Genomic DNA, 60,948 nt, shown 5'->3' with positions numbered 1-60,948 from the left:
TATTCTAGGTAGTTATATATATTCTAACTATATGAATTGTAAATGTTTACTTCTATGATTGTATTTTCACTTTCTTCGATGGTAGCCTTTAAAAGTTTTAAATTTGATGAAGTTCATTACTTTATTATTTTTTCTTTTGGTACTTGGGCCTTTGGTGTCTTAAATACAAAGTCATTGTCTACCCCAAGATTTACCTATGCTTTCTTACATTTAGTTTTGGTTCTTACATATATATGTGTTGTCCATTTTGAATTCTTACATTTATGTCTGTGGTCCATTTTGAGGTAATTTTTATGTGGGGTAGGGCTTAACTTAATTCTTTTGCATTAAAGACTATATCATTTTGAAATAATATTTTCGTTTGGAATGCAATTCTAGGATATCAGTTTTTTTTTCTTTCAGAACTTGAAAATGTTGATGTACTGTTTTCTGGTTTGCATGGTTCTTGAATGAATTTTGACATTTTACTTTCACTCCTTTGTACATAATGGTATCTGTTTTCTGTAGATGTTTTTCAATTTTTTTCTTAGCACTGGTTTTAAGCATTTAGTGTAAATTTGTGTCATCTTTATCATTTTTCTTATTCATTGAGCTTTTTGAATCTGAGTGTTCATCAGATATAGAACATTTTTATTTATTATTTTTTCAAATGTGTTTTTCCCACCTTTTTAGGAACTACCATAACATATATATTGGACTGGTTGAAGCTGTGCATACTGATGCTTTGTTCAGTTCAGTCTCTTTCTCCGTGTTTGATTTTGGAGTCTTTATCACTGCATATTCAGTTTGCTGATATTGACTTCTTCAATGTTAAATCTGCTGTTAATCTCATTCAGTGTAATTTTCACCTTAGCCATTGTTTTATCTGATTTTATCTAATTTTATCTGCTTTATCTAATTCAGACATTTTTATATCTTCTTTTTCTCCTTTACATGCTTATGCTTTTCCATAGCATCTTGAACATATGGTATACAACTGTATTAATGTCCTTGTATAATAACTCTATCACAGTGTAATTAATGATCATTTTTATTAATTTTCTTTTCAACATGGGTTATATTTTCCTCGCTCTTTGCATGCCTCATACATTTTTATTGGATTCCAAACATTGTGAATTTACCTTGTTCTGTACTGGATATTTTGTATTCTTTTAAATATTCTTGAGCTGTGTACAGCTTTTTTTCTGAACTATCTTGGAAACATTTTTATCTTTTTAAGATTCTTCTAGACAGGAGTTACCTTCAATCTTGGGCTATTTTGTCCCTTTTACTGACTATGTTACTTGATGCCCTTTTATTATAGATTTTCCATTCTAGCTGGTGATTACAAAAATTGATCTGCATGCCAACAATCACCACCACCTTCCATTCTGTTCCTTTCTGAAGGTTCTTTCTCTGGCCTTACATGTGAGCCCATTGTTACATAGCCGCAGACTTCAGGGGAACCCTCCATAGATGTCTAGAGAGCTAGTGCATGTACACACTCTCCCTCCATCTGCAGTTCTCTACTCTCTCCTTTATTCTGCTCTGGGACTTCTAGCTGCGTCAGTCTCTTCAGACTTTAAAATCCATCTCTTCAACTCAGGAGATTTTCTATTTGAGTTTTCCTTCTCTGGATGTGGCCTGAAAAATTCTTTCCAGGGAGTAAATTGGGATAATCCTAGCACTCATCTCTCATGCCTAACTTTATCTTAGAGGTCACTCTTATGCTGCTTATTATCTAATATCTGAGAACTGTTGTTTGTATTTTGTCCACTTTTTTTCCAATGTTTCATATGCGAGGGTAAATCTGTTGCCCCTCTTGGAGAGATTTAGTCTTCCATAAATGTTTAACACTATTCTCTGGCACATCATTTACAATAGATGAGGTTCTTCCTGGTAACAGCAGCGGTAGGCCTACTGAATGCTCCTAGGCAAGTGCCTTCACAAATTTCCAATGGTATATGTTATTATGCTGCCAATTATTTGTTTCAGATATGTTTTTGTCTCATTTAGATTGTACTCTGACTTTAGGAACCCTTTATATCTTAGAATTTTATGTCCCCTCCACCCAAACTGGTCACATTTACCTTTAACAATTACTCAACCCTTACCCCGTAAGAATTCCCTTTGAGGTATTAAAGAATAATTCACTTGAGATTATTTATCTCCATGCCAACAATCACCACCACATTCTATCCTGTTCCTTTTCTGAAGGTTTTTAATATAACCTTATATTAAACATGTTAAACATCAATGCCACATATTTAAATGCTATGAGTAAAAGTGAATGCTGATTCATCCACTAATTGTATGTATCCTGGTAGAAAGAACCACCACTACTTTATTGTGGCCAGTTGAGAAATTTTCTTCTCATTATCCACCAGACTAGTTAATATGTCTTTAAGGCAATAAGTTTAAAAAATAATACTGATAAATCAAAATATTGAAAACTCTACAAACTAAGCAGCTAGTTCTTCAGTAACTGGAAGCACTGACTATGCATATAAAAGTATATCTGATTATGAGTCAAAGTAAATATCAAGAAGGTAATATGCAATTAGATCATTTTGCTCTTCTGATTTTTCCACCAATGAATTATCATTAATTTCTATTCTACAATAAGAAAAAATCTACAACATACCATATTCTATAATAAGAAAAATAAGAAAAAATTAAAACTAGTTTTAAAAGATCTACTTAAATATTCCAGTATCATGTAACCAAACAACTACTCTCCACACAAGTATGTTTTTATTCAACAAACACATTCAGGGGTACATTCCTGGAGTTGAGGATGCATGCTGCTGAGAGGTGGACCTTAAATGCCTTGTTCTCATAGCTTATTTCCTCTCAGTACTATTTATATATGGGGGCTTAATAGTTAATATATGTGTTTAGGTTAATAGTGTAGTATATTTATAATATTATTGGAACCATGAGTTTATCCATCAAATCATTTGTTAACTCTCTCATACATTCTAGGCATTTCCCTAGTCACTGATGTAACAGTAGTGAACAAAATAACTAATTTCCTGCTCCTGTTGGAAATTGTGTTTGAGGTTAGGTCAGAGCAGTCAAGTAGATAAACAAATGTAAGGCAAGTGGTAAGAGAAGTCTAAAGTGGTAAGGCAAGTCTGAAGAGAAAGAAAGGCAGGGTAATGGGCTTGATAGTCATGACAAGAGGCTATATTTTGTGTAGGATGGCCAGGAAAAGTCTTTATCACATGAAATGCCACTGTTACAGAGACATGATAAAGTGAGGGGGTAGTTAGCTAGTTAGATGATTTGGGCAGTTAAGGTTGAGGCAAAGTTGCAAGTGTAAATGCTCTGAAGCAGGGGTGGGATTGGTGTATTTAAATGGAACTAACAGACAAGAGAAGAATGTTAGTAAATGGGGAGAAGAGGATGAGGGGAGTCACATTGAATAAGAACAGTCCATAATAAGGCAGGGCAATCCATAATAAAATCATGGCTTTTTTTTTCCTGATACCAGAGATTGAACCCCCAGGGGCACTTAAACACTGAGCAACACCCACAGTCCTTTTTAAAATATTTTATTTAGAGATAGGGTCTCACTGAGTTTCTTAGGGACTCACTACATTTCTGAGGCTGGCTTTGATCTCAGGATCCTCCTGACAGCCTCCTGAGCTGCTGGGATTACAGATGAGTACGACCAGGCCTGGCTAAAGTCATTGTCTTTTATTTGGAAATGGGAAGCTATAGGAAGATTTTGAGCAGAGAGACACAATCAAATTTATATTTAAGAATATCACTCTAGTTGCCATCAGGACAATAGATATTGGGGAAAATGAGGGCAGAAGCAAGGACAGAAGAAGGCTATGGGAATCATTCAGTTGACTTATGATGTGGGTTTGGCCTGTATATTGGCTTAGCAGATGCAGAGGAGTGGTCAGATTCTGGGCATGTTTCAAATGCTTATTTGGAAAGAAGGAAGTCAGAAAAATAAATAAATAAAATGCTTTATAATTTATATCAAATTCTAGAAAATGCAAAACAATCTATGATGACAGGAGATGTTTGGAGACAGCCCAGAAAAGGAGAGGGGAGGGATTACAAAGAAGGATGAAATACTTTTTTGATTTTGGTGATAGTCTCATGGGTATATTCATGTCAAAACTTATCAAATCCTAAACCTTAAATGTGCAATTTATTGTAGGTCAACTATATCTCAATAAAATTATAAAAATAAAGACATAATATTGTCTAATGGACTGGAGTTGGAATGTGAGAGAAAAGAGATCAAAGGTGGTTTGTAAGTTTTGGGCTTTGAGCACCTGGATAATGGGAATTAAATTGTCATTCTTATTTCTGAGATAGGGAAGACTGAAAGCAGATTTTGAGAGAAAAATGAGTTCAGTTTTCAACATGTTGTTAGAGATGCCTACTAGATACATTTTATAACATAATAAATACATGGTAGAAAAGAAATGAAGAATGACTCAGATAGACAGTTTCTCTGTATGATCCACTGGTTCTCCAGAAAGCGCAGAAGTACACTGGACCAACGGGGACCTCTCATGGCCCCTGTAGACAAATGTTTGTGCACACCTTTTTTTCCCATCGTTTTCTTTATTTAACATTGTGAACATGGTGGACTACATTCTTTTTTCTAAGTTTTAAAGATTCAGTTAATTTGGAGAAACAACTGATGGGTTCATTGTTGGAGGTTGATGAATAACCTTAGCAGAGACTATAGTAACAAGCCCTTGGTCACAGACAAACGAGAATGGCTCCACCCAGGATGGGAGCATTGCAGACACTCTTCCTTGGGCTGGCTAGCTTGTGCCTTTCCCCCCTTAACTGTACATATCAGTAATTCAGCTATATTATGATTTAAATCAGATTTTGCTCCTCTTGTCAGAAAGTACAATTGCTTGTTAGTTGATAGGTTGTGATGAAAAGGAGTCTACTCCTTGGGCTTGATACTTAGCTCCATTGCTCACTGGATGTGTGACTGCCTCAATTTACTCTAAAATAAGGATTGGAATAGGACCTACTACTACTGTAAGGTACTATTGTTATGAAGATTAAATGAATTGATATGTATAAAACCTTCAGAATAACAACTGGACATAAAGAAAGCATTCAAGAAATGTTAGCTACTAGCTTTCTTCTCTGACAATCGGTTTTGTCAGTTGGTTCCCACTAAGTTGTGGACTTTTTTGGACCAGGACCAGATATCTTGTCTTTTGATTTTCATTCACTCCCACACCATGCTAGGGCTTTGTCCAGCGTCTGGCATGAATGGTAGCACAAAATGAGAGTTAAAAATATGCTTTTGAATTAAATAATTTCTTCCCTTACGGATAAAGATAAGAATCTCAAGATCTTAGCCTGAAGATTAATGTCCATCTCTCTGCCCCCACCTGTCCCCTCCTTAAGAAAAAGCAGGCCACTGTCTCCAGTTTACACCCTCACTCACAGTTCCATTCACCTTCCCCTTTCCTAATCAGAGGGATCTTGGGGTGGGGCTTCAAGGAACCTCTAGGAGTTTGAAGGGGAGGGAGCCTGGAACCATAGACTAGCTGTGACAAGTCAGGGGTGGGATTTGGTAGTTCAGAAAAGGAGGTACCAGACCAGGAATGGGGGATGGGAGTGATGGTGGAGTGGGCTAGTTCAGGATGAACCAGAAATGAGATGTTGAGGAAAGCCAGAAAGGACCAGTTGGCAGGGGGGGGATGGGTGGGTGACTACTAGAATCATGTGGAGGGTCGCTTGTGAGGGCACAGAAGCAAAGGCAGGTGATTGGACGAGAAGGAGAGTCCTAGTTACCAAGGCAGCGACTAGAGGAGAAGGTCTTCAGTTGAGGAGAAGGTCTGGACTAGAGAAGGACGGAGCTCCAGCTCCGTGTGTTCTCCAGTAGAGTCTGTGGACTGACCCCCAGATATCCCTGCTGAAGTGTCACCCGGGAAAGGCGTAAGCCTTTCCTGGCGCCACCCCTCTGCGCTTGGCTACCCACACGCCCCCTGAGCCCCACCTCCTACGCGCCCACAGACACCCGCCGCAGCCTACTTCACCGGCTCACCCAGGTGACCACAACATGGCTGTGGCGCAGGTGCTGGTCTTCTGGCTGTTCATGGTGCTCTTCTGGCTGTTCGTGCTGTGGCCGAACTGGCGAGTGCCGGGCCAACCGGACCCGAGCACCGGCCAGCGCTGGTCGAAACACAAACTCTGTGCAGACGACAAATGCAGCAGTGAGTGCACAGGCGGGTGGGCAGCCCAGGGTCTCCACTGTGGCTCTTTGGGGCCGCATGGGGCTCCGATCTCCCTCGTCCCCAGCCCCAAGGGCTGGGTGAGGGGGGTCGCAGGATGACGGGTGGGGAGAAGGAGTGACAGAGCCTCGGGACCCTGCGTGTGTCCCCTCTGGCTCTGCTGGCGCCCCAGCCAGCCCGCTCGGGTTGTGGGGGGCTTCGACTCCCACTTGTTGCCAGCGTTTTATTTTTCTCTACTGACTGAGGCGGGGGTTGGGAAACAAGATTCCCCAAGGACAGCTCTCAGTTTATTCCCTTCCAGGATTCGCCTAGGATCTCAGTGGGTGATGGGGTTGTGCCCACGCTGTAGCAGAGCGCTTTTCTGCCCCCTCTACAGGGACCTGGGCCGGTGCAGTATCAGGGCAGATGCTCTCCAGGGCTCGGTGGCCCTAATTCCCGCGGCAGGTTGATGGTGGGGCTCCTTGGGAAAGGCTCACTGGCCCCTTTGTCCTTTTGCTGCACTGGGGATTGGGCTGGTTTTGCCTTTTAACAGGGACTAGAGTTTAGGCTTGGGAAGAGCACCGAGTCCAGGCACGCAATGTGTTCCGAGGTCTCGGCCCCGACTCTGCTTCAATCCTGTCATTTCTGTGCATAGAAGCCTCCCTTCATATTTGAGGTAGGGTAGCAGGTGGGCCAATAATCTTTTGCTTTTGAAAGAGGCCAAGGATCTGCACCAGCCACCTGGGAACTGCAGCCTCTTCTGTGCGCAGGAAGCGGACAGAATTCCTGGATTGGAGGTGGGCAGTGGGGAGGATGTAGCCATTCAGATTCAGATGAAGAGGTTTGTTGCAATAACAATAAAAAATACTCCAAGATTTTTATAAGCCAATTCAGTTTTAGACTCAGTCACTAGTGTTGTTGGAACCTCTTTCCTCTATATATTTACTGGCCCAGAATACTTCTTATGGACTCCCGCTTGGTTTCTAGTAACCTTGCAACTTGATGACTGTGTTGTCCATAAATTGTAAGCAGTACATATTTTAAAATATTCATGCTAAAAAGGCCAAGAAGTTTACCATTGAGCTCTTTATGTCTAAATTGGTGTTACCAAAACCAAATTTTGTAATTTGAATTGTTTGTTCCACTCCAATAAAGAAAAAAGATGTCTCCAATATATGTTAAGAAGTTCCTAGAGGTAACCCTAAGGCTGGAATAAATAAACACTCAGAGAAGCAAAGCAGCTGCCATGATATTTTCTTTCATTTTTGCTATTCTTTGCTATTGAGCGCTATCCTACGTGGGATACCTGGACAATCTCATCACTGATGCTTCGTCAGTACTAAGACATGGTGTTGGTTAGGTTCAGTGGGGTAACATAACTTGAGAAATGGCCTGTGTCCAAACAGATGTGACCAAAAACAACAGGTGGGTCTGTGTTGCGTTGTAGGAAGTAGTGAGGTGTGTATGTAAGGTGTCCTTGTGTGCCTTCCAAATAAGTGCTCCAAAAAAAAAAAAAAGAACTAAATAGGTGCTCCATAGTATGCATTATGTTGTCACCTAATATATTACTGATTTATAAATCCTCTATGACCTAAGGGGGAACAAGAGAAACATTGCCATTTCCACTTGTGATGAGAATTCCCCACCTTAAAGTGTCTCTCACCTTCAACTTGGCCTCTTAATTACATATGAATTAGGATGCTGACAGTTCTGAAAATAGTCCTATTTTAGCTTCAAAAAAACAAGTTACCCTCTCCAAATCTGTGTTTGTTCCTCAGACATATATTTTTATAAAACAAACATTCTCGTGTATTTTACTGCTAATTGGCTTTTAGAAAAAGTGTTATTTCCATTTCTTTGTGCTTTTTACATACATCTATTGTCCATTTCATCTTAAATCAGAAACTGTCTATTTGGTCAACCAAAAGAAAAATGTTGCTTCTACCAGTTTCTAGATCAATTGTGATCCTAGTCCTGCATTTTAAGCATGAAGGTATTGCCTGACCTTTTCTCGTGGTTAAACTTGTTCCTTGTCAGATAGGATACCCACTTTTGATTTTGTTTATTAAAAAAAATACGAATGAGGATGTTTTGAAACAATCTTAATGTTGGATATAGTCAACAATATTTGCTCAGAGAAAATATATTTCCTGGTTATTTACCCAGATCCTGAACCCAGAGACAGCAACTCTGCTGCAAATGAAATTGACAGTGTTTACGGCTGCATGGTAGCACTTGCAGCCACTTAAAGGTAATGTCTTTTAGCAGTTAGTTCAAGTTAATTAACCCCTTGGGGGTTCCTGGATATTCTAACCTCTTCCCTATTACCTCTGCATGAAGCCATACTTAAGCCTGTCCATGTCTACACTTGGATTTACATATTTGCAAAATGAAGCTTTCTATGATTATGAAACAGAAAAAAATTGAGGAGGCCTGCAAGAACCAAGAGTTTCACTGAAACCAGCTATGGTTGGTGGTAGCCACTTTGCTTTTTATTTCTCAGCACAGAGAAAAATAGAGAAGCTTCCTTTTCCCTCGTCTAATTGCAGGGAATATTGTATTTTATAGCAATAAAATCTCTAAGGATTTTAGATACTTTGAGCAGGTGAATTAAAAGTGATTCCAGAGAGTACTGGAAAAACTTGATTTTTGTTCATAGTGGGATTCATATTTCCTGATGAGTCAATATGGACTGTGAAAAATCAAATCCTAATGTTTGTTTTTTTCTTTTTTCAATGTTTATATACAGTGTTAATGTATCGAGGTGAAGCTGTTGAAGATTTCACAGGACCAGATTGTCGTTTTGTAAATTTTAAAAAAGGTGACCCTGTATTTGTCTACTATAAACTTGCAGAGGTATCACCAGAACTTTGGGCCGGAAGTGTAAGTAAAAGTTTGACAGGTGTTATATTCTTAATTTTGATGGGTAGCAGTGTAGATTTAAATGACTGATTTCTTGGGGTCTTTGTAGAGTTAACCTGACCTCTTTGCCAGGCCCTGTGCTCCTAACACACCTAAGGCCTGGCACAGCATAGAAAGTCAGGAGACTTTCTGAAACAGAACTGAACTGGTTGTGGTTGCTACCCCTCACATCAAGTTCCAGAAGGCTCTACACATCATAAAGGTCGTCATGGTGAAAACATGACAATTCTTAGCTTTACTGTTTCAAAAGGGAAGGATTCATGGACATTAGAGTTAATCCTGTAAATTAAGTCAGAGATAGTAACTCAGGCATGCATATTTAAAGTTGATTTTTTGTGTATTTTACCTAATCAATTGTGCTGTTTTTACTCTAAAAAAGCAGAATATTATGTCCATTGTGTGCTTTTCCCCCCCCCTTTTTTACTTTTTTGCAACTTCTGGGTCATCCATTTCCTGCTTTTCCTATATTCTATGCCTGAAGGTTCCCCCAGGGGTTCTACTTCCAGCCAGTTGTATGGATCTTCTGATGAAAGACATGACATTGTTTATATCATGCTTTGGTATTTTAAATGGGGAGATTCACTAGGAGTGTCCTCCTAGTGGCTTATGAGTATTGTCCTTTTCATTTAAAAAAATGTGATATGTGGATTGTTTACGTAAAATAGTAGCAAGGGTCTTTGATGACTGTAGGAATGTTCTAGTTTAGAGACATTCCGGGTTGCATCCTTGAAAGTTCTCACCCTAAATAAAACACCACACAGCAGAAAATAAGACAGAAAATAAGAGTAATCCCTATGGAAAACTAGTTTCATTTTGTTGCCATTTCTGACTCTTAGGGAATGATCTTGAAACATGGTGCCTCTAGGTACAAACTTTATATTTAGACAGAGTCCCAGTTGCAGTACTCCATATAAAGAACCATCTATTGTTTCTTTCAAGTATACCAAATAGGATTGGTAACCTTTAAACTTGGAACTGTTTTTCCATGTACCTAAGTGGCATTTTTCATGTAGTAGTCGTCTTTCTTTCCTTCTTTGAGCTTTTGGATAAATGGGCTTGATTTGCATTTTCTCCTCTCACATTGTAGCCTGTTAACTCTGTTCATCCCTAGGACTCTTGCCATTCTGGGTGGCAGCACTCATCCTGTCTTCCTGAGGAGCCCTGCTTTCAGCACCTGACCAGAAAGGATCTTTGCCGACTGATGAGTGTTTGGGTGGCACCTTGTTTGCATTGGTCCTCTGGCATTCATTTGTCCTCTTTGCCTTCAGTCAGGTTGTGTTTTATCTTAGCTCCCTATAAAATGAAAAACTCAGTTAGGAAAGGACCCCTGTCTAATCCATCTTCCTTTTGAATATTTCCTTTCAGGGAAGTGGCACTTAAGTACATTTGTTCTGATAGTAGCTTATGCAGAATTTGTTCTCTTGTGGCAGTTCTTGGCTCCCCACCCACAAATCAAATCAGCAGCACCTTAGCAGGGATGATGTATGGAAGCAAAATTAGATATAAAAATTATTTCCAGTAATGAGCCTCCATGATTCTGCATCATTTTTTTCATATCACAAGAAATGGGATACCACCAAGTGTGTAATTATGGAGCTTTATATAATCTATGGTCTCATTTGACACAGATTAAGAAGAGATAAATGTGTTCCCTTTCTCCATACATCTCTGGTTTCTTTCCCTTTTCCAAATTTAACCTTAATAGAATTTTCATCAGAAGGGAAAAGTATATTTCCCCTCAGACTCGCCTCTCATGTCATAAGTGTTATACTTAAGAAATTAAAAACTCTTTAGTTTTCAAAATGATTCTCCTTTTGAGTTTTCAGTTTTCATTCTGCAATGTTGTTGGTTTTCTAGAGTCTCAGACTTTATCTGCAGTGATGAAACTTTTAATTGCTCCGTCTTATCTAATCTTCATGGCAGTATTCTACCACTAATACTGGCTCTCAGATGGTTTCTAGATATAACAAGAACATTCATGAATGGGGATATTTTAGAGGTAGTGATAAGATGCCTTTTTTAATTTTCTTTGTTGTGCATTTGATTTGCCTATCAGTTTCCTTTAATTATTGGCAAGAATCTTCTGTTCCTTTTAGTCAGTAGTTAGTAATAGGAGTGTCTTTCTCAAGGGGAACTTTATATATAACCTTTTGTACACTTTATGTAACTTCATATAATTTAACTGTTGGTGCTGAAAATAAATGGGGTTCTTTTCTGCAGAGGATTTATTTTGGGTGAAACTGAAGCTTGATATGTGGTTTCATATGCATTATATTGTAATTTTATTTTCTCCCCTGCTGAGGGCCATTAGGAATGAAGCTTCAAAATTTCCTTGCCAGCTACCCCATGTTAAATGGATTTCACTGTTGACATTGCATGTAAGGTGACCTTGCTCAAGGACCAAGGCGGATCCGGGTTTAGAGCTGATCAGGTTTGAGGAAGTATCCCACTCCTTAGGGTGTTCCCGGTTTAAGACAAAAGGAGTTTTAGGGAAGTTGGAGGTTGAAGATTATTGCTGCTGGGAGTAGGGCGTGCCTGCAGCCTGAGTTCCCGCTGAGTTCTCCTGGAGAAAAAGTTTTTAGGAGGTGAATTGTTTGGGAGATTGGATTGCCCCCGAACCCGTGTGGAGGCGGTGTGAGTCGGGAATAAAGAATTTCTGTTTGAATCTACAAGGCTGTGAGTGCCTCCTGATTCTGTGCCCAGCCAAGACTGCAGCATTAATTTTTTCCCCCCTTCTGATTAATTAAACAACAAGCAATGTGGCTAAAGGACCGTGCCTGGTAGGTTGTCCAATTCAACATATGGTTCTTACCCGTCATGGGAGAACTGACCTTTAGACGTCAGTTTCCTGTCTTGGGTTGAATCCACTGCAACCAGATCAACCCGTCACTGACTACCGGTCCAGCATTCAGCCATGCTTGTGGATAGGCCTAAGCACCATTGTGGGTGGGTGAGGTTCTTGCCTCACCTCTGTTGGCCCCCAAATTTAACCTTGGTGCCAGTGGGGAGGTGAGGTTCTTGCCTCACCTCTGTTGGCCCCCAAATTTTAGACCATCACTAGTAGAAGGGAGGAGGATACAGAAATGCCACGACACCAAGCCAATTGACGGCTCCTTTGGAAAAATTGTGTCACTGGTGACACCATCAGCAAAGATGCCAGCATTACCACAATTAACATGGGGTGCGCTGGCAAGGAAATTGCATCACTAGTGACACCATCAGCAAGGATATGCCAGCAGTACCACAATTCGCTGCACCAGACGATAGTTCACAATGCATGCAACTCATATATAGTCCAAGCAAGTTCTGCAAGCAGTTCAAATCGGAGGAGTCTATCAATATGTTCATTTCCTCCCAAAGTAAATCAAGTCCTTGATTGAGCATTACTTGTTGAGTTATATTCATTGATGCATCAGTTTATACAGTTTACTGTGATAGCTATCATAGAAGCTGTAGTTTGGTTTTCTTAGTCTTCACTGGCACTGGGATGGAGATGGGAATTCTGGCAATGATGTTAAAGAGACATTATCCTGAAGAGAATTATTAAATATAATGAAAAGGAAAAGTGAAAGTAAACAAACAGATCTGTTAATCACCTTTAAAAACAATAGTAAGCAAACAGATCTGTTAACCACCTTTGAAAACAATCATTAACAGCTGTTTACCTAATTTAGATTAAACCACTTAAATCACGTGAATAAAAAAAAAAGAAAATTCGGATCCATTTTTTCATGAGTGCTCCTCATATAAAAATATGGACATACACACATACTGACATGCAACACAAAACAGTGCACTCATAACATACAACACGTAAGACAATAATAACAGCCTTGTAGCTTTACCTAGGTAAAATCTCCATTGCAATTTTTAGAAACTCCACAGTCAAAAAATAAAACACAGTCAAAAAACAAAGCTGATCAGAAAAACATTAACCTAGGTTTGTATGAGCTCAAAAAATAAAATAGAACTTTATGATGTGGGAAAAATGCAATAATAAAATAGATATTGAAAAAAGGCACCGTGGTTAATCACTGTTGCAGATGTAAGAATAGCCAAGCTGGAGCTCTGGATATCAGCTGTTATGGATTTGAGTCAAATTATCTTCTTTTTGGTCTGTAGAAATTGTTTTAGTTAGTGTCTCTCGAATCTAAATCGGCTGCTGTTCTCCCTGTGGAAACACAAAAACAGAACCCCGACTCCAGACAAACACTGGGTCAGGAGCTTTCCAATGTCCTGTTAGAATATCTTTCCAAAGTACCTTAGGCTTATGTACATTTTTTGGATACATATGTCTTTCTGCAGCATTAAGTCCTGATGAATCCAAATTTAAAAAGTTTAGAGTAAAAAAAGGGTTATTTTAAGTTTATCTTTGGGGGATATATACCCCTTTAAGATCCTTTTAAATTTAAGTCTTTCAAAAGCATTTTGCCTTAGTTTTTAGAATTACTTTAGTCCTTTTAATTTTTAGATGTGGTTTGAAACCATAGTTGTCTTAGCCCTTTGTATTTTCTATCTGAAATACCTTTACTTGACATTTTTAACCATTTTCCATCTTATTTCTATCTTCTAGTTTTCTTCTAAGGTTTTTATATTTACCCTTAGTTGCTTTCTTCTCTCCTAGTTTTCTTTCATTTCCTATATTGTGGGTATAAAATTCTTGTCTTTCTACATCTTTTTATCTTCCTATATCTTTATCTTTCTACATCTTCTCCCTTTTTTTTACCTTTTTGTACTTCTGTTTTTGAAGTTTTCCACTTCAAATTTTTAATCTTCTTTATCTAAATCTTTTATCTTATTATCTTCCCATTTTCATGGGTTATATTTTTTTTCCTCCATCGTGAAGGCATCTTAACCACCTTCAATTTAACCTTTTAAAGCTTTTTGCAATGTACTTAGACATTTTACAACTTTTTACTTTACCAAACAAAGATTATCTCATCTCCTTCTTTTTAGTTTAATAAGTACATTTTAATAGTTTGATGAGTAAAGCAATCTTCCTTCAATTTAACCATTTAAAGCATTTCATTTATCATCTATACTGTACTATTAAATGTACTTTTTCACCACCTACAGCTTCACTCTTTTAAACGAGGCTTAGATTTTGTTTAAATCGCTTAATATTAGTTTACATGGCTGCCCTTCAACCAAAGGCTCTTTTTTACTCCATTAAGAAGCTTTGTCTCAATCTGCCATGTACAAATACCTTTTTTTCTTTCTACCTTTCTCAAGCTTTTAAATTAAATCTAGTTTCCTCAAAATCTTTTTAAATGGCATTTTACAAATTTTCACTTTACCACACAGAGATTATCTCAACTAGAAACATTTCTTTTTCCTTTAACCTTTTATATTAAAATATATTTCCACATCTTGAATCTTTTTATACCTCTTTTTTAACCATTAACCCTTTTTATAAATTCACATTCTAAAACAACCCTTATAAAATTACTCCATTTTAATAAGATGAAATACTTTCATGTTTTTTAAGGTACTGTTATACTGTAATTGAAACCCAGCTGAAACTTCTTATACTCTCTGTATATAAATTACACATGATAGAATCTTAACACTTAGTAACCTTGTTTCAGCAAAGACACAGACCAAAGCAATATTAAACATTTTTCCATTTGCCAATTTATGAAAACACACATAATGTTTAAATATATTACCTTATGGAACTTAATAAGTAAAGAGTACTTGATTTCATATTTAGTGGTTGATATTTTAACATTTTAGCTTTGTAAATGAATCAGCTGTCTGTAAAAACCAAGACAAGTATAGTGAACAGAACTAGTCATCTCTTTCTTGTTGAAGAAAAATCCTTCTACAGGATACCATAATGGTCCCATTGATATACTTAATAACTCATCTTTATAAAGCCATGGGCTACATTTTTGTATTGTATCAACATATGCCATAGTTTTTCTTGGTCTTACTGGGGTACCTCCTTCCTCTAACAATTTTTCTTCCTCAGAGGCGAACAACTTCAAACCTTGAGTCAACCATTTTCCTTAGTTTGCCTGAGAAAGTTCTAGGAACAGGCCACTTGAAATGAAAACAAAATAAATCAAAACAAGAACACATTGTTTTTTGAAATGGTCACCCATTTTTTTGCTCTCTTTCAGGAGCGAGCAAATTCACTTACCCCCAAGCTTCAGACATCCCACGTACGGGCCACCATAATGCCGCAGTCTTGGCTGGGCACAGAATCAGAAGGCACTCACAGCCTTGTAGATTCAAATAGAAATTCTTTATTCCCAACTCACACCGCCTCCACACAGATTCGGGGGCAATCCAATCTCCCGAACAATTCACCTCCTAAAAACTTTTTCTCCAGGAGAACTCAGCGGGAACTCATCCTGCAGGCACGCCCTACTCCCAGCAGCAATAATCTTCAACTTCCAACTTCCCTAAAACTCCTTTTGTCTTAAACCGGGAAAACCCTAAGGAGTGGGATACTTCCTCAAACCTGATCAGCTCTAAACCCGGATCTGCCTTGGTCCTTGAGCAAGGTCACCTTACATGCAATGTCAACAGTGAAATCCATTTAACATGGGGTACGCTGGCAAGGAAATTTTGAAGCTTCATTCCTACTTGACAATGGCCCTCAGCACTCCCCAAGTACTTGTAAAAGTAGATTTGGACAAAGCTAGGAAAGCATATACTATCAATACATCTGCTATAGTGGTAATACATTTTAGAGATTTTTGTATTGTTTTTACTTATTAATTTTTATGACTGTTGTGTATTGGTTAAGAAAGACATAAATATTGGTTTATGAGCAATGCTACAAAATGTACAGGTAAATTCTTGCTAGAGGTTATTTGGAATTGCATTTATAACCAGCTTTGATTTACATAGTTTTAACCATATAGTATCCAATAATCTTCTATGCAGATCTTTTATTTACTTCAGAAGTCTTAACTTTATATGCTCTGTGTTGAGAATTAAGCTAAATGTTAAAAAGAAAACTTCAGTGGTTGGAAATGTTGCTTTTTAATAGTTCTGTACTTAATTTTTATTTGGAATAATAATCTCAGTGTAATTGTTATAGCAACTTTCTTTCTTGGTTATACCATATACCTATCTATTATGTGTATATTTCCTGCCACTTCTGAGAAATCTCTTATTTATATTCCTTGTACAGAATTTATTTGATATTTGTCTCTTTTGCACTATAGGTTGGCCGTATGTTTGGATACTTTCCAAAAGATTTCATCAAGGTAGTTCGTGAATATACTAAAGAAGAGCTACAAATTCCAACAGATGTAAGTTATGGATTTCTTTTTTGTTCTCAATTGTAAACTGGCTTATAAATCCATCAGTTATATTCAGTTAACTGCTTCTGAATGTTTTATAATGTGTTTGGGGGGCAATCTAACATTTGTGTGTCAGATTTTCATTTGAAATCAGACTACCTGTAAAAAAAAAAGTTTGAAAGGCATTCAAGGGTGATTATATTATAATCTGAGAGTTGTCTAATATATTGAAACAGATATTCTAAGAGGCAAATAATTTCATTTTACAGGCAAAACTCATTGGATAGTTATTAGACATTTTAAGTATATTTAGGTTAAATTAATAAACTCTAACTTTTATACTAGGCTAGAAATATGTACTTACAAAGGTTTCTTATTCTTAGTCATATACGGGATCATAGTCATGTTATAGATTTGGAAAAGGGGACCTGAGCGTTTCAGGTGATGTTCAGTCTCAGATCTTTTAAGGCCGGAACTGCTTCCTTTATACAACATTCCTGTATGGTGCTCTGACTTAAATTGATTTTGTGACTGAAAGGATTTCGTGTTCTAGAATTCTCACTTCAGCTGATTATTTTCTAGAGTTTTAAATTGTATAGTAATTGATGCCCACCAACACTGAAACATCTTTGGGCAGCTCTTTGTAGTGGCTGTAGAATATGCAAACTGCTAGGCTAGGACAGTTCTTAGATTAGATGGACTGAATGGATAAAGTCATCCTGTTTGTTGTTGCTGTTCCTAAAATTTCTTTATAATCTCAGGGGCCATAAAATCACTTCTGTTGCTTGTTGGACTTCATTGTTGGTAAAGAGAGTTCTTGGGATTTAAGCTGTGACAGTTCACTGATTACAGAGAACTCATTTGTTTTGAACTCTGCCTTCTCATTGTATTTCCCATTACATGCATCCCTCATGGCTTAGAAATGCATGTGATGAGGAGAGGAAATCACTCATCCCTACTACATTGAACTGCCTCCCCCACCCCCGGAACCCCCGCAGAATATTATGAAGATTTAATTAGGAATGGAAATTTTTTAAAAACATGTCCATTCATACTATGGCTCCTTTTATATCAATTTGCTTACTAGTAGCAAGAAGGAAGACTAGATAATATACACATAATCCTGAGAGAGATCTTAGTGACTGTGAAACCCTGATGAAGAGAAAGGTGTATACCTTGTTGAATCTTGTTTTCAGTTTGTTCTTGTGGTAATAATAATGTGAGGAGCCTCCTTAATATCATTCTTTATTCCATCCAATGTACTTGTATCTCAGTAAGATACTTTAAAACTGATTCATTTTTCTCAATGCTGCAGGATCTTCCAGCTTCTCCCGAGCAAATGATTAAGAGTTAAATTTCTGAAACATAGGTGTAGATATTAAGAGCTGGAGGATCCTATAAGTGATACCTTGCCTTTCCCTACTTATGTTCAGAGCAAATTGAGAGAGACCCAAGAGTCAGGCAGTTGGAGACCAAATTGTCACCATTTTTACTCATTATGCTTTTTAAAGAATATGACCGATGTTAAAAAAAGAAAGAAAGAAAGAATAGACTTTCTAACACTGTAGTCTAGAAAAAGACAGATTTACTCAGCCATAGATGGAGTTAGGCAGTGGGGGTTGGAGGAGGGTAATGTGGTTGACCTCAAAGATTCTTTAGAACCAATCCTGAATTTGGGAGCATGGATGAGTTTGCTTTTGTGATACTTTGTTATTGACACATTAATGGTTTTCTTTTCCTTACAGGAGAAAGATTTTGTTTGTTTTGATGTTGGAGGAGATGATTTTGATAATTATAATGTAGAAGAACTTCTAGGATTTTTGGAATTGTATGATTCTGCAAATGAAGATTCTGAGAAAGCTATAGAAAAAGTGGGACAATTTCCTGAAGTCTCCCAGGATGTTGAACCTGAACCTAAACCAGTAGTAGCAAACTCACAAGAAATTGAAAGTGCATTCTCAGAAAACACTGTGGATCTTGAGGAACAATTTTTGGCTCAGAAGAACCATCCTCATGCAGATAGTCAAACAGATAATGCTCAGGGTGAACAAACTTCACTTGAACTTTTTGAAGAAATACTACCAGATAAATTGAAAGTGCCAGAAAGTGAAAAAAACAAAACCAGCAACATTTCTCAGGTCTCAAACGAACAGGAGAAGACTGATGCTTATAAACTTTTGAAAAAAGAAATCAATCCGTATCTAGAAACCAAAGAAAACAAACAAGAAATGAGTATAATTTGGAAGATTTTAAAGAAAACTGAAACCACAGCCAAAAGGGTAGACATTTCTCAGGTCTCAAACGAACAGGAGAAGACTGATGCTTATAAACTTTTGAAAAAAGAAATCAATCCTTATCTAGAAACCAAAGAAAACAAACAAGAAATGAGTATAATTTGGAAGATTTTAAAGAAAACTGAAACCACAGCCAAAAGGGTAGACATGATGGACAAGGAACGAGGTGATATGGAAATGGGAAAGGAGGAAAGTTTTTTGGGGAAGAAAACAGTTGTACATTTAATCAAAGCAGATATATTTTGGATAAGAATGCAAAGTGCAAGTGAATGTTCAGGGTAGAATATGAACCTGTAAAGAGATAATCTTTGCTCTGGATCCTATTCGTCTATGTCCTGAGCTCAGGAAGGAGATAGGTTCACCATTTGGCTCCTAGGTTACTTTGAACATATTTGAAAGGCACATTAAGCAAGCTAGACTTATGGAATTCCCTTCTCTATACTGGCTCATTGAGACCAGCACACTTGTAGATGAAAGAGTTCCTGTTATTTCTGAGCAGAATAGACATTTTGCACTTTTGTTCTGGACCAGAATTCTCTTCTGCACATTTATTCATGTGAGTGTATGTTGGTTTGCCAAGGGAAGGTAAGTTATTGAAGCCTCTATCATAAATGTATTTGTTTATGAAATACTTTGGATTAAATACTTTGGATTAAAGGCTTCTTTATAAATTTGACTGTATAGTTCAGTCATCCTTTAAATGGGATGAAAACAATTAACCCTCCCGTATCCTTGCCCAGTTGTTCTCATGGGCTCATGCCAGGACATGGAGGGCAGTGTTGAGGTATCTGGAACTGTGTGCTGAGGGGGAGTGCTCATCATTGAGCTTAAGTGGGGGTAGATAGTGTCATCCATCTGGCTCAATGCATTCTTCTCCCTTGTAGAGATGCAGCCACCCCATGAAGATGATTTTCCTAAAGAGAACACAAATCGTCCTAATAGAAATCTTCATGAAGAGCCAAACCTCCTGCGTCATCATTTTAATATGAACCATCCTGAAGAGCCCAGCCTCTTGAATCAACCTGTGACTGAGGACATGGGTGTTTCAGAAGTGTCTCAGATCCCAAATACTGAGAAAGTAGACCCAGGTAAAGCTTGCCAATTTTTCTCTACAAAGTAGAGGCATTACCATAATGAAGGCTTTCAAGGATATTTGTTGCCAAAGGTACGAAATAGAGCAGAGAGTGATATAGGTACATGTGAGTTCAAAAAAAAAATATCTTAAGTGAGAGAAAAGCAAGAATAAAGATGACTAGAAATCAAAAATAGGCCAGAGACTGTAACTCACCTAAAAGCAAATGTTTAGGTATGACTAGCTTGTGTAAACCATTTACAACTAAAATATTTTTCTTCAAAGGCCTTATGCTCTAAAACTGTAGTTTTCAACTAGACCAACAGCACCAGAAACTCTAGGGGTGGGACCCACAATCTGTGTTTAGCAGGCCTTCCAGGAAAGTCTGGCCTAGTACAAGTTAGCTTGAATAATCACTGTTCATAGTCTCATAAATTCTGTGTTTTTCTTCCCTTTTCTTCTAAATGGAATATAATATAGCTCAAGTCCTGTTTTTACTTGCTTCCTGGACATGGTAATTAAACTTTTTCAAATGCAGTCAATGGTCCAGATCTTTATACTATATACTTACAGCAAACAGTACAGAACTGCAATCGATTTTAGATTGACACTTACGAATACTTCATCATAGTGCACAGTATCCAGTGGGAGATGAGAAACAATTTTTCAAAAAAATCCCCAATAATGACATCAACAGCATTCTACTTTTGTGTTGCTCACTCTCATTTTATCAGTAAATTAGATGATGACTAATTGTTTATTTTAATCCATCCAGTATGGTGCTATGAAGCCATAATTACTGTATTTTGTGTTTTTAAAGGTTCTGGTCTGTAAGCATAGCTATAAGCATTATCCTGCACCAGTGCAGGGCTTGGCAGCACTGATCTGAACCTCCCCCCCACCATCTGCACACACAGAGTGTAGGAGAACTCATAGCAAGGGGGGATTCAGTTAATTTGAGAAGGAATAACATATGAGTTCTCCCATTTTCCAGAAGACATTGCATCTATATATGAACACTACTGACTTCTGAACTGTCTTTAACTCTATAAGGTTATGAAAATGAATCATGCACCATTACGATTTGTTATTTTCATGCTCCAAAACTTTCAAGAATAGGGAAAACTTGACTTACAAAATTAAGAATGAATTATTTCCCTGGCCTTTTAAGTTCCACCACAAAATGATGTCAATGACCTTTAATAGGTAAAATCTTCCCAAATGTCATTTAATGTGTCTCAGGTGCTGAGATGCTGAGCCAATGGGGCAGACTTCACCAGCAGTCAAATTCATAGACCAATAGTGAATGGAGGGCCTGGGGTTGTAGCTCAGTGGTAGAGTGCTTGTCTAACATATGAGGCACTGAGTTTGATTCTCAGCACTGCATACAAATAAATAAAATAAAGGTCCATCAAAAACTAAAAAAAAAATTAGGAAAAAGCTTAAAAAAATAGTAGTGAATAGAATCTCAGGGTTGAGAAAGACCTTAGAGGCAACTGGTCCAACTTCTTAATAACTGCATGCTGGACTCCTGCTGTTTAATCAAACATACCCCAGGCTCATGTAACTCATACTGAAATTCCACCCCTACAAGCTCTCAGGTCTAACTGGAATTCTACCTCATTCACAGAGCCTCAATGCAGGTCTGTACCCAATTCCCTTTAGTCTCTCTTGGTACTACTGTGTTCTTTTTAAATAGCTGTCATCTGTCCATTCAATAAATAATTGTTGAGTATCTCTGCCAGGTGCCAGATACTATGTTAAGCCTTGGCCCATTCCACCTGCAAATCTGCAAACCAAGACTCCCTCTCTTTCAGCTTTCCTAAAATTTTAAACACAAAGTTTCACCAGCACTAAATCCATGTTTTTTGAATGTGACCCTGTCTATATATCTCTGGTTTTAAAAATTTTCCTTGAGTAAATATTGTTTTGGTAGCAGTTGTATGGCCATGGAAGTAGTGAAGAGTACACTGGAGATTGTTCATTTTATAATTGAAGGGTTTGACAGCTCTAATTAGGATTTTGAAGTTTTCTTCTCTGTTGTGTTAATTGTCTTTAGGAGAGCCACATATTCCAGGCACTGTGACTCATATATTTAGTGAAACACTCGATGAATATTGAAACTGAAGAGAGACAATTCTTATTCTATAGCATAAAATAAAATAGCAATTTCCCCTTTCAATTTTAGAGCTACTTATAACAGAAGGTACTCCTGTTGATGCTGCTGATACAGAAAACCAACTAGAGATAAAGGTCGAAGAGCCAGCAGATGCCACCCTTTTGGACAACATACTTTTCTTGTTATATTCATTCTTGCTTTATTTGTCTAAGATGGTAAGTTTGACATAGTTTCTTCAATTAGAATGTTGATTATTTATTAGTTTTTAAGTGGCTTCTGGTCATGAAGTGAAAAACTTAAAATGTCTTTATGAAAATGACTCTTGACCCTTTGAGTAGATAGCTCCTGAAACAAAAGCCATAGGGGTGTGGCTTTAATGGTTACTTGGTTTAGCACATGAGGAAGATTTGCTGTCTACCAAGGCTAGACATTTGCACACCTGTAAAAACTTGGTTCTTCCCCTCAGAACCCTTCATTCTGGCAGGGAGATAACAGCATTCACTTGAAACACAGTAAGATAATGGCAGAAAGAGAGGTATTTATTCGATGGTAGAACATTATTGTCCATAAATGCATTTATTATGGTTGGAAGGGTGATCAGTAAGGTCAGAAAGTGGTTGAGATGTGTTTGAAGCACAGGCAAAGGGCAAACAGGAGTCTGACATGTGGTTTGTTGTTGATTAGACAGGCTGGGGTGGTGGGGGAAGCTGGCAGTCAGAAGAAATGTGTTCAGAGAAATGGAAACATGAAGAAAGGATATTTGGGGAGGGCAGGAGAATGTGAATAGTTGGTGTTGTAAAGTGTGAAGTTGGAGGGGGATGGGCCTGTTGGAGAGGCCAGCAAATCTTAAAGGAAGTCATGAGCCAAAGTAGCATTAGACCATTAATAGTGGGGATCCTTAGAAAGTTTTAAGAATGAAAGGAATTAGGTTAGATCTGTTTCTTAGAAAGAGTCACTTAAGGCTGATCTTTCTAAAGAAAATCATGATCCAAATAAGACATTTAATCTGTCTAGAAGCTTATCTAAGCATTTTAGGACTTACCTCCCCCCTATTGGTATTTGTTGATATTGGACGTATAGAGTTTAATTATAGGAATGAGAAAGCTTTTAGAGGTTGGAGGATAAGATGGTCCTAGGGCCATTGTGACAGTAATCCTCCTCAACTGAAGTTGTTTCCTGTAGGTTGTATTATTTCAAGGCTTGTGTAAGAAAGATGATGATGTTGTTTTCCTTGTAAAATGTATAGATTTTGAAGCCAGGTAGATCTGGTTTCAAATCCCAAGGTTATCATTTAGACGTTTGGGCAAATAACTAAACTTTTGAAAAAAGTTTTCCTCATCTGAAAAATGTAGATAATGCTTACTCCAATCATAAGAATTAAATGATTTGACAAGGTAAAATGTCTGGTGAGGTGTCTGGCATTTTGAAGGGTTTTACCCCTACACATGCCCTAATTCTTATGTAGACAGTCAGAAGGTGGTATAAAGACAATGAATACCTGGGGAGGAAAGACCACCAGGGTGGAAAAGATGTGGTGGGGAGAAACCATTTTTCAGTTGGCTCCATGTTTGTTCATGATGGTGGCAGCCACCTGGGTAAGGGGTATATACGAGCCAGGCAGTTAGAATAATTATATTTCCAGTGATTAAAGCAGTCTTCCACAGTCATAATTTGATTATCAGAATGAATCAGCATCACTTGGAAAGTTAACAGCCTCACGATATGGGAAGGATTTCTTTATTCATATTTTTAGGTATGCACAGAGCCCTCCTCTAGGTCTAGGTCAGGGGACATGAATGTGGTGCAGGTATGGTCTGTGATTGTACGGTGATAGGTAAGACATAGACGTGAGTGGCAAAGAAGAGGCACAATGTTAGGAGACTGATTTGAAAGGAGATTTCAAAGAGGCATTTTGATGGCCCAGTATGTACAGGACATTGTGCCAGGACTAAAAGAGTCTAACAGGTGTAAGGCATGATTGTGATTTTTGAAAGCCTTAAGAAAAGGACTTAACAAATATATGCAAAAATTATGAACAAGTCAATGTAAAATCTTAAACAAGTAGTATGATATCTGATAGGACTGGAGAATAATAGGCTCTGATGTGTTTGGGAGATGTGCACCAATCAGATTCATTGATCAATGGAATCTTAGCAGAATCTTAGTGTTAGAAGAAACCTTGGAAGGCTGTTAGTCTAGTTTCTCACTCATTGCTGTTATTTTCTTTACTGTGGCCCTGACGAATAGTTATGAGGCCTGTACACCAGTATTTCCTAGCATGAGTCACTCTCTTACAAGGCTATATGTTCTTCTGTTGTCTAGTTCATCCTTGTATTGACTCCAAATTTTCCTCCACATGATTTCCTCTATAAAATTGAATTCTTTTCTACATAGAAATCCTTTAAATATTTGAAGTTATATCTTAATTTAAAAATTATTTTTAGTATTTTTATCATGGAAACTTTCAAATAAGAGCAGAGAGAATAGTAGGGGACTATAGGTAACCATAACATACTGTATATTTTAGAATACTAGAAGAAAAGATTGTGAAAGTTTTACCATAAAGAAATGATGTTTGAGGAGGTAGATATATTTAACTGATTTAAACTTTACATAGTGTATACATGCATCAAAATGTCATGTTACCTAATTCAATAATTATAATGTTTGTTTCTATGTACTAGTTAAAAAATAAATTTAATTAGAAAAGCTTTAAAGAAAAGCATAGAGAATAGTATAATGAACCCACGGGCCATCACACAACTTAACAGTAATTCCTTGATAGCCAATATCAGTGAGTTTTTTAAATTTGTTCTAATTGGTTATACATGATAGCAGAATGCATTTCAATTCATTGTATATAAATGGAACAAAACTTTTCCTAGTTGTACACAACACGTGTAGTCCTATATGTACCTTGGGTAATGAGGTTCATCTCATTCCACCATCTTTCCTATCCCTCTGCCCCCTCACCTGTCCTACCTCCCCTTTGCCCAAAGTTCCTCCATTCTTTCTATGCCCCTTACCACCCACCTCACCCCCATTATGGGTCAGCATCCACTTTCAGAGAGAACATACAGCTTTTGGTTTTTGGGATTGGCTTACTTCCCTTAACCTGATATTCCCATTCACCCGCAGATGCCATAATTTTTTTCTCTTTTAATGCTATAAGTAATATTCCATTTCATATATGTACCACAGTTTCTTTATCCATTCATCTGCTGAAGGGTTGGTTCCACAAAACTATGGAATGCTTCACAAATGTGGGTGTCATCCTTGCTCGGGACTATGCTATTTTTTTCTGTATTGTTCCAATTTTAGTATATGTGCTGCCAAAGCAAGCACACTCTGACTTTTAACAAATGTAGATACCCAGGTAAAAACTACCATAATCAAGATATAGAACAGTTTTTTTTTTTCACTAGAAAAGGGGTTTCCTTGGGATCCTTCCCAGTGAGTGCCTTCACCACCTGTTCCAGGGAACCATTGATAACTTTTTTTTTAAACTATAGATTCATTTTTCCTACAGTACTGTTTCATATATATGCCACTATAAGTGGACTCATATCTAGGAGTGCAATTGCCTCCTACGTTTAATGTATGTTTTTGTCTTATGTGATACTGTCAAGCCATGCTAAAAAATGACCACAATCATTTTATACTTCCACCAGCAATTTAGGAGACTTCCACTTGACTTCATCTTCACTAGCACTTGGGCCATTCTAGTGGGTATGTCTTTGTGAGTTTATTTCCTGATAATTAATGATATTGAGTGAACTTTTTTTTTCTTTTGAGATAGGGTCTCACTAACTTCCTTAGGCCCTTGATAAGTTGCCAGCCTCACACTTGGGATCTTCTTGCCTCAACCTGGGATTGATTGCTGGGATTACAGATATGTGCCATGATGCCAGGATCAAATACTTCTTCATGAGCTTGTTGACCATACTGTTTTTGTACGTCAACTCTCTCTAGCTAGCTGGAATCCAGACTTCTCCCAGCTCAGTGCCAACTGTGGGATTGGTTAGCTTATAGTTGTTCTTGGCCCTCACAGGTACTGCTTAGAATGTAGCCCCAAACTGAAGACCACCTCCATGCAGATTTCTGGAACTCTTTTTCTTTGTGGCTCCCATGTTTCTGGTAGTTTTCTCTACATATTTTTGGCTGCTTAATCTCCTGGAACTCTGGTCTCTCTCTCCTCAGTGAGACTGTTGTGCCCCATTTGTGTTCCCATTTTCAAACTGAGGTCTAGAGGGTGCCTCCAGGTAGAATGCTCACCTATTTGTTCTCCTGCTCTTAGGGGTGACAGTTGCATGTTCCTTGTGGCTTTCTATCTGAAAAATAGCTCTTTAAAAATCTTTTTTGACTGGGCATGATGGCACATGCCTTAATCCTAGTGGCTCGGGAGGCTGAAACAGGAGGATCACAAGTTCAAAGCCAAAAGTGAGGTGCTAAGTAACTCAGTGAGATCCTGTCTCTAAATAAAATACAAAATGCGGCTGAGACTGGGGATGTGGCTCAGTGATCAAGTGCTCCTGAGTTCAATCCCTGGTACCAATATATATATTCCAACTTTCTGGTTGCGTTCAGTGGGAGAACAAGTCTCATATAAGTTACTCTCTATTGATTTCTCCTTTTGTTGTAACTTTTTGCAATAATTGAAAAAAATATGTTTGTGGGACTTCTAGGATATATTGTAGTTTGGGTGAATAAATGACATCCCCCTGGTACAACAATTTAACCTGTTTTCTCTATTGCCTTTTTTTTTTTTTTTGGTGGTGCTGGGGATTGAACCTCGGGCTCCATGCATTCTAGGCAAGTGCTGAGCTAACAACCTCAGCCTCTCTCTGTTGCTTTATATTTCTTGGAAATTGGTAGTCAGGTTTAGGTTCAATTCTGTTTCTTATGAAAATTTAATAGGAAATATTGCATTGACATCTGCATGTCCTCTCCTTTGATGTTGACTACTAGTCAACAGTGACCTTGGTGAGATTTGCTAATATATTACAGATTTCAAAATAGCAATGGTCTGAATTGCTGGGATTTTTCTTTCTTCATTTAAAGGCTGGGATGCCTATACAAATAAAAATTTATGATTGATTATTCTTTCTTTTTTTTGGTACTGGGGATTAAACTCAGGGGCACTTGGCTAGTGAGCCATATCCTCAGCCCTATTTTGTATTTTATTTATATACAGGGTCTCACTGAGTTGCTTTAGCAATTCACTTTTGCTGAGGCTGACTTTGAACTTGCTATCTTCCTCCTCAGCCTCCCAAGCTACTGGGATTGCAAGTGTGTGCCACAGCGCCTGGCTATGATTGATTATTCTTTACACAGATATTCGGTTTGTATAGTTAAGGCAGGAGATAAACATTTGATTCCTTTTCTTCATTTAAACACTTTTCAGAATAGTAAGGTATTATTCTAGCATTATCAAATGATACCCAAAGGGGCTTTTGAAATCTTTTTAACTTTTATTTAAGAGTCAATATGATGTCATGCATTTAAAAATATTTGGTGTGTTTAATCCAGTTAGGAATAGTAATTGTTCTTATCTGATGCTCAATTTCTCCCCCTTTTGCCTTGTAGAAGCCTCTTTATCTTGGCTCCTGGGACCCTTTGCCACCACCTAGTGGTCATTGTTACCTGTTTCCCTTGCTTTTGAACTATGAGATGTTCCAAGTTCATCTTAAACATTCCCTGTCCAGACCTTGAAGGAACTATTTCTCTAAAAGAACTTTGGTTTCTTTCAATAGGAAATGATATTTAGAGGCTACATTCCAAGTACTAGGATTGCTTATTGCTCAAATTGACTGTCATTTGTAAGCCTTTTTAGTGAACAAAGCTCAGAAATATGTGGGGATTTTTGATCATGTCATTTAGATAATTCCCATGAAAATTCAGGATGTTAGAGAGATTTTACTTCACTTCATCTATCTTAGATTTGTGTTTTCTTTCTCTGATGTTGGAGTTCCAGTTTTCAATGACATAAATATAATTGTTTACAGTCTTGTGCCACTTAATGACATTTTGGTCATTAGTGCATAATAATGGAGCTAAAAAATTCTTGACACCTAGTATTTTTAATCTTTTTTGTGTTTTGATATGTTTAGATATATAAACATTTACAATGTTACAATTGTCTACAGAATTCAGTATAATAATATCTTATAGGTTTTTATCCCCAAAGCGATGATATATCATATATGAATACCTACGTGTGGAAATGGCTATATTTTCTAGGTTTGTATAAGTATACTCAATGATGTTTACACACTGAAATTGCCTAAGATGTGTTTCTCAGAATTTATTCCCATTATTAAGCAACACACGACTATATTTATGTTGTTTAAAATACTTTCAGGAATGTATTCCTGAAATGAGATGAAATTCTCTTGTCTTTAAGCTATATCCCACTAAGGTATGTTTGAAATAATTCATTTCTGTGGTTTGTCACCAACATGATATCACAGGTTGTTTCATTTTTGCTTTCAATATTTAGGTGTTAATTTTTAAAGATTTTTTTATTTATTTTACAATTATTTAAATATTTAGAAGAGCCAAAGTTAATTTGTTAAAATAAGTTGTTTCTGTTTTCTGGTACTGGTGATTGAACCCAGGGCTCCTATCCACTGAGCCACATACCTAGGCTCTTTATTTTTTATTTAGAGATAGTTCTCACTAAGTTGCCTAGGGACTTGCTAAGTTGCTGAGGCTAGCTTTGAACTTGTGATTCTCCTGCCTGATTTTGAAAGAACTCTAGCTTTTGTCCCAGTTCTGTCTACCCTGATATTACTCTCTTTTATAATTAACTTTTAAAATTTATTTCATTATGCATTCTGCTATTAAAAAAAATAAGCAAATGAGAAAAGGGATATGCAGCTCAGTGGTAGAACACTTGCCTACCACACATGAGGCCATGTGTTCAATCCCCAGCACCATAAAAAGAAAAAGAAAAGCAAATGATTTTTACATCTAGCTATGATAGCTTTATATAGGTACTGGCTTCACCTTCCCAACTGAAACAACTAAAATAAATATGAAAAAAACCACAAACATATAAAATTTTAAGATCCAGTAACATTGAAGATCAAGCAACAAAGAATGATTCTGGAAACATAAAGAACAAATGCTATGAGCTCTTTAGTTGCCCCAGCTTTTACTATGTTAAGAGATTCCCAAGCCATGACAAAGAAGGGGAAGTCAGGCAGAACCAGAGGATACCATGAATTGAGAGATGGTGCTGAGATTCCAGGAAAACCAAAGTGACTAGAATTCACAGGGTGGAGTACCAAAAGAAGGTTGCTACATTGAGAGACAATTCTGGAAATCTGTGAAAGGCTCTCTGAGTGTTCAGCAGGGTATTGATCTGCACATAAGTGTGATGAAACTGCTTAGCAAGTCAGAGAAACCATCTTAAGTGATTAGAAGGAACAGGTCTTAACACAGGGACCAGAATAGCACCTGGAAAAAACTATCTAAGGAAGTTGGGTAGAATAATCAGAAGGGTGTTACCTCGGACTGACTATTACAATTTATGTCATACCTAACAAATATTCAGACCCAAGAGAATCAAATTGTTTCCAGTAATTTAATTGTATACGAAATATTAAGAATAGTAATTCGTAATGTATGGCATCGAATCAAAGCTTACCAGGCATGCAAAGAAGCAAGAAAAATACAATCCACAATGATGAGGAGAAGAATCATCCAATCAAAGCCAACTGAGAACTATCGGAGATGTTAGAATGAGGTAATGGCATTTTTTAAAAAAGTCATTACTACTATATTTCGTGTGTTAAAAAGGTAAAAAGAGATATAGAAGATATATTTTAAGAAAATCAGACTTCTAGAGTTGAAAATATATGATAAACACAGTGGATGGGATTAATGCCAGAATAAGCATTGTGATGAAATTGTTAGTGAACTTGAGGACATAGCAGGAGAAGTACCCCAAATGAAACAGGGAAAATTTCTTCTGTTAAAGAAAAGTGAACCAGAGCATCATTGAGCTGTGGGACAGTTTCAAATTGAGCTATGAGAGGTATTCAGAAAAATATTTTAAGAAATGATGGCCAAAAATTTGTGAAAACTGTACATCTGCAGATCCAAGATATTAAATGGGACTACAGTACAAAAAGCATGAATAAAGCTATATCAAGGTATATTATATCATAAATAAATTGCTCAAAACCAGTGATAAAGAGCAATCTTAGCAGTTAGAGAAGACATTTATGTAGAGAAGAACTAAGGATGACATCAGATTTCTTGTCAGAAATTAGGCATAAGAGAATATAGTGGAGTGATACCTTTAATATATTTGAAGAGTAATAATGTTGGCCGATAATATCATGCCCAGTGAAATATCTTTCTAAAATGAAGACTTGTACTGACATACAAGCTGAAAGAATTCACCTACACTTGCACCAAGACAGCAGATGGAAATAATGGAATAAAGGAGTAAAGAACACTGAAAATGGTGACTGTGTGCATAAATATTTAAAATAATTTTTCTTATTTGAACATTTTAAAAAGTCATTGACTGTTTAAAGACAAATATCAGTGTAGTATGGGACTTAGAAAACATGTAAAGTAAAATACATGACAACAGTATAAATCTCAGAAGGGTAGTAACTATTGTAACATTCTTATTGAATATGTGAAGTAATATAGTATCATCTGAAGGTAGATTGTGACAAATTAAAGATGTATATTCTAAACCCTGAAGCACTAAGATTAGAAAACAGAGTTATAGCTTAATAAGCCAATAGAGGAATCACTAAAAATACCGATAGTGGTATTTCTGCAAAAGAAGACAGAAAGAAAAGAAAAAGAACAAAGAACAGAAGGAACAAATAGAAGATTATATTAAGCTTACACCTATGCACGGCAGTAATCCTATTAAGTGGAAAGTATCTAAATACATCAGTTAAAAACAGAGATTGTCATATTGCCTAAAGAAGCAAGACCCAAATAGATGTCTAAGGGAATAACACTGTAAAGACACAAAGAAAGACACAAAGAAGTCAAAATTAAAATGATTGAACAAGGTATCTCATGTTAAACACTAGTCAAAGGAAATCTGGAGTAGCTACATTAAACCAAAAGAGGTTGTGGGGCAAAATATATCATCAGGACTAAAGAAAGTTATTTCCTAATGATAAACGAATCAGTCAAGATTATATAATAAACCTAAATGCTTGTACTTTTAATATTAGAACTTCAAAATACATGAAGTATCAAAATTGATAGAATTATGAGGAAAATGATGAATCCTATAGATTAAATTTAGAGATTTCAATATCCTCTCCTCAGCAATTGGCAGAAAATGAAAAATAAAAGTAAGGTTGTAGAAAGTGTGAATGACATAATCAATCCATCCATTTGAAATTAATTGACATTTATAGAAAACCCCCAAGGAGCTTAGTGCACATGGAACATTTACCAAGATAAACTATATTCTGGATCTTAAAAAAATTATCAGTAAATATAAAAGTATTCAAAGTCAAGCAAAGCTTATTCTCTGAACACAATAAAATGAGAAATCAATAATGGAAAAATCTGGAAAATTCTCAAATATTTGAAAACTTAAGTGCCAGGCTGCTATCTGCTATCTATCTATATCTATATGTATATCTGTATCTATCTATCATATATATATATATATATATATATTTGGTATAAATGGACAACACAGTACATTTATTTTTTATGTGGTGTTGGGGATCGAACCCAGTGCCTCACACATGTGAGGCAAGCACTTTACCAATGAGCTACAACCTTAGCCCCCACTGCTAAATAATTTTTGAGTCAAATAAATCAGAGAAGAAATTCATATTTTGAGTTGAATAAAACTGAAAACAACATATCCATTTGTGCAATGTCACTAAAGTGTTATTGGAAAATTTATAGCACTACCAGGCCCAAGATAGCTTTATTAAAAAATAAGTCTCCAGTCATTGACTTAGTTCCTACTATGAGAAACTAGAAAAGGAAAAATAAGTTAATCTCCAAGTAAGCAAGAAAAAAAGATATAATAAAGACCATAAGTCAGTAAAATTTTAAAAAAGGGAAAATAAGAGAAAATCAATGAAACCCAAAGCTAGTTCTTTAAGATGAATAAAATTGATCAACATCTAGTGAGGGAAATAAAAGAGGAGACACGGGTTACCAATATTCGCAATCAGAGAAGGGATATCACTACAGATTTCACAGATACTAGACTGATAATGGGGATATTATGAACAGTTTATGTTAATTAACTTGACAATTTAGATGAAATGAAGAAATTCTATTTAAACCACAAATTGCAAAAGTTCACTCAAGAAAAACAGACAATTTCATAAACCTTGTTGACTATTAAAGAAATTGAAGGTATAGGTAAAAACCTTTCTACAAAGAAAAAAATATAAGACCAAGATAGCTTTATTGGTGATCCAATTAAACCTGTAAGGAAGAAATGATACTAATTCCTAATAGTAGTAGTAATACTAAACCCTTGTAGAATATTAAACCAAGGAAATATTTCTCCTATGAATCCAGTGTTATCACTACACCAAACCAAGACAAAGATATAATAAGAAAAGAAAACCACATACCTCTCATGGGATCTCCAATGAATCTGTACAGAAATTCTAAACAAAAATTTAAGTCAAATACAACAATATGTAAAAGGAAAATACATCATAGACAAAAACTAGATGGATGATGGGGATTTATGTCAAGAATCCAAAATTTATTTAACATTTGAAAATCAATGAAATTTACCACATTGATGTACCTAAAAGCACAATCTTTGTGTTTAGCTCGAGAGATACAAAACAAGCATTTAAAAAATATAGCAGAGGGGGGAAATGTTGGGGAGTAATATTGGCCAAATTATATTGTTATTTTGTGTGCATGTACAAGTAGGTGACAATAAATCGCATCAACATGTAAAAAAAATCAGCCCTGATTATTATTTTAAAAAAATTTTTAGATGTTGATTAACTTTTATTTTATTCACTTATTTATATGCGGTGCTGAGATTTGAACCCATTGCCTCACACATGCTAGGCAAGTGCTCTACCACTGAGTATCAACCCCAGCCCCTCAGCATTGATTATTGATGTAGAAAAACAAACAACAAACTAGGAATAGAAGGGAGCTTAAAACATCCTCTGAAAAAATGCAGCTAACCTCATACTTAATGGTTGATAATTGAATACTTTTCCCCAAGATCAGAAACCAAACAGAGATGTCTACTCTCATTACATCTATTCAGCATTGTACTGGGGTGCAGTAAGGAAATAGCTAGTATACTAAGGCAAGAAAAAGAAATAAAATGCACTCAGATTGGAAAGGAAGAAATAAAATTCTCTTTCTTTTCAGATAACATGAATATATATAGATACAATCTGGTATGATCTAGAAAAAAGCTATTGTAAGGTTGACAGATAAAATTTACATCTAAAAGCAATTATATTTTCTATATATTAACAATGAATAATTAGAAATTGAAATTTTAAAGATTTCCATGTACAATAGAATAAAAATATGAAGTATTTAAACATAAACGTGGCAAAAACTAAAATGTATATATTAAAAACTATAAAATATTGCTGATAGAATTTAAAGAGAACCTAAATGGAGAGATATACCTAATTTATGAGTCAGAAGACTAAGGTGTCCATTCATCCCAGTTTAATCACCAGAGTCAACATTATTCCAATCAAAATCCCTGCAGAGTTTTGTAGAAAATGACAAGCTGATTGCAACGTGGCTTCAAGACTTAATCTAGGGCTGGCGATGTAGCTCAGTGGTAGAGGACTTGCCTAGCATATGCAAGGTCCTGTGTTCAATCCCTAGTACCATATGAAGAGGAAAAAAATATTCTAAAGCTACAGTAATCAGGATTGCAGACAAAACATATTGAAACAGAGCCAAGAATTCAGAGATAGATACACAATATATATGGCAACAGTCATTGACAAAGATGGAAAGACAAGTAGAGAATGGAAAGTTTTTTCAGCAAATGGTACTGAAATTACTGCATATTTATATGCAAAATGTTGATCCATGCCTTGCATTAGACACCTGAATTAACTCACAGACTTAAATATTAAACTCAAAACTACAAAACCTCTAGGAAAAAAAAATAAGAGAAAAATTTTTGTTGAACTTAGGTTTGGCAAAGATTTCTTAAATTTGACAACAAAAGCATTAAAAAGGATTTGACAATGTGGGATTCATCAAACTAAAACCTCTGTAATTCAAAATACTCTTTGAAGTCAATGAAATAGACAAAACACAAGCTGGGAGGAAATTACTCTAAAGCATTTATCAAGACTTGCATCAAGGATATATGAAGAACTCTTAGAACGCATTAGAAAAAAATATAGTCCTGTAAAATAACACTTCATCAAAGAAGATAAACAGATAGTAAATACATTAAAAATGCTTGACATAATTATCAGGGAAATGCAATTTTGAAGCATAAGAGTTACCACTACACACTTATTAAATATCTAATATTAAAGACAATTGTGCTGAGTGGTTGGAGAAGAGATGGAGGAACTGGATGGGTACACATCTGGTGGGGATATAAAGTGGTAGAATCACCTTCTTAAAAAGGTAAACATACACCAGTCATATCCAACCATTCTTTTCCAAAGAAAAGATAAGTTATAAAGCAATAGGAGGAATTTTATATCAGTGTTCTTGGCTATTTTATTTGTAAAAGCCCCAAACTGGAAAAAAATCCAAATGTCTATCAATAGATGATAGACAAATTGTGGTATGTACATGTAATGAAATGCTACTCAGCAATAAAAATAGATGATAGATAAACTGATGTAGATGAATCTCAAATTATGCTGAATAAGAGAAGCCATAGAAAATACAATATATTATCCCATACACATAAAACTTGAGGAATACAAAGCAATCTATTAAGATAAGACATTTTGCTGGAGGAATGGGAAAGTGGGGGGCAAGAAAGAAGGGTGACAAAGGGCAAAATTACCTAGAGAATGAGAATATTTTTGGAAGTAAAGGATGTGTATATTATCTTGATTATAATGGTGATTTCATAATTTCATGTTAAAATTCATCAAATTGCACACTTTAAATACATGTAATTTATTGCATGTCAGTTTTACCTCAAAGCTATAAGAAATAATATATTCATCTTTTTTCACTTTCTAAGATACAAATAGTATTCTATAAATATTTTTCTCTACTTCATTTTTAAAAAATGTATTCCGGAAACCAGCTCTTAGCAGTATTTAAAATTATTTTCTTTCTTCTTTGGTTTATTCAACAACTTTCATTGATGACGGTTGTTTCAGCCTTTTGTGACCATCTTGTATTGTTATAATTAATGCTTGAATAACATAGTTTTGTAAATACAAGTTTTAAACATTTTTTGTTGTATTCCCAGTATCTTTAGAAATTAGGGCTGGTGGACTATAGCTCAGCAGTAGAGCACTTGCCCAAGATACCCTTCCCCAGCACTGAAAAAGTTAAAAAAAAAAGTGGGATTGTTGAGTTAATAGGTAAATATATAAGCAGTTTTGGGAGATGTTGCCAAATCTCATTCATAAGGGTTGTATCATTTTGTATACTTATTAGCAGTGTCTGAGAATTTGTATTCCCCCACATTCTCTCACCTACTGATTATGTTGTCAAACGTTTGGATCTTGCCAATGCAAGTGAGAAATGGTGTCTTGGTGTGGTTTAATTTGTATTTTGTTCATTATGAGCTAAGCAGAGCACGTTTCCATATGTTATAGCTATTTGCATTTCTTTTCCTGAGATCTGTTTATTTCTTCAGCCCATTTTTGTATAGGTTTGCTGGCCATTTTATTTATAATGTTCTTTATATTTCAGGAACATGATTCTTTGGACAATAATATGTTGCAAATATTTTTTCTCAGTTTGTCATTGTCAAACTGCGTGTGTGTGTGTGTGTGTGTGTGTGAGTGTGTGTGTGTGTGTGTGTAGCAGGTTTAGATACAGCCAGGAAAGATTTTTTTCAATGAGGCAGGTTTTGCCCACTCATAATACATAGAAAATTTCACTTAATATTTTCTAGTACTTGTTTATTTTCTATTTTTACATTCATGTTTCTTATCCATTTGTAGTTTATCTTTTGAATAAGTAGAGAAAAATCCAATTTTATAATTTTCCATGTGGTAACGCTACTTATTAGAAAGTCTATTTTCCCCAAACTAACTTTTATTGTACCCCAAATGTCCAGTTGGTTCTGTTTCTGGATTCTCTATTCTGTCCCACAATCTCTATGTATTCCTGGGCTTGGACGAGGGTACATGAATTAATTATATAGTCTGCCCTCCCTGTACCCTTCATTGCTCTTCTTTTTCAGTGCTTTCCTGCTTATTCTTGTTCTTTTGAATTGACTATATTCAACTTGACGACAGATTTTTAAAGATCCACAGATGTTCATTTCCTCCCCAAGTTAAATGTCCCCAGTTTCTTCAATTTTTAGCACGTGCTTTTTGGGCTATTCATGATTCTGTTCTTTTCCACAAGTCATGCAACCCTAAAATGTGGCATCCAGAAATGAAGCCACCAGCGTGGGGTGATAATGACATGATTCCTTAGGGTTAGGCTTTTTTAAAAAGAGTGTCATCCACAATTGGAGAAAGTAACAGGACTAGAGTGAGCAGGGAAGGAAAGCCCAGTCCGAGCAGTAGTCCTTTAGAAGGGAGCAGGAGAAGCTTCTCCTCTTCTGTCTGCACTTTTGGGGGCAGGTAGGTACCTGGTGTCTCAACACGTTGACAAAAGGGTTTTGCTCTGGGAGGGGCTGGGAGGCCTGACTTTCTCCTTTTTCCTAGTCTCTGCCTATAATCCCCTTCTGCTAGTTTCCCTGGCTTCCTCCAGGGCCTTCTAAATCGCTGGTCCTCTCCAAGTTCCGGGGACAGGTGAGCCTCTTTCCTTCTGGAGTCCTTTCATTTGGACTCTTCCACTTGGCTCTACTGGCGCTGTCCCCCGCTGGGCTCCGCAGTTGGTTCTTCCCGCTCCCCGCCACGCCCCTCAGCATCCTCTGTCTGCTCACTGCAGTCCACCCAGGGGCTTCCTCTGATGACTGGTTTTACGTGCCTTGGGCGGAAAGCGCCTGTGGTGGAGGAAGGCAAAGTTCACTCCCAGTACCCGCCCCCTGCGCTGGGTCCTACTGAAGTAGGAAACGGTGAAAGAGAGGGTCCTGTGCTGTTCTGCAGGGAAGCGTCGCTTCCACTCAGCCGTCCCTACACCATGGACTCAGTACCTGCCACTGTGCCTTCTGTCACTGTTTCCCTGGGGGACCCAGAGCTCCTGGGACCCCTGTCGGGTGGCTGAGTTCTGGCGGAGTGGGTGCACTGACTGTCGTGGTGACGGAGAAATGGAGTGTGTCAGGCCCAAGGCAGGCAGGACGTGACTGTATGGTTAAGCGAGGCTGGTGAGAGTGTACTTGAGCTCTCCCCACTTGCACTTTTTTTTTGACGGAATAAAGGTGACAACCTCATGGTATGTTCTGAAATGCAGCCAACAATCCAAACAGCTAATGTTACTACAGGTCTTTTCCCTAAGGAGACTGCTGGGGAATTGGGCCCAAGTGACAGTTATCTCGTATTACGTGTAGAGGGCGGTGAAAACAGGGAAGAGTTGGCAGGTGTTTACTGCACTGCCTTTGAGCAACCATTTAAAATTAGGCTCTGAATTTTATAGAAGGATGTTAAATTCAGAGAAGTTTATCCAAGCCAGTTTTCAAGAGTTGTCTGAAATTATATGTCACGTATCTGTATATAAGAGTGGAATGGAAGTAAGATTTAAAATCTTATACATATATCGTCATTGTTTTTATTTGTTGCCATAAAATTAATTAGTTCTTTCATGTATTTAAGTTTTGTCTTAAATGAATATTTTAAATTATAAAAACCAGGTTATCTAAGAGAAAAGAATGATCCAGAGGGATTCTAGCCAGGTGTTAGACTATGTGATGATATAGGGCCTGTTACAAACTGGAAATGTATGCTCAATTTAAAGTATTTAGATTCGGGCTGGGGTTGTGGTTCAGTAGAGCGCTTGCCTAGCATACATGAGGCACTGGGTTCGATCCTCAGCACCATATAAAAACAAAACAATGTGTCCACCCTAAAACTAAAGATACATAAATAAATATTTTTAAAAAGTATTTAGATTCATTATACTTGAAAACACTGGAAGCGAACAAAAAATATGAGACTGCCAGTATCCTCTCTCTTGAAGAAGCTATTGGAAAATATTGAGGAGGTGGATTTCTGATGAGGAAGTTGGTTTAGAATTGCCATGATTCTTTGTGACTGTTTTGTTATAAATTTAAGGTTTCCCATTTCTTCTAATTTGTCTGTTTAAGCTGTTTACTACATTGCCTGATGATACTCAACCTGGGCCTGATTTTTATGGACTACCATGGAAGCCTGTAGTATTCGCTGTTTTCTTTGGGATTGTATCCTTTGTCATTTTCTCTTGGAGAACTGCTCTTGTGAGTAAATTAACTTACTTATACCTTAGCACATAAGCACAAGGATTATTTTATATAGTCACTGCCCCCCCTTTTTTTCTTTTTCAATTGCTAAAACACAAAATAGTGGTTTAAGTCAAACTAACATTATAAAATAATTTAGTGTGGGTGCAGTTGGTAGAACTGGTAATTCTTACAGCCATCCTGACCAGTAGTTTCATATGTATCAGAAGTCTTAAAAGTGGGATAAAAGATGGGATAGGTTAGATAAATATCCTTTTATGTAGCATATATGTCTAGTAATCTATCTTAAAGAAATAACTATGCTTTGAAGATTTTGGTAATGTTTTTCAATGGAACAGTGTATTAGATTGAAGACTTAGCACAACATAATTCATTTAGGGGTTATTGTATGTTCGATTAGTGGAATAGTAGGCAGATTTATTTATTTCAAAGCTTTGAGGTACAGAAAATGCTCACAATTAAATGTGAAGTGGGAAAAAAAAGCAGAAACTAAGATTTAAATGTCGATGAACTGTATGTTAATATAAACATACAAACAGTGGGAAATGCTGCAAAGAAATACAGTAAAGTGAGAAAAAGGAGATGATATAATTTTTCCAGTCTTTTATATAAATTTTTCCCAGATTTTATGATTTGATCATATGTACAGAAAATACCTTTTTATTTGGAAGTATAGATTATGTGTTGTCCAAAAATCCATTAAATGTTTTGTTCATTAAGGTTTTTTTTTTCCTGAGCAGAATTAGTCTATCTCTGTGTATGTGTGTACATATATGTATAAGTGTGTGTGTGTGTGTGTGTGTGTGTGTATATATGTGTATATATATATGTGTATATATATATGCGCTTATACATACTTATGTTTGTACTGTAGGTATATATATGCGCTTATACATACTTATGTTTGTACTGTAGGTCATTCTGTTTCATAGTTATTTAACATAATTGGAAGAAAATTATTTTAGGTAAATGGACTTTGCATATGAAAAGCCTAACAGTTAAAGAGGCCAAAAGCATTGGATACAAATCTTTTCAAATCTGAGTGTTCTTTTTCTGATTTCTTAATTATTTCAGACATATCATTGTTAAGTTTCCTCTCCTTGTACAATTGAGTGTAAAATCTCTTAAAAAGTATTCCCTTCTTAAATAGAAGAATTGTTTGCCTGGATTCCTGTGAGGAATTTTCTAATCTCAATGAACTTTTTCTCAGCTAAAAGTAAAAAGGAAATAGAAGGATAAAGAGAAGGGAAAACATTTTATATTTCTCTCTCTTGTTTCTTTCATTTCAAGAACCCTGGTACCTGTTTCTCTTTTCACTAGGTTATGTGGGATGTGGTTCCTAGCTTGTTGCTCCTCAGTTTCAGCATTTGACTTTAAAACTTTAGTCTCCCTACCTTAGATGACTGCTTTTATGCTACTTCCCATTTTCCTCTGTTGTCATTTTGAGTAAAAGGTTAGCAAGGCTATGACATTAAAGAAATGTTCATTTTTTTCTGTGTTGGAGTTTTCTGAATGCAATTTCCTGTTACGAAGATCTCCTGGATGATCCGTGGACACATCTGAATATCCCATCACCATTTATAACATTTGAAAGGACAAGTAATATGCTAAGTTACAAAGAAATTTAGTGATGTTTTAAAAAAATTTCTGCTTAGGTTTTATTATCAGGTAGTTTATTGCTGTTTTTTGGAAACGATTGTTTTTGTCCTTTCCAGAATATGTTAATTGTCATTTCTCTTATTGCTTGTGCATTTTCTTCAAGCAGTCTTTCCTTTCAGATTTCTTGCTATATATTTAGTGGTTTGCAGAAATAAGATGATGTAGCCTCTTAGTTTCTAAATTCAGCCAATAGCCAAATTTAAATTGGAGTTCTAAGATGTTTTCTGGTGAGTGAAAGTGGCATATCTTAGTACAAAGATTATGCATTTAATATTGTTTCCTCAGATTTCTTTTGAATAGTCATTGTTTCTAGACTTTATCCTGGTTATTTAGAATTGTCAAGTAAATGATTTTGAGTATACACACACACACACACACACACACACACACACATACACACATCTTTGCTGTGAAATAAGGTACATATCTTAGTGTTTTTATGTCAGAGTCTATTTATGAAATATCACTACCAATTAAATTTAAAAGGCTTGTTAACCTTTACTTATTTTTAATCCTATAAATTATTATCCTGAACCAGAATGTTATTAAATTCTCACTTGGTTATGATTCTGACTGTTGTTTTAGGAATGCTGTTTCTATTGAGCAGATGTTTGACATCAAATTTAATCTTTTTTCTCTCTTCTAGGTAAAAGATAGAGTATATCAAGGTAAATTTTTAGGTTTATTAAACTTGTAATAACCCTTTGTATTGGTGTTTGATGTGTGTTTCATGTATGTTAGAAGTAGATACAGTGACTTTTAATGTCTATTATCTTTTTTACCTCCTGAAAATTTTACTATTCCTAGGTTGCTAGCATGGATAATAGAGTAGATGATGATGGTTCCAACTCTGAGATAGGAGATAAAGAGGAGGAACAAATTGTGGATAGGGAGATGATGATAAGTTTTAATTTGGGGCAGATTAACTTTGAATATTGATGTAATGCAGATGTATTACATTTGAAGAGTATTTCTATTTTAATGATTTAATCATGCATTAAGTAATTGAGTAGATAATTTGAAGAATGGTAATGTGAATCAGTATGTTTTCATTTCTGTTTTTCTTTGCAAAGAATTAAATGATTCCATTTTCGGAAAAGAAAGTGTTTTGAGAAGGGGGGAATATCAAGCTACAACACTTTACTGTATTTCCCATCTGTGAAATAAGCTTAAATTGAAATATCATTTTGGATGGGAGGGGTTCCTGGGATTGAACTCTGGGGCACTCTACTGAGCCACATCGCCAACCCCCTATATTTAGAGACCAAGTCTCACTTAGTTGCTTAGTGTCTGGCTCTTGCTGAGGCTGGCTTTGAACTTGGAATCCTTCTAGCTCAGCCTCCTGAGCCACTGGGATTACAGGTGTGCACCACTGCACCCAGCAAAATATCATTGTTCTTATATTTTTCTTAAATTCTAATAATTTTTATACTCTTATTGCTAATAAGCATAGATTGCTTTTTAAAAGCATAATAGTTATGCTAAGAAGTATTTCCTCATAGTACCATATAACATGTCTTTGCTTTTAGTAGATTGAGTAATTGAATTTCATTTAGTGATTGTAATAATCTTGTGTATTTCCCCCTTTTAGTCAATGAACAGCAAATTTCCAAAAAGGTGAACAATTTCATGAAAGAAAATGAAGAACTAATGCAGAAATTGTCAAATTATGAACAGAAGGTATAATTATTTTTTTGTTTCTTTCTCCCTTGGTTCTAGCTTGAATCATTCCTACCTGTTTTAATTTAAAAATCATATTTTAAAATTTTTGTTTCATTATTTCCTACAAATCATTCAAATTCTAAACAGTCATATGTATTAAGTACTGCTTTCTTCTGGAAAGGGTCACTTGTTTGGAAGTAACTTGTATGGTAGCACTATAATTTGTGTATCTTAATTCTGAATGCTTTATTTACATAGATGAAGGAATCAAAGAAACAGGTCCAAGAGACCATGAAACAAAATATGATTCTTTCTGATGAAGCAACTAATTATAAGGTAAAAATCCCTTCTTTGGGGGGAATTACATTCTAAACTCAAAAGTAAATGTAATGAGTGAGTAATCTTGACACCTTTTTTTTCCAGGATAAAATGAAGCTTCTTGAAAAAGCTAAAGAACTTCTGGATGAGGGAGCTAAAAGTCTTCATGTTATGTTAGAATCTGAGAGAGAACAGAAAGCTAAGAATCAGGACTTGGTAAGAGTTTTGCTGCTAAGTATTACTGCAATTTAGCTTTTGAAATATTTTGTAAAATTGGTTAAGTTGAACTTAGTCCAGCTGTTAACTAAAGTAAGATTAGGAGTCAAGGAAGTTGAACCCACTTCTGCCCATTTTGTGGAACTTTTAAGTACTGATACAACAACTTAAAAATTTTTTACTTACATATTTCATTTTCAATTTCTATAAGTTTCTGTAATTACATAAAAGTTGCAAAAGATGGTAGAGAGTGTGTTCTGAAATATCCTACCCCCAAGTAAGCTTGATCACCTAGCTGAGGTAGTATTTATCAGATTTCTCCACTGTAAAAATTCTTTCCAATCCTTTTCATATTGTATTCTTTGGAAGTTACCATGCACAGCCCACAGTTAAAGTATGAAGAGTTACAAGCTCAGGATGCAGCTCATGGTAGAGCACTTGCCTAGCATGCATGAGGCCCAGGATTCAATCCCAGGCATTGCAAACAAAGATTGCAGATTTATGTCCACTTCCTTAAGGAGCAAGTATCTTTATAATTTTTTTGGAATTCTTCTGTATGTGAGATTAGTCTATTCTTCCTTAAATTTTATCATTTTTTACTTCAGATAAGAAAATTTTAAAAATGATCTTGGGAAATTTTTTCTCTATCACTAGAAAAAAAATTACTAATTTGAACTAGTTTACTTGAAACAGTAATTAATTAGTTAATTTTCTATGCTTTAAAACATTTTATTTACTTATTGCATTATGATTTTCTATACTTTGAACTTTTTTCTAGTTATTTCATAAACAGTAAGGTTGTGGATGCCATGAAATATTGATGACTTCATTTTCCCTCATCTCTTTCAGTTCTTGATTTTTTGCTTAGTCCAAAGCTGGATCCCCTGCATTTACCTGAAATGTAATGGGATGGCTTGACAAAAATTTTGTTGTGTTTATCTTTTTTAGTATATATATGTATGTGTACACACACACACACACACACACACACACACACACACACACATATATCAGTATTTCTACTGAAATCCTAATGCATATTTTGTGTTCTGTTTTCACCTGGCAGATAATGGAAAATAAGAAATCTGTAGAGAAGCTTAAAGATGTCATTTCAGTAAATACTTCTGAACTTTCAGAGGTAAAGCTGCCAACTATTGCTAACGGATATTAGTACTACATCTTAGTTTTGTTGCGGACCAAAAATTTGAGGTGTGCTAAAATGTGCAAAAAATGAGAACTATATGATGTCTTGTTTGGGAAAGTATAACTTTGTTTCTTCTTTGGAATTAATTCACTAACTGTAGTGTTTTTCATTAGGTTCAAATTCTCCTTACTGAAGCTAAGATTCGTGAAGAGAAGGTGAAGTTGAAATGCTGTCAGCTTCAGAAAGAAAATACCATGCTTAAGAAGGAGAAAGAGCAGGTAAAGAAAATTTGATGTCATACATAATGTAAACTAGAGAAGTGAATATCATTATCTTGTATATTTCTTGGATCTGTTTCTGAGGTAAGGAATTTTCATGTAGGACCTTTTCTAGATATGCAAAGTTTAAACAATGCTCCCCAAATTGAGTGCATATATATGGTCTCCATCTGTTTTGGATTTTTGGATTATTGCTTTTCTTATCAAATGTCAATCAGTTATTAACTTGAATAGCCTCAAAGAAACTTTTTAAACCAGAAAATTAAGTATTTTATGATCCTCTTTTGAATAGTTACTGATTCACTGGCCAAGGGAAGATTACATGATAAGGAATCTAAATTTAGGAGACAGTCATATGTGCCCAGCCATTCCTGCTGGAGATAAATTATTTGAATTGGCAGCAATTTTCTGGGGAATGCAATAAACAGGGTCAACTTCCTGATAGCTCTGATGTTCTTACTGCAGCTGTGAGACTTGAGGCCACTCTGCCCTCTTCCTTAACCAAGGTCTCAACCCCCTGGATTGAGGCAGGCCACCGAGGAGTATGGCTCTCTATTTCTTTGTCTAAGTCTTGTAGTCCTGATATATCCAGTGCAGAAACCCCTCCCTAACCCATAGGAATTCATGTGTTTTGACTTTTCAGTTGCAGCAGGAAGTAAAAGACTGGAGTACATCACACGCTGAGCTCAGTGAACAAATGAAATCATTTGAGAAGACCCAGAAAGATTTACAAGTAACTCTTAGTCAAAAAGATGATACTATTAATGTAAGTTTATACTCCAAATACATGTTTCATCTCATGAATTATCCTGAAATCTTCTGAATTAAAATCGAGAGTCTTCCAACCTTTTGCTTCTTTTCTAGGCTTTGACTAATCACATTACACAGTTGAATCGGTTTCAATGTGAATCTGAATCTGAGGATCAAAGTCGAGATGAGTCAGATGAATTAACCAATGGAGAGTTAGCAGGTAAGATCAGTCTCAGGGAGGTTGAATCCTTTTTTGCTTTCCTGTCTTTAATTAAGTATACAGATGCCACTTTTCAGCTGGCTTAATTTTTTCTTAAGCTTCAGGGTTGTAGACACATATCACTGGATCTATAGATATGTCTGTTGCATTGGCAGAGGTGGGTTGTTGGGGTATAATGTAGCAATAGGCATGTGAAGAACACTGACTTTTTCTATCCTATTGAAAACTAGTAAGTACACTGCAGCTACAATAGTCATATCCTATACCTCTAAATATTGAACATTCTACAGTAAGATAAATTTATTTCTTAACTTATGCAGATGATACTTGATTTTGATACTCATCATCTCTATGGCTCTGTGATTTTAAGGTCCACAGTCAGTCCGGAGGCAGTTGGAACCATAAACTAAGGCTGTGAGAACAGAGGCTAGAGACTATCAGAAAGCTAGAGAGGGAGTGTAACAGTGTTTACTGATGAGGAAAATATTTCCAGATGTTTTCTCCCAAGTTGGATATTGCTTACATAGCAAGTATTTCAAACCACACCTGGTAGTAGATTCAGGGAGAAAATAGAGGATTGAATCTTTCTAAACAAGACACTTATTGCCCAGGTGAAGATAGATCTGAGAGAGAAGAAAAGCTTTTATCTTACAAGAATAGCATAGATAACATTTTAGTTGTGCAAACTAGAAATTCACCTTTTTTTTTTTAAGACAGACACAGTACTTTTATTTATTTTTATGCTGAGGATCAAACTCAGTGCCTCACACATGCTAGGTGAGCACTCTACCACTGAGCCACAACCCCAGTCTGAAATTCACCTCTCTTTTTTTTTTTTAAATCTAAGCTTGCAATTCTCTTAAAAGTCATTAGTCTAATCAGTTTAATTATTTAATTGATTTTTTTCTTCCAGTGTTTGAACACAATCATTCTTTAGTTTAGGAAAGTTAGGAGAATATAGAGTTAAAAGTAAGGAAAGAAAAAGCTAAAGTCTTTTGTTTTTTAGGTGATCGGAATGAGAAGATCAAAGATCAAATTAAGCAGATGATGGATGTCTCTCGGGTATAGTTCTTTGTAAGAGTCCCATAGTACCTGTGAATTCTTCCTGTGCCTCACTTTTAAGAATACCTCTCTTTTCTGCAATTTTTAGACAAAAACTACAATATCAGTAGTTGAAGAGGATCTAAAACTTTTACAACTTAAGCTAAGAGCCTCGATGTCCACAAAATGTAATCTAGAAGGTGGGTTCTTCTTGAGAAGAAATTGCCATGTTGGAAAGCCTTAAAAATTTATTGGAAAGATAAAGAATGGCTTCTTGCTTTCATGCTTCTTACTTTTCTTGGCACTACTCCCTCAAACAAGTTCTTAAGTCCTTGTACACATATAGAGATAAGCTGTTTTATCCTTTACAGACCAAATAAAGAAATTAGAAAGTGACTGCAATTCACTACGGTCTTCTAAAGTTGGACTGGAAGAGGAATGCAAAACTCTTAGGCAGAAAGTGGAGATTTTAAATGAACTCTACCAGCAAAATGAGATGGCACTAAAAGAGTAAGATTTCCATTGTTTGTTATTGTTATCATTGTGTGAACTAACAGATAATTTTATCTAGTAGATATTTGTCTTTTTTCCTTTGTGTTTTGTTTCCTATAAGTTGCATTTTTCTTTCCATCATCAGTCTTAAGAGTCCTGAGGTAGTTGGAACCATAAACTAAGGCTGTGAGGACATCATAATCAATTGTCAAATTCATATGAAGGCAAGAAGTGGTAAACTGGTATTAACAGTCACTGATGTGGAAATACCTCTCAAAGATCTAGACCCTTTCTATGATCCCACTATTTATTTTAATTTCCTTTCATTGTGATCAGTTATGTAATTCTAATATTTTGAACTTGTATCTCTAACTCTGGACCTTTAAAAATACTGAGTGTTTTGGAATGGCATGTTTAAGTAGAATAAAAACTTCAAAAAGGAATAATATTTACTTATTGATGGTACAAGTTTTGGACTTGAGTATCTCAGATGTTCACAGTAAAAATTGAACTGTGGCAAGGATTTTAGGAGTTACGATTACAGAAGTACTTGTTTGTAGTATATATTTATATATTAATCTTCTCAGTGTGGAGCTAGTTTTTTTTTTTTTTGGAAGTTCATTTGAAGTTTTTAATCCACAAAAATACTTGAATTCTCTAAAAATAGTTTTTTTTGTGTCAGATTTTATTTGTTTGCACCTGATTTATTAACAAGATATATATATATATATATATATATATATATATATATATATATCTTGTTAAAGCAAATACAGACCTTCTTATAGACCTAACTATTTTTAGGTATTTTGACTTCTGTTGCCTAATTAATGCATTAAATATTGAAACCTTTCCATTTACTTTTCTAAAATTCTGTGATCTCCAAGCGACCTTTTTAGAATCTCAAATTTTTGTTCAGGCCAGTTCTAAATGCCTGGCCTGTTTCAAAGAAACATTTCTCATTTTATCACTTTTTTTTTTCAAAAGAACACTTGTTTTCTCTGTCCCTACTAGTAATATGAATGACCTAAATGGCAATTAATTTTCTTTGTAATGCAGTTAAATTGTAGCACTATTTTCTTCAACTCCTCCAAAATTCATTCAGTCATCATCTGTGGTTTGTACTCTTTTTTTCTCATTCCCAGGTACTATGTTAGTTCATGCCTGTGTCATCTTTTCTGTTTCTAACTTAGGTCATCTGTCTTCATTCTCAATTATTTATATTTTTATATAATTTATTTCAAATTCTTAGTAATTTTCTCTATAGCCGCTTGAGTGGACTTTCTAAAATATAAGTCTGTCCATGTCAATATGTGCCTGTGGTTTATGAAGAATTTGCTTTCTATTTGATGACCTGTTCTTTTTTTCTTCCTTGTATCTTTTTTAATAGTTTAAATATTTTTAATTATTTTCCTCATCACCTGTATAAGCTTGATGTAATCATAAATTATAATGGAATTATAATTATATAATTATAATTATAATTTTATTCATCTTCTCATAATTTAAAGGCCTTGGTATATATTCTGGATTTAATAAAAACCTGACATAGATTAATAGGTTTATTACTTGTTTTTATGGGCTTTAAGTAGCTCCTGAATCAGATAACTGTTGTGGCATCATATGTTAGTACTTCATATACTGTGAACTCCACAAGACATTCATTCAATTTATACACATATTTAAAGTTTCTGTAGTTCTGCATTCTACACTGTTGGTTTCTTATTTGAAATTATTTTCATTCTATTTGAACATTGTCCTTTAATGATAGATTTGATTAGTGTATCAAAGTAGTACAAGGATAAACAGAGAATAGTATTTTATCCACTAAATATTGCTACCTTTATAATCTGTATTAGGTTGACATGAACTTCATGATTAGAGTTAAAACCAGTTTCCATTTTTAAAGGATCTTTCTTTTGGCTACTGAATTTTGACTGTTACTTAGTTTTAGCAATTTGAAAATATCCAATTAATTACCATCTGTTTTAATTTTTTTTCTTTAAGGAGTCCATTATCATTGTTGTTTGGTCTTATCTCCCTCCCCTAGTTCCTGTAGTCATTTCTCTCTTTTTTTAACAGTTGTATTGGGAAGTGCCTAGGTGTAGTTTTCCCCACCCCACCCACTTTTTCCTCTTGCAGTTATGTTGCTTGGGACCATTAAACATTTCTTGAATTTTCGAGTCTTTTTCTAAATGTTGATTTTACCTCATTCTCTCTTCTGATTATAATAATGCATATTAGAATTTGATTTCCCCTGCCTCCTACATTCTGGATTTACTTCTTCTGGATATTTTCTTCTGACCTGTCTTAAAAGCGGTAGGATTTATTTTACTTCCCAAATCTGTTGTTAAAATCATTCATTGAGTTTAGGATTTTAAAAAGTTCAGGGTTTAAAATATTATTTTAGTTGTAGATGGACATAATATTTTATTTTATTTTTTATAGGATTTTTTTAAGAGAGAGAGAAAGATAATTTTAATATTTATTTTTTAGTTTTTGGCAGACACAACATCTTTGTTTGTATGTGGTGCTGAGGATTGAACCCGGGCTGCACACATGCCAGACGAGCGCCTTACTGCTTGAGCCACATCCCCAGCCCGACACAATATTTTATTTATTTTATGTGGTGTTGAGGACTGATCCCAGTGCCCCACACATGTGGGGCACGTGCTTCACCACTGAGCCACAACCCCAGTCCTATTTCAGTACTACAGCTCAAACCCAGGACCTTGAGCCATGTGCTCTACTATTGAGCTACCTCCCCAGACTCCTTGCTCTTTCTCATAAGGGACTAGTGTCTTACTGCTTTCCAAGCTATCTTTAATCTCATCATTCTTCCTCTGCCTCCAAGTATCTTCGACTATATGTAGGTCACCACACCCAACTATTTCTTGGTTTTATAGTTTCTAATCCTTTGACAAAATTCATAATCTTTTTTTTCCTCTTTTGTGGTGCTGGGGTTTGAACTCAGAGCCTTGTGCATGCAAGGCAGCACTCTACCAACTAAACTATATTCCCAGACCTGAAATTCATAATCTTGACTTTACTTTTTTGACTATATAAAGCACAGTGATTTTAAAACATGTGCGGTTAACCCCATTAGGTGGCTTCCTTTTCTGTGGGATTTTTTCTCACAGAATTTTGTCTTATGGAGTGCCTGGTCAGTTTTGATTGGCTAACATTGTTGTGATAATTATACATGAAATTTGAGGACTAAGATGAAGTTATCTTCTTATAGAAAAGTGTTGAGGTTACTTGAGTAAGATTGTCACTTCAAACTTAGTCAGCAATTAAGATAATTCAAAAATGACTTGTCTTTTCAATGTTTCAGTATTGTTCCTTTTGGATTTTTTGCCTGTTCATCACTTAAGTGTGCAGTACTTTCTAATCTAAACTCAAAGGCTAGGGCTTTTATTAAGGGTCCCTTTATTTGTAGCCCCAAACACTTCTTTTTTCCTCTAAGCCCAGGAATTTGATGAAGGCTTAGTTCAGACTCATTATATCTTTGTGTTATCTTCAATATGTGGGTAAACCTAGGAGAAAAGTACCTTAAAGTGCCAGCTTTACTTGTAATTCTGAGATTCCTTTTTCTAATGCATCTTGGCCACATACATATATCTTCACTGCCTTTTTAGCTTGTATCCTTTCAAACACAATTTTATATTCTTATAAAGATGTCTTGATTGTTCTTAGTGCTCTCAGACTAACTCTTTGGTAATTGGAAACAAAATTCTCTCTGTCCTTCAAGATTCAGTTTTCTCCATATTCCTTCTTAAGCCAGTGGGGAAAATTATTATATTCCTTTAGGCGTCATTTATACCTGAAACAGTGAGCTCTTTTATTCTTTAGCATCTTACAAGGTAACTAGTATATTATAGCCACTCATAAAATACTTGCTGAAGAATTAAATGAGAAGCTATATAAGAATATATAATCCCCTTTTTCTATTTGGTATCAATAATCTTTTTTTACTATAGTTCTTCTGATTTATGGAAAATTAAGTTTCAAGTTAATTATCTTTTGAATTGGAACTATGGCTAAAGTAGTACAAGGATAGCAGAAAATAGTATTTTTAAAATCATTAAATTTGGCTACCTTTGTCTCAGTAGATGAACATCTTGAGTTTCATGATCAGAGTTAAAAATTATCAGTAGATAATACTCTGATCGTGGGTCAGTTTGGCTTCTTTTTCTGGTTGACAGACATTATCAAAACTCAGATTTGTCTTTTTGCTTAATTGCAATTCTTTTGAAATATATATCTAAAGTGTGAAAAATGTTCTGTGGCTAATTGCATAGCTAAAAGACATATTCTAGAAGATTTTTTCTTTGTGACTATATCTTTATTATGGTACCAGTCTTGGATTGAGAAAAGAGTTCCTCCATGACAAAGATATACTTAGTGTCCTACCCATGGCAGAAATGAGAAAAGAATTATCCCTTGCTTTATCCTAATATGTTTAATTATGTTAGGTTTATCAGTCCTGATCTTCCACATTAAAGTAAAGTGAGTTTTTATTATCTTACACACAGGAGACTTGCCCTTGGGGCACATGTTGTTTTCACATTTATTTTATTTACTGGTAAATAGAGAATTAAGAGGAAAAATTAGAAAATGTAAGTGATTTGCCAGAGTTTGATTTACGAAATTGCAGGTTTGAATTCCTATTTTATGTGCCTAAGCATTTTATAGAATTGTGGGAAGTGATATTCACAGAGAGAAACTTTTGATTTGATAACTGGCTTTATTTTAGGAAAGTGAGCCAAGAAGAATATGAGAGACTAGAAAAAGAGCAGCGGCTGTCAGCTGCAGATGAAAAGGTGGTTTCCGCTGTACAGGAAGTTAAAAATTACAAGTGAGTTCAGTTTCTAAAGGAGGGTGTCAATGTCTAATAAACTAGTGTTAGCTTTCTTTTTTAATCTTTTTTTACATTATGTAGATAGAAGAAAATAGCATGGAAGTATAAATAACGAGAGGATATGAATACATTCAATTCACACAGGAGAAAAAATAAATTTCAACTTTACAAATGAAAAATGTTAACAAAAATTTACTTATACCCAATGGGCAAGACCATAGGGAACTTGGTCAATGCAAACAGTTCTGGGGGTTTTGTATGTTGTAGTAATTCTTTAAGAAATCAGTTTGCTGTGTGATGTATCAAGACCCACAAAAGTGTGGCATTTGATAGACCTTGGAAATCTTTTATGGATATAATTTGAAAAAAAGAAAAAAGTTTTAAGGAGGAAGATATTTCTAGCAGAATTACTTGAGAACACACTGATGAACAGTTAAGGAAATTATAATTTATCATTCAGAATCTCTAGCAATTAAATGATAAAGAAGTTATTAGTATTGGGTCTTTATTTTATTTTATTTATTTATTTATTTTTGGTGCTTTACTACTAAGCTACATCCTTAGACCTTTTTTTTTTTTTATTTTGAGACAGGGTCTCAGTTGCATAGGTTCCCACTTAATTGCTGAGACTGACCTCGAACTTGTGATCCTCCTGCCTCAGCTTCCCAATCATTGGGATTACTGGCATGTGGCATTGCACCTGGCCTGTAGTATTAGTTTTGATCACACTGGATTCATATAACTATAGAAATGTTTTTCTTATGTATGATAAAGTCTTTAAAAGTATAGCTGATGGAATAAAGGGAAAATGGTCAGAAATGTTTCAAATGTTATTCAATTGTTGTAATTCTTAGGCGGAGAATTGAAGAGATGGAAGAAGCATTACAGAAAACCAAGCACTCGTTTAAAAACCAGGTAGTAATTAATACTGTCCTGTAGTTGCAGAATTTCTTGATATCTAATACAGACAATTATAGGCTATTATAATGAGTCCCTAAAAACATATTTTTTAATGTATTGTCTTTTTCAGATTGCTATGCATGAGAAGAAAGCTCATGATAATTGGGTAAGATTTTTTCCCCCTTTTCTTTATTTTGTGCATAGCCTACTACAACTGAATTTGAATATTTTCTCTTTAATAGCTCAAAGCTCATTCTGCAGAAAGAGCTATAGCTGAAGAGAAAAGGGAAGTTGCTAATTTGAGACAGAAGTATGTGATTTTGGTATCTTCCTATATGTTTTATAGTGTTTTAAGGTTATGCTAGATATTATCTATGAAGGAATAGATTGCTGTTTCATAATTCAGTCCATTCTTTCTCAATATTCAAGACTATTGGAAATGACCCAAAAGATCGCAGTGCATCAAGATGAACCCGGGATTGTAAAACCTATGCTGGGAAGACCAGATTTACAAAATTCTCCTCAGAGAGGTAGGGGGCACTTTGTAAAAGGAGCTATTTTATTTCTTGGTGCAGAATGTATGTAAATTACTTTTTATTTCTGTGTGTAATGGTTATGAAATAATCTGAATGATTTGCTAAAACAGGAGGTGAGGGTTGGTGTCAGGGAGAAGGCTGCCTTAAAATAGTAACACGGCATTGTTTTCTTTAGGTCCACTGATCCATAATGGCTCTTTTGGTCCATCCCCCATGAATGGTGGAGAATGTTCCCCTCCACTGACAGCAGAGCCAGCTGGGAGACCTCCTTCTATTACTCTTAATCAAAAAGATATGCCTAGAAACGGATTTGGTGAGCATTCACATGTTGCTTTATAGTAAACTGCTTCAAGGTTTTTTTTTTCCCCCTTTTGAATATTCTAATGAAAACATTGAATTTGGGCCTGTACAATATATAGAAGATAATTTCTTACTTTATCTTAGTGAATGTTTTCTGGAAAATCTGTTCTAGTATAGAAAACATTTTTTTTTTTCCTGGAGGTCCCTGTATTGTTTTTTTCTTTTAAATTTTACACTGCGAAGTGTAAACCTTTATCTTTAAATTAAATCTCTATGGTGTTCCTTTCCCAAATATTATAAAAGTAGCCTTAAACTTTATGTAGCATACATATTTCCAACATGAAATACTGAATCTTATTTCAAATTCTAAATAGGACTGTAGTCTTGGTAAGATTGGAAGTCAGGTTATACAGACTAAAGAAAAGCCAGCCTACACATACTTTAAGTCTATAGCTTAAAGTTTAGGACCAGTACTTATTAATCTCCTGTTCTATCAACCCAAGGCAGTTCTTTATTTTACTTAAGTCTCTTCATAAATTGTGATTTACGTATTGGGAAACCCATTTAAAAAATATTTTTAATTGTAGATGGACATGATATCTTTATTTATTTTTTAAATGTGTGCTGAGAATCAAACCCAGTGCCTCACACATGCTAGGCAAAAACTCTACAACTGAGCTATGACACCAACCCCTGGGCAACCCATTTTTCATGTTGCTTTCTAGTTATTGTTGAACACTGACCTGTCCACCAGTGGTTTATTTCTTCTGAAAAATACATACAAGGGCTCTGATCTTTCTTTCCCAAGGTCAATGGATGGACCTTTACCTCGTACTGGTCTTCTGAGGCATCTGGGAAACCCGTTGCCTCTGGTAAAGGGACCAAGTAATTTCAAAGAATCTGTAATTGTGGATGGAGGATTTTTATTCTTTTCATGTTAGAATAGTCTGAATCCATTCTTTGATCTCTAACAGACTCAGGATGTGGTCCAGCTCACATGAACAGCAGCTCCAGAAGTTCTTCTCCAGCTAAGGTGACGAATGAGGGCAAGGTAAGTTCTGTAGTTACTGTGAATCATGTGGTCATGCAGGAACATGTAGCTTTCCTACAGTACTTGCTCTTTGCTTTATCCTTCTTTGTGTTCTATTTGTACTATCCCATTTGTTTTTTAAAAAGCAAACTGTTCCCCAAGAACCTGAGACCCCCTCAGTCTCCACCCTTACTTCTTTGACTGAGCATCCAGTTGGAGTAAGTACTTAGAGGTTGAGAACTGAATTGGGTTTTATTCTGTGCATTTATGGGAAGGATATTCAGAGCATGACACTGATCTTGTTTGCTTTAAACTGCATGCAATATTGAGCTTAATTTTCTCTTTAACTTGGGAATGTTGCTTAAGTGTGTACAACTATAATGAACTACAGAATGTGAAAAGTTATCACTCTAACTTTATATGGTGTTTTGTGTTGAATGTTCTAAGGCAAAGTAAATTCATTATAAATTATATAATTCATCATTTTTATTTTTGTTTGGAAGAATGTTATTTAAGAATTCCTCCATTTGTGCAAACCCTATTTTGAGTGATTTGAATTAGATTGGTATCAGATTTTCTGTGAAACAATGATCATCTGAAATGACCTCTTGAGCCAGTCCCAAGAAATGGTCTCATTTGTTCACATAAGTGTATTCTCTTGTAACTGTGTTGCTATTATATCTGGTAGGTCTTCTGCAGCTCTATAATAAAATAAATTTCTAATTGTTTAGTTTCAAACCCACTACTCATAGGAAATGATAAATCAATATCTCAAATGGTGTACAGTAAATGAAAGTAAATATTAAAGGCTTGTCTTCCTAATTTGTGTATATAGCACTGTGATGGAAAATACTTCTCAAGTTCCAGTGTATATATATTCCAGGAATATACATCTCTGGAGAAATCTAAGGGCAGCTTAGATAAGACCCCAAACCCCTTTGTAGTAGAAGATTTAAAAGAGAGCAAAGACCCATTGTTAGAGAGGAATAGAGGTGGGAAAACATGGCTTGGATGCAAACCTGGGATTGAGTTCTTTAATATGCAGTGTGGCCTTCAACAAATTATGATATCCCATTTGCTTTTGTTCCCTCTTATTTAAAACAAGACAGTCTACTTAAAGATCTCAGAGGTTGAATAATATATGAAAGACTTACTGAAGATATAGTAGAATAGTAGCTATTATTACATGAGTAGAGAATGGATTTTTCATTTTATTCTGTTCATTCTTAATATGGAAGTAATGAGCTATTGTGATGAAAGGGAAGTGATGGGGATGGGGGGACTCCCTTTGAAATAGATTGTAGTGAATACAGCATGACATACTGGTCAGAAATCACCTCTGTTAATAACCCCTGCCAGTCCTCTTGCCTTTCCCTTTCCTGTGCAGATATAATCAGTAACAAACTGCTCCCTCTTGTGGCATCCTTCCAACTTCTGTAAGCTGTCAGTGGGAATACACAGGAGGGGTGGGTAGAGTTTTGTTGCACTGATGGTGTTCTCTGGACAGGTTTTGGGTTTTAGCTTTTATAGGTATTGGTACTTTGTCTTAATACATAGGAATTTTAAAACTTTTAACTGCTTTCAAATCTTAAATTGCAGGTTCATATGGCTATGAAAGGGCCCCCTCCTTTCTCAGGGGTACCCTTTATGGGACCCCCAATGGGACGGCCTCCACCACCTCCCATTTGGTATGGACCGCCACTTCAGCTCGGTGGGCCTTTTGGGCCTCGGCCAATTCCTCCACCATTTGGTATGATGATCTGAAAAGTAGTGATTGACTTATAAATCACATTCATCTTCCACTTCTATTGCTTGCTAAAACAGTTGGTTGCTATCTCAGGTCTTAACAATGAAAGGATAAAGCTGAGTACATTTTAACTTTTCCTCCAGTTTTCTGGGACATATGGGACACTACATAATCTTATACTGAGATAGGCAATAGCTATCTCTCATAGACAAGGATAAGGGGCTATATATAGAAAAGCCAGAAATATTACTTCTGCAGATGTTTGTTGAAAATCTGTTGATATGCACTGCAATAGATGGAAAGGTGGATGAGATGCATGCCATAACTTAAAATTTTGTCACAGATATGAAAATCCTATAACATAAAGTTTGTAATCACCCATAATGGAAGCATAAGCAGTAGGTTATAGAATATAGAAAAGGAAAAGTCAAACCCTCCTTACCTTGAAAAAAGTCAGAGGGAAGTGTTAAAGAGGATTTAACAGTGACCTAATAAATGTTCCTGGTTTAATTAGGTGGCTGTGGAAGGCCTTTTCCAGGAGGGCATGCGTGCACTTTGATTCTGATGGCATGTGTAAAGTCCATGCTGAAATAATTCATGAATTTTTAATGGATACAGTAATAGATAGTGAGATTTCCTTTTATCAAAATTTCTTTGATGTAGTAAAGTTCTTATTTCATAATCTATCATCTTGTCATGGTAATACTTCCAAATATAAATGGAGCTCTTGTGAGATAGAAATAATTCTGCAATTATATAGTAGGGAAAGAAAAAAGACAAGCTTGGAGCTAGGTAGAGCCATGTTAAATCCTTAATATGTTGCTTCATGGCTGGTTGGTCAAAGGCTATAACCTAAACTTGTTCCATCTCAGTTTGCCTCATCTGGCAAGTCAGGATGTTCACCAGCTGATGTTCTAGGCTTGGGAGAAATTAAAGACTATATTAACATACTTGAAATCACCCTAGTTCAGAAATTTCTGGTATTTACATAACTTCCTTTTTATTTTCCAGGTCCTGGTATGCGTCCACCAATAGGCTTCAGAGAATATGCACCAGGTGTTACACCTGGAAAATGGGATTTGCCTTTTGACCCTTGTGATTTTTTTCCAGGACCTGCACCAGCACCATTTAGACCTTTAGGCTCATTTGGCCCAAGAGAGTACTTCATTCCTGGTGCCCCATTACCACCTCCAACTCATGGTCCCCAAGACTATGGGCCACCACCTGCTGCAAAAGACTTAATGCCTTCAGGCTTTAAAGATGAAACTCCACCTAACTCTCAAGAGTAGTGAGGGCTGTTCACAGGCCTTAAAAACAGGGCCCATAAAATTAACCTCTGACACTTAGTCAGAGTTAAAGGATTATTGGCTTCAAAATATAAAAGTTTATTTTAAATGGTTTATGTTTTCAGAATGAAGCTGCCTTGGCGCAGTATACATTTTGAGCCAAAATATTTTCTCCCTAAATATCCCCCACTTAAGCTAGAGTATCCTTCCAATTTAAAAATGTGCAATAAGGAATACCTTTGTTTTAGTTAATGTAGCATATAAAATTGCTAAATGATTTAGAATGTCATAATTATGGACATTTCCTGTGGAAATGCTTTAAGAACATGTATTTCCATTATCCTATTATTAGTGTATTCCAGTTGATAACAGAGAAATGGTGTTTTATAAGCTTGATTTTTTTTCTCTTTCAATATCTGGTCGCAGAGACTGTTGGGCTAAAAATGTTTACTCAAAGATCATAAACATCATTTTCCTTATTGCTGAAGTTCTTTGTTGTAATAGTTCATAAAAATTGTTTATTAATATTTCCCAAGTGTCTGTTGATTCATTGGATCGTCATGAGATTTTGTGCCATTGGGGAAGCATGTAAATGCACTCTCAGAACTGAAGATAGTGACTTGGCAGCATATTCCCTGTTGCTCACTGTTAAGGAGGCTGGACCTTGGTCAACTGTGGACTTCTACAGAGGATTTCTTTTACTTGTGAGAAGTCTTGTGGCTCTATTTTTGTAGCACATTCATGTACTTTTTTCTAACCACTGTCCATGTGAGAATGCTTTTCTGAGAATGAGTTTACATTAGTAGCAAGAGCTACTGCTTTTGCCATTATTGCATTGTAACAGTAAAATATAAGGTGGTATGTTGTGTCTATAAAAAATAAGGAAATTTCTTTTTAAAAATGTACACAACACACTCTTCTCTTTCCCATACCTTCCCACTGATTTTCAAGGAATATGATAAAAAAATTAGAAAAGTATAATCCTCTAAGAATGAATGAAACTCTAAGGCTTATAATGTCTTTACTCAGCAACTACGGGCTGAATTAAATTCTTTTTTTTTTGATAGATACTCAAACATATTTTATTTAAAAAACAATTAAAGCAAGTCCTGGATCTGTAACTACTGTCTTTAAAACAATGTTTCTAAGAACTAGCTCTCCAGAACTGTAATTTTAATTACGGCAATTTTAACAGTACATTTTAAGAGGTTTAAGATTTAAATAAAATTATAAAATCCTGATACTTTTGTTTACTGCTAGACCATATTCTTCCATTCTTTTAAATTCTAAAAAGTAATAGGATTGTTGAAACCTAGAACATAACATATCATTGTTTTTTTATGTCCCCTAAGTATTCTCAAAATAGGGGCAAAAGCTTCAGTGTGAAACAAAATCTCTGTGAAACAAAATCTCTAAACTACTGAAGATAACTCAGAATAAAAATGAATTCTTCCTAAAGGACTCAAATTCTATCTACATAACCTCCATTTAATATTAGAAGCAGCAGCTGTGTGTAAGAGGAAAACCATATAATAGCTTATGCCATTTTTAACCATGTAAAATAAAATTTAAGTCACAAACACATTTTGAATGTATCTTTCAACCTCTACAGGACACAAGGCAATGCTGAAGTTACTTAACTTCTAATTTTAAAATAGCATTTAAATAAAGGTGATGTCAGCTAGGAAGATAGACTTTCAAGAAAAGGCAGATTTATTATTTTATTCAAAGCAACAGTAGTTTTCCCTCTAAAGCCTTTTTTGTATTTATTCTATTAGTAAGTTATAATGCGTTCTACGTAGTTTATCTGAGCAGTTCTGAACCCACCCATAGTTGCCTCTCCTTACATCCATCTGATTGATTGTACCACTTCTGTAGCAAAGCCCAAGGTAGCTGCCCATATACAGGTTGTGTAGAGAATACTGTCCCTTGATTCAAGTATACTTTTGTATCTCAAAAGTTTTAGAAGTCCTCTCCAGCAACTTGTGTTTGAATTTAGTTACTAAAATCATTTCATTTGTGAAGCAGTAGTGTTTCAACCTGAAAGTATTATTGCTATAGTTATAATTATTGTCCATTAACTCATCCCCTCCCACACTAGAAAGTAAATTTAAACAACTAATTTGTGAGATACAGATTGCTTTGTGTTAACTGCTTCAAGATAAAATCACCTTTTTTTGGGGGGGGGAGGTTTGGTCATTCAGGTCTGAATTAAAGCTAAGCTGATGACAATGTTCAATTTAAGTTTGTTTAATGCTGATGAAAGACATTCATACAAAGCATCCTCTTTTTTTTTCATAAAACCCCATTCTTTGGTGGAAGCTGGGGTTGTGGCTCAGTGGTAGAGTACTTGCCTAGCACAGACAAGGCCCTGGGTTTAATCCTCAGCACCACATAAATAAATAGAGGTTAAAAAAAGCATTCTTATGTGAAGGATGCTAAATGTTTCTTCATATAAATTATCACTTTGAGGGGCTGGGGTTGCATGTGAGGCACTGGGTTTGATCCTCAGCACCACATATAAATATAAAGGTACTGTGTCCATCTACAACCAAAAAAAAAAGGTTTGTTTTTTTTTAAATTATCACTTTGATATACATGTTTTATAGTATGAGAGAACAGAAAGAACAATGTATCCGTTTTGCTACATTTTAATAGCAGATTTTAAGGGAGCAACATCAAACATCAGTAACATCAAACAAAAAGGTACTGAGTACTCCACAGGGTACAGAGTGCTGCCAAGCACCTTGGAAAGTTTACATGACATGGAGAAGATGAGGCCCTTCTCTTGAGAAGTTTACAGTCTGGAAATTTTGACTACTTGGAGTTTCAGTTGAGTGAACATTTTATTAAGGCAAATTCTTCATTTCCTAGAACTACTGTAGACTGAACTATTTTTGCACTTGTGAAATTAACCCAATCCAGATGAAAGAAAAGACTAAATTTGGTTGATAATTCTTTCAGGCTCATATAGTTTTATGAGTCTAGTAAACAAAACTGACCTAACAGACAACTGAAAAATTAAAGACTAGATCTCTTGAAGTGCAAGGGCTAAAACAACTGTTATTTGTTTTAAAAAGCAAACAGATGGTATGATTAGGGTTTACACTAGTTTAAAAATAGGCCAAGTATTGCATTCCCTTCATGCATTGTTCATTTAAAATAGTGAATATTAAAATACGTGGGTTCTACATGTAACCCACAAAAAAGCTCCTCACAAATCTTTATGTTCTGTGTATCAAATATGCACCTTGTGTACTATGAAAGTTTTATTTATGTCTCATCAAGTTAAAAGTAATGTAAATAGTGAAATTATAATAGGCTAATGACCTGCATATTTTTATATGAATGTCAATATATCTAAATAGGAAATAAATGGCAGTCATATCTACCTATATTAAAAAAATATATATCTTTCCAGATTTTTCATACTCATCACTTTATAAAGACAAGGTATGCAGGTTTTAAGGTTTCACAATCAGTTGTCAGAAAAACAGCAGTTGTTCCTAAAGTATCTCATTAGCATCTGACTCAATTTTTTAGATGATATGATTTAGAAGACGTAAACCCACCCCAAAATTTGTAATTATTCTGAGAGAGATGGTTTTAATGTTAACCCTAGAATCATTAATGTTAACCCTAGAAACAATAGCAATGTGATGTAGAACAACTAATCAACATGACTAAAAATGTGCTCACTTTCAGAAAAACAATCTGGTCATCTGGAAAAAAAAATCACAGCTACAATCTGGGGAACACTCCCATATAGGATATTGATCTGATCAAGGCACACTATTTCTAAGTAGAACTATCAGATGAGGGTGAATTTAGGCCAGCTCTAAGGAACAGCCTATAAGACAGACCATAACTGATCCAATTTCCTTTCAAAGCAATCTGGTACTATCCTACCCACTTCAATTCAAAAGTTTGAAGTTAATTCAAATCAAAAGACCATATTGGAGCAAAAGTGAGCAAATGTGTAAATCCTAGCACATTCTTATTGCTGTATTAAGTTTGAAGATGAGCATACCTACCACAGCAGTATTGTTCCAGGAAGCAGGGTAGGAACAGTGGTAAATTAGGAAACAGACTATTAATTGCACAATTAATAGGAAAGTAAAAACAAGTTTCAAAATCTACAATA

At 35.6% G+C, this 60,948-nt stretch overlaps 1 non-coding gene and 1 pseudogene across 2 annotated transcripts; one reads left to right on the top strand and one right to left on the bottom strand.

Annotated features, from left to right (window-relative positions):
* The first annotated feature begins 6,028 nt into the window (after nucleotides 1-6,028).
* Nucleotides 6,029-57,334, top strand: LOC144373519 (transport and Golgi organization protein 1 homolog; annotated as a pseudogene). Its single transcript, XR_013433172.1, has 27 exons — nucleotides 6,029-6,197; nucleotides 8,944-9,077; nucleotides 16,298-16,384; nucleotides 18,121-18,835; nucleotides 19,554-19,757; nucleotides 21,930-22,075; nucleotides 38,233-38,361; nucleotides 40,670-40,691; nucleotides 41,615-41,703; nucleotides 41,944-42,021; nucleotides 42,109-42,219; nucleotides 43,286-43,357; nucleotides 43,537-43,641; nucleotides 44,285-44,407; nucleotides 44,506-44,611; nucleotides 45,618-45,673; nucleotides 45,762-45,852; nucleotides 46,024-46,162; nucleotides 50,901-51,002; nucleotides 51,860-51,920; nucleotides 52,036-52,071; nucleotides 52,148-52,215; nucleotides 52,335-52,435; nucleotides 52,617-52,754; nucleotides 53,716-53,792; nucleotides 55,371-55,521; nucleotides 56,530-57,334. The product of XR_013433172.1 is annotated as a transport and Golgi organization protein 1 homolog (transcript).
* Nucleotides 25,100-25,205, bottom strand: LOC144373555 (U6 spliceosomal RNA). The gene has a single exon (XR_013433183.1). It is a non-coding gene; the product is annotated as a U6 spliceosomal RNA (small nuclear RNA).
* Nucleotides 57,335-60,948: the final 3,614 nt, after the last annotated feature.

This window comes from Ictidomys tridecemlineatus, unplaced genomic scaffold (genome assembly GCF_052094955.1).
Source record: "Ictidomys tridecemlineatus isolate mIctTri1 unplaced genomic scaffold, mIctTri1.hap1 Scaffold_42, whole genome shotgun sequence".
NCBI classification, from domain to species: Eukaryota; Metazoa; Chordata; class Mammalia; order Rodentia; family Sciuridae; genus Ictidomys; species Ictidomys tridecemlineatus.
Note: the sequence above shows the minus strand (reverse complement) of the source record. Positions and strands in the feature narration are given on the sequence as shown.